We start from the raw sequence: 71,703 nt of genomic DNA, 5'->3' as shown, positions 1-71,703 counted from the left end.
GCACCGTCTGTTCTTTTTTCGTGAGACACCACTAGAAGTGTTTGCATACCAGATCGTGCAAAGCCTGGGTGGCACCAATTATCTTGTGCAGTCTGTCGATCTCCTTCGTTGGTCCAGTTAACGCACTGGTTCCTGTGTCCGCGATAGCCTGGCAACCACCTCTGCAGAAGCTTCTGTCATCCCCTACTTGCACACTGGAAACAAAACGAATATGCAGGTTAGTGAGCAGAAAATGCAAGATGAAGTTTTTTATTGGTAAGCGGCACCTCGCCTAAGTTGCGATCTTGCTGCCTCCACCTGCTAAATGGCACCAAGTGTTGGGCGCGGACATTTTTTTTTTTTTTGCCAACCGCTCCTGCAGCAGCGAACCTAATGCGATTTTAACTCCGGTGAACGTAAAGGAATTGGCAAGCTATAATGCTGTGCGCAAAGAATAGTCATGTGTCAGCTTTCTAAAAGAAGCCTTTTTTAATCTTCCTCAGTGTTTGCACTTCAGAACGGCTCGAAAAGCTATCTTTAGTGGTACAGCGTCATCGGCACAGCTGGCGGAACTTGACTCTAAACCATCCGCGGTCACATCCGCGGACTCGCATTGAAGGGCTATACACTAGCTATCGATCTCAAAGTTGCCAATTCATGAGAGTAGCACGGGGGCAGTGATCAAAGTTACCTCAGCCAGTTTCTAATGAATGTGTGAAGTTTATATTGCACGCAATTTAAAACGCCACTCCACGCCCCTATTTCATTCAAAATCAAGTGAAATCCGCAAGGGCGTAGCCAGGAGGGGGGGTTCAATGTCAAAACACCCCCCGAAATTTTCCAAGCGCTGCATTCTTCCTTTCCCCCCTTCCTTTTGGGCGTTTTTTTCGCCCGTGCTATTCACACCACATCGATATATAAAAATGTAAAATGAAACTAAGAAGAGCGTCAGTTTGTTGACAAAATTAGTTACTGGTCTAATAGGAAACGCAAGTTATTGCAGAAAATAGTCACTCCTCTTCCCATTCGCACAATGCATGGCACTCCTTTTAATTGTAGACACACTTTACCCAATTAAACTTATATTTTAACTTCAGCCTACTTTTTTATCCTTTGCATTGTCCTCAAATGATCCTAAATTATCGGGATAATAAAAAAGTTCATTTTGCCTCTGCGTCCGGGCGCATGTTCAAATACATGAGTTAGAAGTTTTCAAAAATGACATGCGTTCGCAGTTGCTGACTTTGTTTAGAGCAGAAGCTTTTGTGTTGTTGTATATTACGTGAAAATATTGAAAATATCCGCGACTTTTCGTACGAGTGTTTTTTTGTGAGAAAATAAATGTTCTTTACGAATCAAGTCCTCGGAGTCCGTGTGCACTCGTATTATGCAGATATTGCAGTGAACGAAAGAGCTAACCCTTCGGCTTTGTTACAGCAGAAAAATAGCTAAGGTATTTTTGGGCACAGGCTCTTTTTATTTTTATTTTTTTACTGGTGGCGTATAACACCCCTCCCCCCGAAAAATATTTCTGGCTACGCCACTGGATATCCATACTCAAAAACAACCAGCTGCCGGCTGCGCTGACTCTTGAACACCGACCACTTCTGCCCGTGTTGGCATCCCTGCGGCTCCAAACATGCACAACCAGATACTACTGGGGACCAATCATATATCGGCCTATCGCCGTTGAGGAAACAAAGGCACTTCTCACGGCATCCGTTGACAGAATTGAGGTACTGAGTAACGACCAACCCTTGCATGTCAAACTGCCAGTATCCCTTCTTGCTGACGGGTACGTAGCTGAGGTTCCCCGTGTAGTGGTCGTCGTCGATAGCACCGAAGAGGATCTCGCCACCGTCGTTGCTGGTGTTGTTCCTTTCGAGGTAGACGGAGAAAATGGGCCGAGCCAGGTGGCCCTGTGCGATCATGTTGTCGAAGAGGGGAAGCCCGGGCAGCACAGAGATCTGCGGGTACCCCAGGCCGAGCACGCCGTCGAACTTGGACGAAAGGAACACGGAGCCCGCCATGACCCAAGCCTCCCCGAAGAACTGGCCGAGCACGCGGTGCTCGCCAACGGACACCACGTCGCTGCTCACTCTGCCCATGATGTTGCCGCTGCCGTAGCTGATCATAAATGCCTGGTCGTGGTCCGTGTACGTCGCCGAGCCGAAGCAGTTGTAGCGGTCGTGAGCCCCTGCGCCACGCGTCATAGCTAACACTAACTCTCGTCGCTCGTACCGCAACTGCCCGACATAACAACTCGGGGAACAAACTGGCGCAAGTTTTATACCCCTGTCATGTGGGCAAGTTCAAGACCTTTAAGATAATTTTTCTTTATATAAAGGGAGTTGCGCGAGGTGTCACACGGGAAAGTTTAATGACATTTCGCTGAAGGGAGTTCTTTCACTAAGGGAGCGATCTCCTTCAGCGAGCTAAAGGAACACTGCTGTTCCCAGTGAGCACCAATAAACGTCCGGTATATTTAAAGATATGATCAGTTACAATAAATAGTAATTTAAAGGCGGTTTCGAGTCCTCTTGCTTATGACGGTCATATGCTCTCGTACAGCGCTACCTCGGGCGCCTCCGTGAGGCGCCATTTCCGCACACGCGCAACAGGTGAAACATTCTGCGAACTAGGAACGAGCACAGACTAGCTGACTACGCGTGCGGACAGTCAGAAAGGATGAAATTTGACACGATGTCACCGCAGACGCTAAGGAATGCTGCGGATTAATGAAAAAACAAGCGAAGCGATCCATGGTGGCTGGAACAGATGCGAATACGGTTACACTTGGTGAAAGAACGTAGTTTTACAGATTGTGCTACCGAGCTGCCGCCTAAGTTTACGAAAAATATATTGTGCATCCAAAAATAATTAGCACGAAAATAAAAACGCTAACATGCACTTGAAAATTTGGTCGCAAACCTAATCCGCGCAAAAGACTCTGTTTTGAGGTCACTGCACTTTGAAAGAGAAAATAGTCGGTAGTTGTGATATATTATCATTTTTTTTAAGTTTTCCTAGCTTATAACCACTCCGTTGTCATTGAATGTAGTCTAATTATCATTAAACTGCGGTAATCTACCGACACAGGCGAAATTCGGCCAACAGACTACTGAAACCGGAACTCAGTACGTGGCCAGAGATGGTGCTTCACGTAACGCAGCGACGACAACGCAAATATTACCAGAAAAACACTCGTACGTGCGTTGAATGGCTCAAGAAGCGACTGAAAACAACGAGTCTTTTCATAAAATGCCTGAGACGACCTAATATAAACCTCAAAATTTTGTTAGTGAAGCGTGGATTGGGTATTAACGTGGAGGGATTGTTTGGAACGTCGAAAATGTAGTGTTGCCCGTAGAATTAATCTGAACGGAGGCCACGGACACAGCAGATTTTAATGCCTATTTACGCCGGGAAGAAATGCGGCATGGCTGCCAAACTTGGTGAAGTAGTCAGGTATAACAGAAAAGCCTACACTGTAAGTTTAAATACGTAAAATGTGATAAACACGAAAAACGTACGGGGCTGCCTTTAAAGGTAGCTATCGAAAGAAGAAGTTATCGCAGAAGAGGACGCGATGGCTTTCGCACTTTATCGAGGTGAGGATCTCTGACACCCTTCTGTCAGCGGCAGACTTGTTGCGAAAGATGTGCCCTGCTTTTCACAGCAATCTCGCGTCTTCACAGGTAATGATATTCTGACTTCCTTTGCTTCTGGAATCAGGACCATTACATGCGTCTATGTCTTTAGAGGAGTCCTGCAGAATAAAGTCAGCCTTTAATAATTACAGGGAGCACAGTTTCATGCTCCCACCATTTCTATATGATATCCTCCGTAATATGAAAGATGAGTTTACAAAAAAAAAAAAACTGGCGCATGCTGCGCGAAAAATTTGAAGCAGTATTGCTGACCGTTCGCTCATTAGATGGGCATTCTTTACTTAATGAGTTATTCAAATTAAGCTAAAATGCGTTAACCAGAGGAGCTTCGTCGTACGTTGCAATTGTAAAACTAGGAAATTCTAGGGCGCAAAGAAATAAACTCCCATTGACGGAGCTGCTAATAATGAAAGCATTGTTGCGTGTTACCAACAAAGCTCGTGAAACTAAAAATGCTCATTGCAGGAGGGCTTGAACAACCTACCTCTTTGGCAGCGCTCCCGTACCCCGGCAACTTAAATGGAGTACCCAAGCTGGCGTAGAGCTAATCACTCTCAGCGCGCAAATGTGTGCGTGATGTTATGCTGCGTGAATTCGGGCGACACCTTATGAGCGGGCCAAAAGACGATCGGAGCAAAACAAAGGTAGCACTTTTAGCGCCATTCAGAGGTTTCTTTCAATGTTTTTCAATCTTCTGTTTGAAACCTTTCTCGTATTCGTTTAGTTTAAAAGGCGATCAGGCTGAAAATCAACACACTCTCGCAAAATATGAAAAAAAAAAGTTTGTCGCTCGTCAGTAATGGCACGACTTCTTAGAGCAGGAGCATTTTCTGCAGCGTTGCACGCGCTCTTCTCGTCGCGCAGAAGTGATTCTGTAGCGACTGCAGTAATTTTGACGGTGCGTCAGAGAGAGCTCTGCCTTAATGACAGGAGGCCGTGCCGTAATAGAGAAAACCCTGTCGTTACGAGTTAATTATGAGCCTCAATACTGCAAGAACTTCAGCGGCAGGGGAGGAAATAAAGTATTTTCTACAAGAGATTAATTCGTTTTAAGTAAATAATTCAGCTTGTATGACACAGAAAAGACTTGAGCTTAAGTGACGCAACTCCCGTAATTACTACATCAATCAGTTTCCCGCAAAGTGCAGTATTTGCCATGATACCCTTGGCTTTCGCTGCGCGGGACATGCTATGCAAGCAATACATCCAGTTACAGTCATCTGCATGGTAACTGTGATTATTATCTTGATAGTCACATGGGCTCCAGCACAGCTGCTGTCTATGCTTAGATGCTTCGTAGACGTTTGCATATGTTTTCTGTCTCTTTCGCGCATGACTCCAGCTCTGGAACTGCACTCGCTGAGTTCAGTGCTGTGTTTTAAAATGTCGTGCACATTTTGACGTGACAGCGTCAAGGGTACCGTTCAGCGGAAACCCGTCGTCGGCGGCATGTCGAGAACCTGCTTCCTAGGTAACGTGACCTTGAAAACTTGTCCACTCACCACCATGCCTGCCTAAATGATGGTGAGGAAACTGTCCGCAGTGGCAGGTGGCAGCTAACGACCGGTCGTGAGGGGTTGCTCGGGAAGAGCAACCTGGGTCTCACAAGACTCAACGAAGGCTGTGCTTCAAACAGTCCCCTGCTGAAACAGTGGCATGACGACGTCCCGCGCTTTATGAATGTAAAGTAGAGAATGACCAATTCCGCATATATGGGCACGTAAGCACAAACCTAGGCGACAGAGAAGAGAGTACTTGCGCGGGAGGGATCTGTAATACTATCGCTTTGTACTCTCGAAGGATAAGCGCTGTGTGATGGCGAAAGAAAGCGCAACATCCGTGTCTGCGAAGTGGGACGCAAAGAGGCCGCTGAATGGATTCAATAACACTGTTGCGCTATACCCTTATGGAGGAGCTTAAGTGCCCGCTCAAGTTTTTCCTTATTCTGTTTGCAAAAGCACTGCCATCTCATTTTTCTCTGCATTAATGATAGTTGTTTTTTTCTTTAGATCCTGAGAGTAGGTACATGCGATAAGAAGGCACGTAGGGTCTTTTATCTCGTGCCGAAGTTACATGCACCATATAGAAACCTCTACTTCATTCGCGTTCTCTTTTCAGGAACGGCAACACAGTACCGACCACGGGTTTTTCTCACGGGTCATATTAGTGCACAAAGCACTTGCAAAAGAGGTAATTATTAAAACATGAAAGCTCACAGCAAGCTTCACTTTCTGGCGGGCATCTGGAAGATGGAACCCAGAGATCCGAAGAGCCAGTGTCGAATACCACTCGGAATGTCTGAGGAGGCGTTCCTATGCTGATGTTTCCATAATATTGAGCCTAAAGAGGGGGAGAGAGAAACATATGTTAGAAATCATGTTTTCAATTCAAGACAAATTTTGTTCTGAGCATGCACTAGTCCATGAACGCAAACTTACATATCCGACGTTTCACACACAAAAAAATTAAAACCCGCCGCGGTGGCTCAGTGGCTACGGCGCTCGGCTGCTGGCCCGAAAGACGCGGGTTGGATCCCGGCCGCGGCGGCTGAATTTCTTGAAGGCGAAATTCTAGAGGCCCGTGTGCTGTGCGATGTCAGTGCACGTTAAAGAACCCCAGGTGGTCGAAATTTCCGGAGCCCTTCACTACGGCGTCTCTCATAGCCTCAGTCGCTTTGGGACGTTAAACCCCAATAAACCAAACCAAACCAAAAAAAATTAAAAAAATAAAGTGAAAGAAATGGGTTATTGTTTTTACTGCAGGAAAGCGTATTTCTATTTTTGTTTTACAATCAACATTGCCCTGCGAAACTCTTACAAATGTTACGAAAACTTCAGTTTGCTTCTGAGGCACCAAAAAAAATAATAAAAAGCCCATCTTTTTCCACCCGTTCCACTTGTCAGTCTTTATCTTTTAGGAACCAGACGCCTCTTGAACAAGACTTGATGAGGCCCGCATATGCGCATATCGTTGCAAGTGGTAACCTCTGCAAACGTGCAGAAAACAGCTCGCGTGCCGCACTTTTCTTATCACCGTCTTGCCCAAGAACCTAATGCATATGCCGCAGCGCTTACGCAAAAGCACTGGGGAGCATTTCAGCCGGCCATAAGGAACTTGTTTTCCTTAACTAATATATTTCTTTCGCCCTGTTATTTCACAGCCGCCTTCCTACCCTATGTCTGTCGTTTAAAATCGAAGCGCTCAAGTCTGTAAAAACCCTGCATGTTTACACTTTATGAAATCATCAGGACACAAAAACCGTCATTGTAAAAAAAAAATGTCAGACTTATTCTGTTGTGCCATGTTACGCTTCATATCAGTGTCTGTCAAACTCAATCTGGGTTGAATATTTCTTCGCAGCATCGTTATTTAATTAAAGGGGAACCTATTTTTGCAGCCTGTTGCACTTCTCCTGAAATATTGTTCTGTTTCAAATTCTCAGTGAGGGCGTTTTAAACGCGGCTCGTGGACATATTACGTTTCTTTATGTGAGTACAGCCTTCAAGATACGTATCTTTACCGAATGTTTTCGCGAGTGATGCTATATTTGGACGTCAGCGTTGTCTTAAGCATTGAGCCAGACGGTCGCTACGCTGCATTGTGCACCACATCTGAACTAATTTCTTCACAACCCCTGCCTTGTTTTTCTCGGCCATAATTGTTGCACATGATAAACAGTTTTATCTCATTCCTTGGTGCGATAACTTTATGGATGAGCTTTTCTCCCTATTGATACTGATTGGCTCTCTAGAGCGAACTTAAAACGTGAAAGTCAAGTAAAAAATTTCCTTACGTCTAGGTAGTTCCTCAAGTGTTCGGCTATGATGCCTTCCCCATGAGGCGTTCCAAGCGGTGAATGCCACACCCGCCCAAGTGGAATCTTGTTGCCAATCATATGCTCTCTAGCCGACTGTATTCGGCCCAGTCGTATCCTGAAACAATAAGCACGTGTGAAGCAAATAAGCGCGTGTGAAAAACAAAATAAGCGCGTGCTGCTAACTGCAGTAGCAATTATCATTAAATAAATGCGAGCACAAACAGCGGGATGGCACCGGCAATGAAAGCAGTTCTTCGGGTGTGCAGATGCATGCGCTTGGAACGGGAACAGTGATATGTAAAAAGGTTTCTATCATGTTTTCCTGTACCAGGCCTTCGTATTTTGTAAGGAACCTACACCCCTCGTCTATTTGATGTCGAACTGTGATCGAAATTAAACTTTTTGTAACCCTTCCACCTGCCAGAAAATTGTACTCGTGTATATTCATGAGATAAACCCTACAGCAAGGTAGTGGAATTTTTTTCACTAGCCTGATGAACAGAACTGTGCTTATTCGTTTCATTTTTTTTTATCTCTTGAGCACAATTTTCTTTCGTTATATGCTAAACGACGACATCGCATCGCGGATTATTTATCTTCATGACAAAGATTCATCCGACAGCTTGCTAAAGATGTCCTTCAGAACTGCTGCTTCCGGTGGTCCGTTTTCAGCGTTTTCCGCGATAACAAGTAGGTGTCGGTGATTACCCGGCAGAAAAGACAAACTGTCGGCAATGCTGTCGTAAAGCTGCACAGAGAAATACACAGTGTAGTATGCGCATAATCCTCACTCACTTCACTTGTCCGAACGTCGTTCCAAGGAGGAAAAGCAGCAAAACAGCAGGAAGTTCCGTGGTCCTCATGATGGCCGCACTTGGGAAACAGTTCCGGCCAGCGTGCTGTTACCGGTCCAAACGGCACAGCACTGAATAACAGCATCCTCCACGCTCCGGCGTTATCAGAGACACGAGTCAGCGATGGGGAAACACATGCGTCGTCTCCACTTGTGCCAGTCTCGGCTGATCTTGGCGCGGTTTGTTGTTCCGCCATCTCCTGCCTTAGAGAAAGAGCGATCTCATCATTTCGGCGTCAAAAAAGCTAACATTGAGGAATTCTGACACCTAGAAGCGCCTTAGCGCGAACAATTTCGGCCGCTCGGATAGAGGTTACTAAAAAATATATAGGCCCGTTGTACGGCCGGCAGAGTTGCTGATGGGCTCTTGGGAAGTGTTCTGGGTAATTCTATTAGTGAAGCTTGAAAAGATACCTTAGACACAAAAATAGCGACCTTGTCAATTATTTGTAAGGATGCTACATGGACCTCATTCATCAAATTTTAACTCTGCGCTTTTCCGCCACAGGTGGCGGGTTTCAGGCTTATTTGGTGCAAGATGTACTTTATGGTTGTTGTCGTCACTGCTATACAGCACAACGGTTCAATAAAAACGCATCATCATAGCGATCCTTTTGATGCCAGCAGAGATATCGATACCGCCAGTCACCCACGTGTCCTACGCGCATTGATATCTGTGGGACTAGCAGTTGAACACTGCGTATACCTTGGAGAACTCACGTTGTTATGGGCTGCCGCGGTGGCTCGGTGGCCATGGTGCTCAGCTGCTGACCTGAAAGACATGGGTTCGATCCCGGCCATGGCGGCCGAATTTCAATTGAGGCGAATCGCTGGAGGTCCGTGTTCTTTGCGATGTTAGTGCACGTTAAAGAACCCCAGGCGGTCAAAGTTATCCGGAGCACTTCACTACAGCGTCCCTCACAGTCCTCACAGCACTTTGGGACGTTAAACCCTTTAAACCAAAACCAAACCACGTCGTTATGACCACGCAGGATGATTTGAGCGTGCACCGCAGTGCCGGACGAGACGCATCGCAAGACATTGTTCTTAAACCCCTTCTTCTCAGTGTATCGTATTTAAACAATCCACTTGCAGCGTATATCAACCTCGTGAGAGGAACACATCTACCATTGTCCTGAACCGTATGCTAATTTGGAACGTTGTCTTTTCTCTTCCCCATTGCCAGTCAGTCCCCTGTTTTCCCTTACCCTCCTCCGTCAACGTGGCGGGCATGGCTAGCCTCGACCGGCTGACGGACCAGCTGGCCTTGGTTACCCTGGCCAAAGACATCCTTGACGCTTTATATTGCGTTAAAGCTGTTTTGCTCTGTCTCTCTCTCCCTACCTTTGGGTTTCCATCCATGAGTTCGATCTGCCAAAATCTAGGGTAAAAAGTGTAGGGCTGTCTGTTGAAAAGATTTGATTTATCGCCGACCAAATCCGTTGCACTACCGTTTGCAGATGAAAGGCTGTCAGTCTTTCAGATACTTCCCGCTCCCTGTGTAACTTGCCATAAATTTGCGTAAATCAAGACAGATGATTTGCTCACTTGGCCAGAACCTGTTGATTACCTAAAATAATATTCAGCAGCAATTTGGCTAGTAGAACCTGTGGTGGGTCAACAAGCCGCATGCTGAATTTCCACGCGCTGTTTATCCTCCGGATGGCGGCCAACCAGAAAACCGATGAAAATTCAAGAGGCAGGGCCCTACTCTTCGAAGCCAGATCAGGGTGTCTTAGAACGTTAAGCTGCAAAAAGAAATTTCACAAAGGAGGTGACACATGTGCAGAGTGTGGAAACTGTGTAGAAACAATTAAGCATGTTATACAATATTTTACTAGAAGCGGCCAGGATAGGGATGAATCCTCTCAAACATGCACGCTGCGTGACACCCCACTGTTGCCATCCTCCCCTTGGCTGCTTAGCCACTGGTCAAATGCGTGTTTGCGTCTTTAGAACGAAATATTGTATGTCCTCAGTGATTAATGTTTAATCGAGGGCTGCGGCAATAGTAAACAAAATACATGTCCAACATTCTCGAAAAAAAGAATTGGAAAATTGTAAGACACTGTTATGGAAATATTAAAGGTAATGTTTCATTCTTCTCATATGTAGCAAAACCTTTCTTTTAAAGCGTTTCCGTCGATCGCATCGGACAATTGAGACTGTCGTAGAAAACCAATGGGGAACGCTTTTGACGGTTGCAAAAACGTGAATCGGCCAAAAATACAAGGCTGCCGTCAGGGGATCTGCTGATATATTGACTGTTATAGTGAAATCTTATGCTATATAAAAAAGATGCGTTCATAAGCGGTTTCCCGCTGAAAAATTCTTTTGTACAGAATTGCTGGGATAGAAAAAAAAAAGAAAACGTCGCCAGTATGTTCGCGCACCCCCTTACGCCGAGGTCTCGGTGCGTCTGCGATATCTATTTGTTCACCACTTTTCCGCCGGCCCCGAGTTAGATCGGCAGTGGACGTCGTTCGTTGTCGAACAGAAGACTTGCGCCAACAAGCTTACGAACATGTTCAGCGCACTTTGTGAATGAAACGCAGCCAGGAAGAAACCCACTGTATATGCTTAATATCGAGTGCGGAACGAAGCACAGGTCCTGGCGCGCCAACTAGAAGAGGGGTAGCGTTTGGATGGTTCGGGAAAAGCTGTTTTAATTCAATAGTATACGATGCAGAGACTTCACAAACTTGGCCACAACTTCGTGTCGCCACTCCACATGTTCACGAACATCGGGTGCGTGTCGACATCACCACCTTAAAAAAAAAAAAAAGCCGTAAGTACGAAAATAATCGCATTTCCACTGCACGGCATGAGTAGAAATAAGGGCACGAACTTTTTGCCCAGCTGCATAGCAACCATGAATACAGCGACGGCAAAGAAAGAAGAAGAAATACAAGGCATGCACAGAACGATAATGCGCCATGTGTAGTAATAGATCGTTGGACTGAAAGCACTTCGAATGCATTTTAAATAGGTCCACTGAATTAGATTATTCATTCGATTATAACGCCGTGGCTTGGTTCAAACCCGATACCTCGGCTCAGTAAGCGTGATCCGTGCGCTGAAAAAGAATGGCAGAAGGAGCGAGAAAGACAAATGTGGAGTGAAGGACGGAGGAACAGAGTGCGTGCGGCCCCGAGGAGAACCAATGAGAGCGCGCGCGTTCTGAGAACTTGAGTAGCAGAAGAAGCTAAGAAAGAGTAGAAAAGAGAAGGAGGATGAAGAAAAAGAGAAGGTGCGCACTGGCTTAAACTGCGTGTCGGGCTTTAAAAAAGAGAGAGAAAATAAACTTTATTGAGAAGCAAAAAGGATGCCCTTTTCAGGACGCCTGTGGCTTGATCTGCCCGCTTCGCCTGGGTTACTAGGTTACGTTGGCCCTCCAGGTTCGAGCTCGACAATGCCGCCTCCGGACTGCTTCATAGAGGCGTGAGTGTTTATGTTGGATGGTTGCGATCCTTCACATCCCCATGTAACGTGGTACTGTGTCGAGGTCTGTCCTCACCAAGGGCAGACGTTTTTGGATTTTTCTGGGTACATTACGCTGCATTTGTGGAGGGTGGGGTAGAATTTTTTTTGTTGTTGTTGTTGGCACCATGCTCTAACTTCGTCTGCATTTATTTTGCCGTGGAGAGAGAGATATAGCCGGCTGTTGGCTCTAACGACCTCGACACGCTCCCCATATCTCGTGGGTAGCGGGTTGAAGTTCGGTTCGTTGTCCGCTCGGTTAGTGTACCCTCGAGCTAGATTACCCGCCACCTCTTTCCTCTCAAGCCCCTCACGGTCTGGTTTCATGTAATATTGTTTTTCCTGATGGTGTTGGGCATCCCTATCCCGCAGAGTATGGTAACTGCTGCCTTGGAAATCTTGCCGTTCAGAAAGTTTCGGCAGGCCTCTTGGTAGTCGGAGATTACGTGCATTGCGTGGCCTTCCGTTGCAACCTGCCTGATGGCCAGAGCTATTGCTGCTCTTTCTGCTGTCGCAGGTGTACAGTCCGGTATAGAGATGCTGGTAGCTCCCTCAGACTGTGCTGTTCGGATTATTTCTTGTTTCTTTACTGAGGTGAACGAGGCGAAGCTTTCTGCTCCCTGCGTGATCGCCTTTATGCATGTTCTTAGGCAAGAGTGCCACCCTTCCTGGTTTGAGCGTCGAGGTCTATCTTGGAGTTCGCTTCAGTCTTGTCCGCAAGATGGCGGTTTGAAGACGAGCCTTCTGAGTGAAAAGGGTTTCTGTCATCTCTTCGCAGGTGTTGGTTACCTCGCAGGTGTTGGTGTTGGTTACTAGTCGGTCTGTAGCGGTGTTTTGTGAAAGACCCAAGGCGATTTTTGTATGCGCCCGGGATAATTGTCTTCACTTTATTGATGCCACATTTGACGAGCTTTTGATACGGTAGGCCGTATGAGATCCTACTTAGTAGCAGCCAGTCTGAGAGCGCCCTCCTGTCTCATTCCTTTGCGGTTTCTCGTGAGTCTGCGGATCATTCCGGTGATCTGTTGAGTGGTAGTCTCGAGAGGTTTACTGGTGTGGTCTACTTTCCGATTGCTTTGTAGCCGAAGGGCGCCTCTTTTATGCGCCTTCGTGAGCGCCTCTTTTATGCATTCTCTTCCAGAAGGATGTTGATCTTCCCACCATTTTCTAGAGAGAGAGAGAGAGTGTGTGTGTGTGTGTTGGGGGGGGGGGGGGGGGTATGAGAACTCCCAGGTATTAATGAATGTTAAGTAAAGAAATACCAATGCTGCATATATAGACATCAACCCATTACGCTATCGCAGCATACCCTTAAGGCGGAGCACGGGTCACGGTAGGACGGTGTCTGCCTTCAGGAAGTTAGTGCGCAGATCAGAAGAAGTGCAACGGGGGATACGTAGATTCATGCAGACGTAGAATCGCCGGCTGCGTGGCATCGGGTTACATCACGCAGCAGCGCGCGACGACTCCGTTCACAAAATGAGCAGGCGGTCTTTTGCCTTCTCGCACGTAAGCAGTCTTAACTGTCTGCCGACTTTTTTTGTCACTCTCCGTTTATTAGGGCGTCAGTGGCGCGTTAATTTTTTTCTTTTCAGCTAACCTTCAATTTCTTCTCTTTTTATTCCGCCCCACTTTCTTCCCCACGTTCATCCTCTCTTCTTCTGTTTGTCGGAATCGCCCATTGCCAACCAGGGGATGGCAGCCTATCCATTTCGTTTCTTTTCCTTCGTGAAGCTGAATATCCCTTGCCTATCATTTTCAATGGCAGATATGGGCCCCTTAATCGTTGTTCTTAGTCAGATGCAACTTGGGACCAATGGGCTGCAGGAAATTTTCATGGCAATAAGTACAAGAGCATCTCGGGCGCATAGCGGGACCTATGATTTTCGTCTGGTTCGGCTCTTGAGCTGAACCCTCGAGGCACTGGGTTTCGTTTTCATTGAAGAATCTGTCGTCTTCTGGCCGAGCGTGGCAGATAGCGGTGGTGCAGACCGGCGTATAGTACACGATTGCTGAAAGCGTGCAAGCTAACTAGCCGATCCCATGATCAGCTATGCATCCGTCAATTGCGTCGACCCGTCATGGCCCGGTGGCGAGTGTGGTCAGGACTGCACTAACTTATCGGTATCTATACTCCGTTTCATACATAGCAGCCAACGCTGCCAAAGGTACGAAAGTAGTCCGCTGCAAAAAACAAGCGAAATGTATCCGTCCGCATCGCGTCGTGCCTGAGTGGTACGAAGCGCGTGCATGTCTGTTCGTTTTATAAGGGGTCAAAGTTCGACTCCAAGCTTGGCTGGTTATTTTATTTATTTTTTATTTTTCTTAAAAGATTCATTAGGTAGAAACTCGAAACTGTCAAACTCTAATACGTCCTTTCAAAAACACAGCGCTGTTTGCTTGTTTCGAAGGAAAAAGGCAGCGTAGTGTACGGCATACATACCATGTAACTTGAGTTGGATGGCGCTGAGTGCAAAGCTCTCATATTTAACACTGCGAGAGCTAGATATTGTCACCTTGCTAGGTCGTTTTTGCGGTGATCTTATTCCAGTAGAGAGACCTTTTTTCTTGAACCTCGCAACTGTCCGAGGGCTCACCCCGGTCATCTCGCCCACAGTTTCGAGAACTTCACGCACAGTTTTCTCCGGGAAGCGCTTCCTTACGCTAGAGTAAATGTTGACAATCACCTGCTTGCAGTCTTTAGAAATTTTCGGAGACTTCATCTTGGAGAATAGGCGAGCTGGAGATGTTTTTGAAGCCGCAGTGGGCGAAGACAACAAGCGAATAGGAGATAGCGGTGCCATTTTCACAGACTAGGGGTGCGTTCCAATACTCCCGAGTAGACGTCTATTTAGACGTCTTGTCGGACAGCCGCCATTTTGAGACGCGCTCCATTTTTCACGAAGCCGTCCAAGAAGACTGCTTCGCCGAAGTCCACATCGATGCAGGCTAACTTCCTGTCTAAAGATGGCGGAGCATTTGGTGCAGTCAGAGCTGAGTGAGCCGTGCTCTTGGCGGGCACTGGAGGCCCGGAGACGCACCATCTTTCAAGTGTCAGTCATTCCGTTAAGTTGATTTTTATAGGAACTGGCGGCAAATAAAGCCGTCTTTGTGGACCTACGATTATATTTGTGAATCGCGCGAGAGGAAATCGTGCGGGTGAGATCGTCTGCTATGCAGGTGAGATCGTCTGCTGAAGCGGTAGCGATGAACGCACCATTATTGCAGAAAAAAAATAAAATAAGAACTAGCAAACTACTAACAGAGCGTTTTTAACTTGTTTTATTAAGAATTTTAAAGAACATAGGGGTGCAACTATTCGCAAATGTCAGTTCAGTTTATATGCCGCAAGGCGGCGCGTGAAGTAGACACGTTCCAATATGTAGAGATGTAGACGGCTTCCTAGACGTCACACTAGACGTCTTGTTGGACGTCTAGAGAATTGGAACACACCCTCAGAAACCGAAAGACGAAAGCAGACGACATCACTGGCCGGCCTAGGTGCGAAAACCTGATACAGGAGGAGCCGGAAAAAAAAACCAGAAAACTAAGGCACTCTGTTTTGAAGAACATAAAAGAAAAAGTAATCTTTTTCCAAAATAAAACACTTTTATTATTATACTAGATTATCGACTAACATTTACTTTAATTTTAAGTTCATTACTCTTTTCACTTTCGACGTACTACATTACGATGCGGACGAGGAGCGCGAACAGGCGCCGCAGCCTTCGCTGCGTTGACTGCTATGTATGAAACGGAGTATACTTTCGACAAATCATATGTCTGCATCCCACAACTGGTTTTCAAGTTCAGCAATACATAACAAAGCATGCCTCCAGCATGGGCGTCCAGAAGGGGGGGCAAGGGGGGGCGGGCCCCCCCCCCCTCCTCCTGGTATTGCGGATATTATTTATGCACTAGTAGAAAACAACTACACAGCTTGATTACCACGCTTAGGTGATATTAACTTATCGTATTTTGCTTATTGAGTTCAATTCTTTGTTCATTAATAAATTCTAATGTTTGTTCTCCAAGCCTCGGCCTAATTTGCTGCTTCTAATTTTTGTTTCATGTGCGCAGTTCAGACCACAAATAGTTCCTTTTCGGTGCTAGCTACCGCCTCTCCCATACCCGGCCATCGGGTGCACCCCCCTGGAAAAAGTTCTGCGGACTCCCTTGGCCTCCAGGGCATAAAACAGTGACGTAGATACCTCTGAATTCAATGTTCACTTGGGCAAGTTGGTACAGATGCAACTGGTACGTGGTTGCGATAGGAACCAACCGCAGAGTAGTTACCCTAGAAGGAGAACGAGGGTTGCCATGGAAGCAGGGCACGGCGAGAAGAGGAAGTTATAGCAAGAGTGTGGGAAGGCGTACCACGGTGACCATCCGGAACGTGGTTACCTTGGAATGAGGAGGAATGGTATCGCGAGAGCGGAGGACTGTAGCAAGGTCCATCTGCGACAGCTGCATCAAAACGCGCCACCTGAGGAGAGGATCATCGGCGGCGCTGCGCTTCTAAAGCAGCGGACTGGAGGGCAGACGTAGACGAAAGGCGACTATGTGTGGAAAACTGAAAAGAGCGCCCCAGAACTATACCGATGTGCGGTCGCTTTCATATTTTCTACCCCAGCATATCGTAAAGTATAAACACCTTAACAGCTGTCGCTGAATCTCGCGTTAACCAGTGGTAACCGTCCTGTCAAGTTTCTCTGCTCAAGATGTAGGCGGCCGGTCAGTACGAAGGCCGTCTATTTTTATTAAGCCTTTCGATCATCCATGGCAGAGGGCTAGTGGAGCGTCACGGAATGCTGCTGTCCAAATGTAAGCGAGAGCACCACCGTGTCTTCGTCGTAGGCGCGGCTGATGACTCTCCTCCGTTCGCTTAGACGGCTGTGCGATATGCTGTTTTTGCAAAAGTGCCGGTTACGTACATAGCACGTACACCTTAAGTCATGTGATATTTATGGGGCGGACCATTCGGTTTAAACCGAAAAAAAGATAATAATTCGCCGATTTTAACTTTCGAGAACTTCGATTTTAACCGAAAAAGGTTAGTATCCTTACCATGCATGCCGCAGCTGTCTGGCTACTGAGTAGGGGTTACACTAATTCGAAGGAGACAATTAAAAAAGTGCGGAAGCCAGGAGAGTGGCGAGACTGTGCAGCTTCGGATTAAGCAGCGCAGTTGTGTGTTTATTAGAGGTATTGCTCGGCCACATTAGAGGCCTCTACAGATCTGAGAGGCTGCACCTTGTCGTCAGTCATCGTCTGCTAGGGTTACGCTGTTCAGCGTTGTCACCCGCTTAAGGCAGTTACTTGGTTAACCAGGTTTCTTTACCGCATGTAACGATACTCGAAACCATATGTAAGCACCACGAAAAAATGTCACGCTCTGGATACCGTGATGGTTAAAGAACAGTTCCGTCGCTGTCGCCAGCCTGCAAACCATGTGATGTCCCGGCCTTTCGTTCAACCTAGCGCAAACCTGCAACGATAACACGGCAACCCAAATTTTAGAAATCAGCCTCCACTTTAGTTTCTGCCTAAGAGTTCCGTCATTTAACTTCTGTTACTCTTTTACTGCCGATAGCATTTGCTCTTGCAAACAAAGCTGTAAGGGCTTTGCCCGTAACTGCCAACCATTTGTGTTAATTACTGGTAAATCAAATGTTCAGGCTAACGAAAAAAAAAAGCCAATAAACTGTAAATGACTTTTCCCCGCCTATTAATACCACATTACATCACTGAAAAAGTCCGGTAATTCATCCGTCGCAAATAATATTGGCCGAAAAGATCCGAAAGCTACGTTCCGAAATAAATACCAAAATATAAAGTCTGCCGACTTTTCAAAAACAAAACCGAACAGTCCAATCCCCAATCATATGCCACGCGCGGAGACACAGATGCGTATGAGAGCGTTTGTCAAAAGTTTATGAGCCCAGGAGGGTTTGCTTCTGAGCCGTGCAGTAGGGCTCCAGCAGCATCCGTGCGAACCCTATAGCCTTCGGAGAGGGAAGGACCATAGCTCCTCTTACCTTCAAAAGATTTGGAACGCTGTTGACGCTTAACGAGCCACACGGCATGGCCCGAAAGCAAACCTCTTGGGCTATAAACTTTTGACAAAGGCTGTGCATACGCGTACAGCCTAACAGGTATGAGCAGCTGAGGTTGCCCTGTATCATTGTCCGTCGCCTTTGGTTTCAGTAACACTTGTTCTCTCTGGTTTTTACGCCCTGTCAAGATAAATCATTACGTTAGCTGAGACGTTATCGTAACTGCAGTTGTGTGCGAGGCGCGGGTGAAAGCTACTTAAGGTGAAAACACTGACTAGAGCTTAGCGAATCCTCGGCTTGATCGTATTGACTTATTTACCGATGTCGGCTACGAGCTGAGCGACCACGTGCTTAACGTGCCAGCTGCGTTGCACTGGCGGCCAACTTAACTTTCATGCTAGCCGAGTAAAAGAAGGTGAGCAGTTTTTCAATAAAATATAATGAACAAATGGCGTGGAATCCGCATTTCCGAACAACTGAATCATTTGCTTGTTTTCCGTATTAGCCTCAGGGGTCTTTTGTCAGTTTACGGCTGACGATTCTTTTATCACAAGCTCAGTAAGCCAGGTACCCTGTTTTGATGATAGTGCCCCAAAAACGATAATTCATGACAGAGAACAAAAAGAAAGCGGAAAGTGTGGACGCTTGAGGGTGTCTCAGAGGCATTTATCTATGCTTGGAACAAAGGTATATAGCCTTCGTATAGAAGCAGTGCTTGCGTCGTCTAACTGCTGTATCTTATCAAAAGCTCGAGCACATTGGCCGCTGAGCAATTGGTTGAACGGTGATCTCTATCATCTTATTTTCTTCCAGTCTCGCTCTAGTGACTGTAACTGTTCATTAGAAAGTGTCTGTTTATGCTTATTTTTCATCAGTATTCTCTCCGTCACGGTCAGGCTCACTGACATCGGCTCCGCTTAGTCTGGACTCTCTGCAAACATGCAAACTGCCAGTAAAGCAACCCCGGCCGAAGTGTACACGGGTACCGATGTGCGCTGTCTGCGGCAAAAGCGTGCTGGCCTTCTGACCACGTCCTGGAGCCCGCTCATATGGAGTTTCTTGCAGTTTAAACGCCATCTGGGCCAATACACAAGTAATTTCGCCTGATTTGCGTGAGGCCTGACGATACCAGGATGAGTAGAGAATCCACTCAGCGGCTTTCGCTCTGAACGATTAAAGACCCCGCAGCGTGGTGTTGCGGGCGCGGCTGCTCACAACGCCTGAAGACGCCGCTGCGAGGTGGACTAGTGTCGGGTGCGAACCTAGGTGGCCCTGCCTCAGCGCCGGCGATCAAAATTTGCACATGCAGTGCCCTTTTCCGCCTGCGTCCACAGTGCCTGCGCGTCACGGGTCACTCACCTGTGCGACAGCAGTGACGCTTGCTCAAAAACTGAACGCGCGCTATGCGTGCGGCCAAAGTGAGTCAGAGTGTCGCGTGCAAGCTGATCAAATGCTAGATTCAGTGCGATATTCAGGACACGAATCTTGGTCGGGTGGGTGGAGAGAAGACTGCCTTCTGACTCATGCATGCGAAGTATGGATAGAAAGAGGTGCGAATCGTGTCAAGAGTGAACGCAAGATGGTTTCGTGCTCTAATTTCGCTAACGTAAGAAAGTTGGAAATAGCGAAGTGCAGCATGTTTACGCTCAAATATGGTAATGAAAGACTCGCACATAGGCGCAGGATGTCGTGCGCGCATCACTGCAGTTTTAACTCGGTACCGCGTTCTAATTACTTTTCATTGCAAGAGGTAACTACAGATTGAGCATCCTCACTCCTTGCTGTCTGGGCAAAGCAATAAAACAAGACTCTCGACAGCAACTGCCGGTGACCTTCAGCGGTTAGCGTCAAGGCTAAGCTAATTTAAATCTCTCACTGAGACAATATCTGGTTTAGTATGAGCGAATTGACTACATGCCTCTGCCATGTGTCCCAACGTAGGAAATGTACTACATTATTACTTATTCTACTATTATTCCAGGCCACAGCCAGGCCTATCATGGGCACTTCAAATATAAAATAGTACCAAAGAAGAATAGGACACAACAAACAAGAGAAAAAATGTGTAGGATAAAATTAAAATGCGCGGGCGATCAATGCGATTGATGCAAAGGGGAATGCTTTAGCAAGGCGGCTCCGATTTCGTGAGCGCGTTGACCGGTGGCGCCCTCTTCGCGCAGTAACGCAAACGAGCGTGTGCGCCAGGGATTTGTGACACCCTCTGTGCCCACAGTCCAGAACGCGAGAGGCTGACAGTTTAACACGCGGGGAGGAAGACTGCTTGTCGTGCTTTCTAATTTTTTTTTTAATCATTTGGGATATTCTATGTGTTGAACATCCCAATATCTCCAATTTGTTGCAAAGTCAAGGTAACCATTTCTTCATTATTAGCAAAATGGATAAACTGACCATTTTAAGAGATAACAGTAAATGAACTTCACTGTCTTTCTCTGAATTAATTCAAGTTCGCCATGATAAAATAACATTCGAGTGTGGGTCTTGTAAATGCGAAAAAGCTATGCAGTGTTACATTCAGCGGGAAATTTTTGTCCTATATGTATCAATAAAAGTGGCTGGCCAGAAACAGTGAAAAATAAGTTATCCGTAGGTGAACGTTTCATGAACGGCCCCTAGGAATTATACTCTAGTACTCGTAACTGGTAACCTGGTTTATTCACATACTCCTACAAATTCTTTATGCGTTCTTTTCAAATCCGTTCCGCGCGGGCCAGCTCCCAAAGGGGACAGCGAATAACCTCCTGTGAGGAGAGTGAGTTCCACGTGGCTCAGCAGTTCTTCGAGGCTGCACTTTCCACTGCTCCCCACTTGGAACGGTACCTTGTCTGCTTTCAGTGCACGAACACGTCTCGCGCAGGCATAGATTTCCCCAAATATACTTGGAGAGAAAAGTGGCGCCACCGTCTATGCGAGTTCCTTAAATAGATATCCATCCACCAAGGGCATACCGGGAAGATGAGGTTTCGTATTTGGCTTGGCGGTTCGGTAGAAAACGCGGATTCTGCCATGGAATCGTGGCTGCGCCACGATACAGTGGCTAGATCTAGTCATCGCAGTCGCGATGCTCTTCGCCCTGTGCGGAATAAATTCTTTTATTGGAGCATTTTTTCACTTATTCAACAAACTGAGCATGAGTGAATATTTGGTGTTAGGCTCGTATGGAAATTAGCAAAGCATTCCTTACAGGTTCGCCTCAAAAAGCTTGTACTGTTACGACTGAGTACAGGTTTTCGGCCCAGCACTAGCGAGGCCATATACAAAACCTAATCTTTCCGGCATGCCCTACGTGGATGCAGTGAAGCGCCGCCAGTTATCCCTCTAGGCATTTATGAAAAACTCCATGGGTGCCAGTATCAGAGGGTTCAAGTCACCTTCGCTCAGTCACAATTCACTTTTCCCTGCAACGATTCCTTTGAGCACATTGTCTTCGCAGACCGACAGGCGACCCCCGAATGCTGTTGACGCATTAGTCATCTTCTTTCGATGTCTTTACAACGTTGGAGGAAGTCACGGCCCTAAAGCCAAATGAGAACTGAGCTGACGTAGTGTGCTGTCTAAGAGGAAGGTGCTTCAACAGAAATTATAGCATTTCGTAACAACGGCAGGAATAAACATTACGTCTGCACAAGCAAAAAAAAATGTCAGATTTGACTACCCACACAACTGGCTAACCGCGTTACTATGAGATCCAGGTTTTTGCATACGCATCTCATATAAATTTACAAAAAGTGTAGTACCAATAAATATATTGCAAGATAGCAAAGGGTTCATTTAGATAGCTTGAAGGCGCCATTCGTACATTTTCATCTATACGCAGAGTTTTGTCAAGCTCACAAAAAAATATAAAGCCTTAGTTAAGTATCTTAATACGCCAGTAAATTACCGCTGAGAGGAAAATTTTCAAGTAGAAGCATCTGATATCTATAATCGGTGCACTAACGCTATATACACCAAAATTTGCATAAAGATACAAGAGAAGGCATGTTCTGGAGGTTTGGCAAGGTAAGGTAATAAAAAAAAAGTGTTAATGTGCTTACACTTAGCTTCATACAGACATTTGAGCATCGTGCTATAAAGACCGGCGGTTGGTTCTGTTCTTAACAGAGTAAAAAGTGGCAACGCGCCGCTGCGAAGACAAGCATTATAAATTATGAGCATAGCTTTTTTCCCCCCTGGATTAGTTCAGACTAGTAGTTGCAGATCCCATATCCAGGTGGTATGCGTAAGTTGAACAACGACGAAAAACTACTCCAAACATATGGAAATATTTTTTTCTTCTATAAGTTGGAAAGGGAAGCAGCGTTAGCATTCGTAAGTTACACGACCACGTGCAGTACATACGTCCATTCATTAGCTAAAAGAAAGTGTCACTTTTTCTATTTATATCTACATTAGCGTCCCAGCTAAAAAAATTGCTGTTATTGCTCGCGGTCTAATTTCGGATGTGACTTACACCACGAGCAACAAAATGATATCAACCCCGTTATATCAGCCTAAGCACAGATGCGCTTCAAAATGGAATGAGCAGAACGGCAGGAGGCGTTCTCACGTTTTGTTGATAAAGCCTGTACTGCCAGTACTGCCAGCAGATCCTCTTCGGTGCCGAAACTTGGGCATGCATTCGTTCCGAGTACAGACTCCTAAAGAATAAAACTGTCATGCAGTTGAAAATTCCTACCTTTGGAGCAAGACTGTAACGTTGCCTCGTTTACTTCTCTTTTACTCATGGTTAACGATAACATGGCATTGGTGGTCACATGTAATAAGGATTCTGATACAAGTAAAGTATGATGCACTTAACTACGCGCTGCCGACAGAGCTGCGTTTGTTACTACATGGGATGCCCAAAAAGTAATGCCCCTTAATTATTTTTCGCGTTCTGAGAAAAATATGTCGCAATAAAACCTGCCGGATTGACAAGGTCGCGCCTTCCGAGTATCTGTATGCATTTTCGGTGCTGTCGCGCAGGTGATGTCCCATACCAGTACACTATAATGATGTAGGTGTCTGCCGCTCGTTACAAAAATCACCTCCCATTTATTTCCTCTTAGGGGCGGAAAAGGAAATTGCGTCTCATTCACGAACATTTGCATGATGTGTATAAAAGTTCCGCACTCGACAGCAGCACTATTATATGCTGGGTTAAGCGATTCAAAGGCTCAGAAAGCGGATAATTAGATCAGCGGTAGATTCTTCTCCGTCACAACAACGCCCACCGCCATGCTGGCATGAAAACCGAAGAGGTGTTTGCCATATTCTGCGGGACTGTACTTCCCTGTGCATTCCTGACTGGGCACCGTCAGATTAATGCGAAAGCATTATATGCCCCATCAGCACAAAAGCCACCGTCCGCCGTCCGTCGACGTCCATGGCACGAAATTCCCCAGTGACGTCGCCATGCCCTCGCATGGCGTCAGCAGTACACCATAAGGTAGCAAGGTAGCGTACAGCAAAGAAAAAAAATAGAGATCACTGCTGCGACCCGCATTAGGAGAATGCTAAAGCATTTACGCCTCCTAGGCACTCGCCGCCTCTCTTCATCATTTTATTTTGTTTGTTAATTTAACTATTGAATTGTTGTAATTATCTGATGCTTTAAATAAACATCGATTTATTTACTCTGATTATGCCTTCTTTTATCTCAATCAACCATTTTCGTTTTTGAAATCTGGCGCCGTGGTTGCTTTCCCGTCTATTACTATATCCCCGTCCAGGCTATTCAACCGTCCAATGGTTTTTGCTGATAATTAATTAACTAATTAATCTATGCCAATGAAACTTTGTTGTTCGATTAATTATTGTTCATCAAATACATTTAAAATCATTTCAAACTTTATTTTGACTCATTTGCCTATTTTTGCACTCTTTTGCGCCCACGACTGTTTTGCCGTCCACTCACTTTATCGACGTCCGCGCTATTTCGACGTCGTTTTTTTTCGACATTTTTGGCTCTAATTAATTCACTAATCATCCTATCGACTTCGTTTTTTTTTTTGTGCAACACCCTGACATCACCCTCTTTCGATTACAACCACTCGTTTGATGCTATCTCTTCTGAGAACGTCACAACTGCTGCGGACACATTTTGTGGACGCGTATTGCGGACACGTTTCGCAGACTCGTTTTGGCGACACGACCCCACCAACATAGCCTGGAAATGCTTTCGCATTAATAAATCTCCTTCCGACGGTGCGGGGAATTGAACGAAGACCCTCCAGATCTCAAGGCGAGCACGCAACCCATAGGCCACAAAACCGCGGCACTCAATGGCGAAAGGTGAACCTAGTGCATGCGCTTCCTTATACGACTGTATGCTAATGAGCAGGTGTGCCATTAGAAAGGAAGGAATCTTTAATGAACCTCGCAACACGCTCGCTATGAGCCAATGCTTTCACATTCAGAGCACGCAATCGGTGTTAAATACCCTCCGTAATTTTTCTCATCCTTCCTGCTATTGAAGGATGCGCTGCGTGGATCCGGATTTGCGGGCGAGAGCGTGCTTTGTTCGACGAAAGCATGGTTCCGCCAGAAGAAGACAACCTGGGACAAAATAGGCATACATTCCTCTCTTTCACGCTGGCGTAAAAACAGAGCATTTGGCGAAGACAATATAGAAAAAATTATCACATATTCGGAAAATATGTGCTCCATACTCCATACAGATTTTATTAGTTTTTAATAAACGGTGCTCGAGAAAAAAATTACAGGGCATTATTTTAAGGGTACCTTCAATCCATTGTAAAATGTAGTAAAATGTAATGTAAAATGTAATAAATAATCGGTGGTCACTACGGCGTCCCTCATATCTTGAGTCGATTTGGGCTGTTAGACCCCCATAAACCTAAACCAAACCAGAATATATACTTTTTATTTCGTAAATATGGGCAGTGAAGCTTTTATGTGTGAGTATATTGAGGCATAATTCTCAAAAAACAAGGCGGATATGAGGGTACATATCTTCGTCTGTTCGAGTTCGTTGGTTGGTTTATGGGGTTTAACGTCCCAAAGTGACTGAGGCTATGAGAGACGCCGTAGTGGAGGGCTCCGGAAATTTCGACCACCTGGGGTTCTTTAACGTGCAATGACATCGCACAGTACACGGGCCTCGAATTTCGATTCCAAAGAAATTCAACCGCCGCGGCCGGGATCGAACCCGCGTCTTTCGGGCCAGCAGCCGAGCACCATAGCCACTGAGCCACCGCGGCGGCCTCGTCTGTTCGAGTAAACCTTCGATTGAAAATTGACGCTTGTACTGTCTGTTTCGTGCGTATCGTGCAAGCCCTTTTCCTTCTGTGATAATATAATTCAGCACGACAGCATTTAATTGTAAAATTTATAGTATCTGGTAGTAAAAAAAAAATAGGCTTCTACTCAAAAATAAGCTCTGAAAATACCGAACGACGCCCACATTTGCTTGAAAAGCACCCATTCAGTTGAGGAAAGTTAGGTACCGTTATAATGCGGAGGGGCAAGGGGACCTGGCCCCGTTGTGATAATAGCTGCGCGTCTTTTTGTTAACGAAAAAATACTAAGAAGCGTCTTCTGATCAAGCAAAGCATACGTTGGGACCGCAGTATAGACATTCCCCTTTCTCTTGAAGCTTATGATCGTTGCTGCGCACCTTCAGAGCTAACTGTCAGATAAGCCCTCATATCATGGCAGACGCTTAGCGATGCAAATTAATGCAATCACATTGATAACGACTGGGCGAAGGGTGGAAGCAACAAGCGGCAAAATATTGTGACCGTGAAACTTAGGAGTCTGCACAAATAACCGCCTCGGTAACGCCCCGCGTCGTTGCTGTCGGTGATACCCCGATAGGGAGTGCATTCAGGCGGGTATTAAAGCCGCGGTCACCCGGCAGTCCGAGTATCCAAAACAACAGCCGTCATCATGGCGATCCAGGCTACGGTTCTTCTAGTGCTAGCTCTGATTGGCAGTTCTATTGGGCAGTTCAGGTTTGTCGGCTTTACTCATTAATACCCATGACAGAGCTGTAAGTTGAATTTGATTCAGTGTTTTTATCAGTGACTGAACTATTCGCTATTTTCACTAAATCGACGTCACGCTACAGCGGCGTGGGGAATGCACAGATATCTGCGCCCCGCTCGCGCCTCGCATGCGCAGACAGGATCCAGCGTACGCCCATAGGCGCTCCGCCCGTACGCCTAGGATGTGTCCATCGAGTTAGCGCTTGAGGATAGATGCGCGCGAAACCACGTCGTTTGCTCCGTTGCGTAAGCGGTTCGCCGGCACATTCAGACATTGTTGTCAGGCCTTTGCTCTAAAATATATCTTATGAGGTCTGTTACATATACTCTTACACTATAACGGGATAGAAGAGCCGCTAAATTCACTTGAGTTGGGGCCAGCAGTACATAGTGAAAATGGGAGGAGCAACTTTTCACGCTGTTGCGGAACGCTGGTAAGACCATGACAGTGCAGTTGACATCAAGCACCGGGCCTGTAAAAGATAATGCACTAGTGTTTTTATGTAGATATTGCAGTGAACGAAGCAACTAACCCTTCGACTTTATTAAAGCAGAAAAATGACTAACACATCGTTTGGGCGCAGGCTCTCTTTTTATTTTTTTTTACCAGTGGCGTATAAGAACCTGTGAAAAGTATTTCTGGCTACGCCACTGCTTCCAAGTAATACAACAAAATAACCCGATGCTTAAAGGCTACAGCATTATTCATTCTTTCTTAGGAAAGGCGCGTTAGCAAGGTTAGCGTTCTGTTCCATACAAAATAAACATTGCTCTTTCTATTGCACATTTTTTTCAGTATCCAGCTTGGATGGACCGTTCCCAACGAAACAGTGACTTTCGCACCAGCCAATAATGGTCATCCCATCCCCGTAGATCTCGCCAACTTCGAGAATGTAAGGCAAATGCGGCACCACCTTTATTTTATTTCTTACTAATCACTCCCTAGTTAATCGACATCCGACTCTCATCAACCAGGGCACAATGAGTATTAAAGGTGTCTTGAAACACCTTTTTTTTATCGATCTGGAGAAACGCCTTGGTGATTGTAGGGCTATTACCAGTGACGCAGTACCGACATGCTTTTTCCAAATTGCGGCACAGAACGTGAGAAAAGTGAAGAAGTCTAGAATGACTAGTTTCACCCTTTAGCAAGCAGTCGCCATGGCTTCTCCGTCGACCTGCACATCCAGGAGCATCGCCACACCTGCCAAAGCCGTCTCCTGTACCGTTTCCCATGACGACCTGGCAGCCCTAAAGCATGAGCGGCGGTGTTTGCGGCAGCGCTGGGGGAGGGCGGTTAAAATGCGGTAAAGAGGTGGTCATAACTGTATGCGGTGCCATCATTGTACTGCCGAGAGTACTTGCGGCAAGAGGCACGAGAGTAACAGCTGACTGATTCAACAAACGTTGGATTCAGTTTAGAGGAGTCCGGCTAAAGGGAGTCCGTAGTGCCCGTCCAGTCCGGCTCCTCTATGACTTTGTGAGCAGCCGAAAGAAAGGAAGGGGATCTTTGTGCGAGCTTTGTACGCATCCACACCTTGCCTAAGAGCTGTGCAGCCTGACAGAGATTAGCACGGTGGAACACCCGACTCCTGAGACGTGTCATCTCTCCATGTCTAAGAGGTGGTACAGAGTACAAGGTTAGGGCTTCTTTAATGCTCGGAGCAGCACTTTATGGCATCGCTGGAAGTCATCGTACGCACGCAACTTGTCCTACTGGCACTAAAAAAAATTCACGGGGACACAATGCGATAGCTTAGAGCCTCACTGTGCGCCCTTATGCACTATACAACATAGCAGACATTACACTGAGACTTAGCATACATTTTATTTCATTTTGTAGACGCCCATGCATGGACCGGTTGACGGTTCAACTCCCGATTCATGGCTGGCTCAAGCTGCAACTAGCAATTGACCCCTCCCTAGTATAAACAACGTAATGTCAAAAGGACGGTGTCCGCTAGGCAAAATCGGTTTCTCTTCTGTGCCGATTCTGCACGTGCCGGACGTTCCTCAACCAGCTTTCTTCCCCTGATTGGAGACTGCTAGGTGTGCCTCGCAACCTTCCTTCTCAAGATAAGAGCCGCCTCGGTATACGTCCCCCCTGCTTGACCATGCTGCCACAAGTCGCATGTTTTGCACACCAGACTAGGAACATAGGAACATGTGCGTTGATAACGTAGGCCGGGAGAGGTCTTTTCAGTGCTAGAAACCACGCAGATTCGAATACTACCAGTCTCGGACTTGCGCAAAAATTTGGCGGCCCACAATCTACGCCAGCAACGCCTCATCAGGAAAAATATGGGGTGTCCTTTCTCTGGGTGTGCCTTTATATATATATATATATATATATATATATATATATATATATATATATATATATATATATATATATATATATATATATATATATATATACATTATGAAAGAAGCCAACAGCCACAGAAACCAAGGGGCAAAGGGGATTTTTAATTTATTTACTTTGTGGTGTTGATCAATTTGAGAATATTACTGAATATGTTATCCCTTAAAGCTAATTGATTAGAAAAGCAGAAGAATATATACATATATATATATATATATATATATATATATATATATATATATATATCCTTTTTCACTCTAAAAACGCTGGTCCTCCAGCCGAAACGTCGTGAATTAAATCCTGTTAAGTTTTTCAATTTCTGGTGACTATCTTATATTGATCAATCAGCTGCCAAGAAATCATTTTTGATATATATATATATATATATATATATATATATATATATATATATATATATATATATATATAGTTATCTTTAAGCGATAAAATATTCACTAATAATACCCACTGATCAGCAACACACCCGAGGCCCTCATTAAGCTTAAAGACCGCCTCATTTCACTTCCCTTGTCTGCTTAACTGCTTAGCGAGGGCATCGGTTCTGGGAGGCATGATGCCATAGGAAGCGTAAGAGGGTTCTCGCATTGCTTCCGCCCTCGCCTTTCGATGACGTTCCACGTCACACCAGCGGTAATACAGGACGTACTACATCCGCCGCTTATGGACGAAGGTAGCGCTGGTGAACACTCTCAAGGTTAAATCAGAAGTAAACTTAAATACCCCCGAAAGCAAAAGATCCGACAGCCGTCGCCGTAGCTCAGTTGATAGAGCACCGGACGCGTAATTCGGAGGTCGTTGGTTCGGCTGCCACCGGCGGCATGTGGTTGTTTTTCCTTCTGCTTTTCTAATCAGTTACCTTTAAGCGATAAAATATTCACCAATAATCTCTATTGATCAAAACCACAAATTAAAAAAAAATCTCCTATGCTCCTTGGTTTCTGTGGCTGTTCGCTTCTGTCTTATGTATAACTAGCCCCTCATTTCCCTTCCCTTGTCATGTAATATATATATATATATATATATATATATATATATATATATATATATATATATATATGATGAATTTGATTGTACGATTTGGAAAACCCAGCTTGAAACAAAATTCCAATTCTATTCGTTCAATTTGTACTACCACATGTGAATCCAGCCAGGAAAGTCCCCTAATGTGTGACGATGGCAGAGCTTGGTTTTTTTCTCTAACGGAGCTTCTATGTCATCACATAACAGAATAATCTGCTCCACGTGGAGCGCCCCAAGGGGTATTAAAACAACTGTGTCGCCCATTGAGCTGTCGTTGAGGTGTACAATCGAAGCTCGTTACAACAGATTCGCATTATCCATAAAAACGAGTCTGTTGTACCCGGAGTGCGCTTTATGCGAAAGAAGAGGAAAGGCACAATTTTATAGAGTCCTTTTGGGACGCAATTTCTCAAAACTTTTTTGTTGTTATAAAACGACTGCCTGATTCTTTTAATGATCCGGGAGAAACTTTGCATTGCATTTCTAGTGCGTATTTGCAGACAATCAGCAGAATTGATTTCTTGCTGCTCTAGAATCCCTTGATTGTCTAGATGTGCCAAATGGGTGCGTGCAAAATCTCTAACAAAAACGATTTTTTTGCAACAAAGCTTTATCACTTATAAAAAAGCTCACAAATGATGGACATGACACGCAACCGGCAGATGGCATTGCAATGCAGTCTTCTCGTCTTCTCTTTAGTTTTCTCTTTTCACTCTAAGTGCCAGCGCTAGCATCGGAACGGCCTTATTTTCGTCATTTGTCTTGGAAGTCGGTGGTGCGGCCATAATTGCTCCTGACAGCCGCGTACAAATGAGAATTGGAAATCCGCGTATATTGTTACGTCGTGGGAGATGGCAGGTGTTCACTTCGACTGATCTCCATCCGCCAGCCCCACTCACCTAATCCGCACTTGCCGAGTGGGGTAAGGATAGGAAACGCTCCGTCTCTCGGCTATAGAAGGTGGCATCCTCACGCGCTTTGACGGCACAGTTCACAACACTGGTGGTGTTGACAATTGGGGCTCCATGCCCAACCGGGGAAGGGGCATGACTGTGAAGTATTGTTTTTGACAAGTGGGAACCCACACCAATGTCCGTTGTAAAGGATGTTCTGGACAAAATTTTACCAAAAATTTAGTCCACTGTATGCGATAATCTATTGTAACCGGTCCGTTAAAACCAAAACATGTTGGATTTAAAATGTATGGTGACCAAACAAAAATTCGTCACAAGTCCGTAATATCCGGCTGTCCGCTTTAACCGGGTTCGTTGTAACGAGCGCCGGCTGTACCACCACTCCGCACTCTTATCAAAACTTTGCATTTCTGACTCTCGCCTTCGCTTGGGTGATCGGTATATATGGACAAGCTGTGGCAATATGACCGCTCTTGCCAGCAATTCTGGACGCTTTTCAATCTTACGCATCAACATTCGCATTTCCCGTACATTAATTTTTCGCTCACTTTCCCGCACAGACGCAGTTCTTCGGAGTCGTGACTATTGGCACCCCACCCCAGTCTTTCAAGCTACTCATGGACACTGGCTCCAGTAACTTCTGGGTGCCGTCTGTAAAATGCGGTTCTAGCATGCAATGTGGTGAGTATTTCTTTACTTCTTTACTTATTTATTTGTTCACAATGTCATCTGTTCGATCGAGACCCCCCGTGAGATTTCGCAGCCGTCGTCCCTACGATGTCATCACAGAGCACGGTCACACGATCCACTGCGACATTTTTTTCGTCTACATCACCCTCATTTATACAGATGATGCTGAAAGTCGTGTGACATTACGTGAACGCCTTTTCAACTTTTATTTCCTTATTTGTTTATTTTTTGCTTCAAAAATTCGTTTTAGCCTATACCTCGCAATTTTCAATCCCACTCCGCCCCCCCCCCCCCCCCCCCCCCCCACACACACAAAAAAAAGTAGGCGCCCGGGTTTCAGTTAAAGTTTTCGCTCTGGCTGGTAGCACAGGCTCTAGTCGGTGACAGAGAGGGAATCATCAATCAAGCGACATGACAAGGGCCCAAAAAGATCGAAAGACGAAAGTCATGTCAATCTCATTCTGAGAAGTGTTCATTCACTTTTATCAGTATTACGGGACAAATAGCGAGCGGCACCGAATTTGTCACGCATTTTGTTGAGTCGGAAGAACAGTGCTGCCTTCCATTGAGCGTGTGGCTACTGCTGAACCGATAAAATTCGGCGTTGCCAGACAGATGACGTAGATTCTCTACGGCGACGTGTGCGTCATTTCTAGCCACTCTTTCACCCACTTTCGCATTCGTACTTCGCGGCAGCACTTTTAAGTCCGCCCTGCAGAGTCCTCCTGGGTAATAAGCTACGCTCACCTTGATAGCAGTTAAGAACAGCTACACCACATACCAGGCCACATAGGTAAAACGATAGGTTATCATGTCAGCTAGGTGAGCCTTGAAGAATTGGGAACTGCAGAAGAAGGAAAAGTAGAAGACGAAAGCATCAAGGAAGGTAGCTTTATGAAGCACTGGGTCATTTAAGGACAGTCAGTGAAAATGGATTTCTTCAGGAGTTGCAAATGCATCTTCGTAACTGGGTCGCATAACGCCTGTGACTAAAGCATCCATTTAGCCCGGTCGCCAACACCTTTTTTGGTCGCAGATCACCACGCAAAATACGACATCAGCAAATCCAGCACTTACGTCGCGAACGGGCGCACCATCAGGATCCGCTACAGCGGCGGTGTGGTACGCGGCATCACGAGCATCGACAACTTGGGTGTCGGGTCGGGTGTCGTGAAGCAGTACAAGTTCGCCGAGATGACGCACGCTGACGGCAAGCTGTTCAGGACCGCCAAGTACGACTAAATCTTTGGCATGGCCTACCCGAGCATTTCGCAGAACGCCCAGCTGCCGCTCTTCGACGCCATGGTGAAGCAGGGCGTCGTGCGCCTGCCCGTATTCTCGCTCCACCTGTCCAAGCAACCCAGCGAGCACAACGGCGGGGAAATCTACTTCGGCGGAGTCAATCCGCATCGCCACACGGGCGACGTCAGTTACGTCCCTGTCACCAAGACCGGTCACTGGCAGATCATGATGCACAAGTATGGTTTGACTCGTGTTTTCTCTTGGCAAACTTCTGACTCTTCCTTAGTGCTGCTGTAGCGCAATGAGACAGGCGAGTAGCTGGCGCCCTTCAGCAATGCGCACATTCATTTTGACATGCACTTAATAACAACAATAACACGGAAAGCAAAGGCTTCTCGTCAGCAGTGTCTAAACCGTCATTGTAAAGAGGTCCTGAGGGAAAGAATCCAACTCCCATGTCAAGGTCGGGAGCTGGCCTGAAAGCAGTGAAGGGATTCTGTCTGCATTTGTAATAATATTTATTGGACATGGTGAGAAGAAAGGCGTAGCAGCTGCCTCACTCGAGATGGATACCCGAACAGTGCCGTGAGGGACGGGAAGAAGGAAGAGGTGAAGGGAGCGAGAAAGGGCCACCTTAGTTAAGCAAGGCTGGTTTACAATCCTGCCTTGCTTTCAAATGTATCTGCTGAAAACGGAATGCCAAAAGAGCTTTGCTATTTAATGATTTTCTGGTACAATGGTTACCAGCAACAGAAAAACACTGTTCCTAAGGCAACAAAACGATGTCATTGGCGCCGCTGCCTGTCGATCCCCCAACGTGTGATCCCCCCCACACACAGAAAAAAAAAAAATTAAACCAGCACTGCTTCTCTGCGGCATATGCTGTTCAATGCTGTTATGTGACGCAATTGTCTGGATGACATCTAGTTTCGAGGCATTGGTTTAACCCCTCATGCTGGCTTAGCCACAGCGAAAGAACTGTTCAGTGCTGCCTTTATTGCCCTCTGTAACAAGAGAGCAGGAAACACCTGTTAAAGAGATGATATATAAAAAAAGACTCAGCAATTGGTTTTAATCAAAAAAGTCAAAACTTTAACGGAATCCAGCCAAAAGCGCCCCGCGTCCGAGCACCTCACATTGTGGATGCGTGGGAGAAATGCAATCTTTCGCAGCAAGCTTCATTAACGGATTCCGTTCATCTCTCCCATTTATTTTTATTTTCTTCTTTGCGCTAATTTACGTGCTTCGTTCTCTTTTTTGCAGCATAGACGTGAAAGGCACAAAACTGTGCTTTCGTGGCTGCGACGCCGTGGTTGATTCAGGAACATCTTTTCTCACGGGCCCGAAACAAGAAGTGGAAAGCCTGCACAGAGCTATTGGTGCTAAGCGGACGGGTGCCGGATACGTACGTGCACTACAAAGTCTATCCAAATCCGTCGGCACTTCTCTCATGTGCCCTATCCAAATCTAGCGTGGGTTATCATTTGCGAGATGGAATGTAGCAGTTCACAGCTTCCCAAAAAACTTTGAAGCTTGTACATCCACTCATAAATTTCATGCTTGAAATTTAAGCTTCTCGCTTTCGCATTGCCTGCTCCGCTTTCAGTATTAGGTCGACTGCAACGGAATTCCTAGGCTGCCGGCGGTCACCTTCAACCTCAACGAGAAATCCTATCCTCTGCAAGGAGATGACTAAACCATTATGGTAAGCTTCTCACTAGAAAGCAATTCGAAGGAAAAGAAAATTTTATTTACAGGCTTGTAAGCTATAGATGTGAAGTTGTAACGTTCCCATCCCGATACCACGCTGATTTTGCCTCGCCTCCACCCAGATTCCGCTCCAGTCCGGTGGCGTCAAGTGCTTCACGCGTATCTCCGAGGCAGACAGCTCGAGCTCGCGACTATGGGTCCTCGGAGCGGTGTTCACGCCGAAGTACTACACCGTGTTCGACAGGAGCCAGAACCGGGTTGGATTCGCCCCTGCCGTGTAGTTGCACGTCTTCGCGGTTTGCGTGGAACGACACGCAACCCCCATTGCGCACTTCAATGTAAAGAGGGCGACCAAATAAAAGCGTCCGTACTGGATGCTCCGCTCTCTTTTCTCTTCGCATAATTCACATGCGCAGACGTTAACTGCATTGCGCATGCGCGGATGCAAGTGGAAGCGAAAGCTGCAATGGTTCTGCGCTTTGTTCGGGATCACTCAGCTTGCAGCTTGAATGCGGCATTTGCCTCTGCTCCGGCTGCGATTGTTCAGCGAAAGGCGAAGACGCGTACAATCAGACACAGTGCAGGGAAGCAGAGTCGTGCATTGTGCGGGGACGCTCAAGAGACACAAACATCTCTGATACAGGGGCCATCATCTCCCTCTCATTACAATCGAGCGACGCTACGCCCTCCGTGGTCTTGCATTCAAGTGCCCATGAAGGTAGAAAGGTAAAAAACTTGTATGGAAGACCGCCGAGATGATAGGGTCGGCGATATGAGCAATTTGTCCATAGTCCTCTCTTTGGAAGTTCCCACAGCAGAGCACGGCCTGTGCAGACGAGGCCGATGCGGCAGAGATAACAGAGGCGAAATAAAGTGTCCCACTTACTAGAGCACGTCCCCTATACGCTCTGAACACCGCGTGCAGTTGTTATTAGGACTTGGGCACGAGTACCGCAAGGATGGTGTTTGCAGGGCCCACCGTCATTCCGAGCTGGAAAGCTATAGTTAGTCGAGCAATATCGCGGCATCCACTAATGTAATGATTCGATGAGTAGGGGACGCCTGCCGCTTCCGCAGTTCTGCGAAGGAAGGCAGAATACTCGGTGCGTAGCGCACCTGGTCTTGAAGATGAAAGCGGAGCGTCGAGGCGCCATACAAGCCCCGCAGCCCAGCGACTGTTTCTGCCATGCACGCGATGTCTATTGACAAAAACAGCACGTGTTTGCAGGTCGACTACCAGCAAAGTTAGTGCTAAGCACATGAAAAAAAAAGTTAAGAAATACTGACACCAAGCAATAATTTATTTTCAACCCAACGTTGAAACCCAACGGGAACGTTCCCCTCCGCGTACGTTAATGGACTTCCCCACGTGTTAGCAAAGGGAAAGCGAATGCCGCTCTCTGCTGCTGCTGGCTCGCATTCCAGCCACCCCTGAAGAAGGGACCGAGTTGTTCTCGAAACGTTGGGTTGAAAATAAATTATTGGTTGGTGACAGTGTTTCTTAACTTTTGTTTCAAAACCCAACCAGGCGGATTTCTGTCAAAGATATTTTCATGCTAACGACATACTTTAAAAAACACGACCACCTGGGGCATGCTATTTGACAGTTTTGCTTCTTTCCGCAGGCAGGCACTATCAATCTAATTATACGATGATTCTTACTGCTTTTTTTTTTCAGTTCAGATTGTTCGCTCCAACAATTCTTTTTGATTGAGTCGATCCTAAGTAAGGTAAAAACTATTCAGTTCTAGCTCACCCGTCCTGAACAAGTAGTTGGGCCTTATCCAGGGTGTCATAACAACGGTCGAAGCCCAAAAATCTCTGGATGCAGCTTTCAATGCACGCCTTCATTCAGACCTTGTTCAGAACAGCAACATACCCTTTCGGAGGTATAAAAAACACATTATAGGTTGAAAAGAGAGAACTCGCGTCAGCCCGTTTCGTGTGAAGCAGCCGGATGAGTGGCCGCACCACTCATTCCTGCATTTGTGTTTGATACGAATGGTAGAAAAAGCATTAGGGCTTGTATGAGTCTCATCAGGTAACATATCCAGGACATGTACTCCTTGTTTACGTCACGCTCATCGAACGAATGCCCAAAGACTTCACCTATCCTGTTTGTACACAACATATTTTTTCATGTTTTTTACGGAAGAAGGCCCGGGAAAATTCCACATGCCGACATTCAGCCGACGGCTTCTTGCACGTGGGAGCCCTTTTATTGCCACGAGACCCTCAGCGCGCATCTGCGAATCCTACGCGGTCTTTTTCGCGGTCGAACACGGTGAAGTAGCGGCCGAGGAACGGGTCGCCCAGGTTCCAGAGTGGCCCGCGGCTGCCAGGGAAGTCGTAGCTCTTTATGTAGACAACACACGAGAGCTTGTCGCCGCGCTTGACCTGAAAGGTGGCGAGAAAAAGGAATACGTTTCATCGACTCGCACTACTGTGTGTTGTCCATCGAAAATGCATAGCTCTCTCGCCCGGGCATCCATCTATCACCTACTAAACTACGTACTGGAGAAGAATTAGTTTTCGAGTCAGTTGATGCACGATCCAAGAGAAATGCACCGTCTGTTATACGGCTGCAGTTCTATTGGACCACGTACTGCACCACTGTCTAGTAAAATGCGGACACAAATTCATTTTTTTTTATTTAGCATCGTTTCTCTTGACCAACAATTTTGTACAGATTTTCCCGTTTGTTTTGTCTTTCTACGCAGTATTTTTCCCGTGGTGAAACGCTGTGCTGATTCCTTCCTTATATTTCTTTATTTCCTCTGGGGTGCATTGGTTTGGTTTGGTTTGGTTTGGTTTATTGGGGTTTAACGTCCCAAATCGACTGAGGCTATGAGAGACGCCGTAGTGAAGGGCTCCGGAAATTTCGACCACCTGGGGTTCTTTAACGTGCACTGACATCGCACAGCACACGGGCCTCTAGAATTTCGCCTTCAAGAAATTCAGCCGCCGCGGCCGGGATCGAACCCGCGTCTTTCGGGTCAGCAGCCGAGCGCCGTAACTACTGAGCCACCGCGGCGGGGGCTGGGGTGCATTCGTACAGGAATATAAGAGCAGCAGTAAAGTAATGTGACCGAACCCGCCTTGCAGTATATGGCTACAAGCAATTGAAGAAGCAGCACGAGGCATTCGTGCATTCTCAGCACTAAATTACACAACAAAAACTTCACATCTGACTTTCCACCACCGCTGTTAACGAAGGTGGGCGAAAGAAGAAAACAATAGGTTTACCTTCACTATGTAGTCCTTTGGCTCCAACACCAGAGACTTGCCTCCAATTGTGATTACTAGCTCAGGCAGGCTGCTCGCATTTCTGCAGTCAACTTGACTCTGTACAAAAGATAATTGCTGCTTTTGTGCGAAGAATTAATTGGTGAAAAATATGGCCTGGATACATTAGCACTACGTACCAGATCCGTTGAGTAGCGCGTAGCACCCAATAGCTCCAGTAGCCTCTTGACGTCTCCCGAAGGCCCAGTGATGGTCGAGCAGCCAGTGTCCACCATGACTTCACAGCCCCCGCTGCAGAACTCGTGGCCACTGAGTGCGAGGCTGTCCGACGACGCAGAAATCAGACGCGCTTTTTCAAGCTGGCATTCGTACGCGCTCGGGTAAACAGCTACTTTAAATTCATTCTTGTTACGCGGAAAGAACAAAGTAAACTGACTTTACTACGATGGTGAGCGAAGTTGCTGCTTCAGTGTTTGGTTTCTTTATATTGTCAAGCATTTTGCACACCGTACAACGTGCTCCAAAAGTTTACGGACAGCAAGAGACGCGGAAAACCATCAGTTTTAGCGCAGAGCAGGTTCGCAATAATGAAGTGAGGGACGTACTGCATTTTTCTCTCGTGAAGATAACAACTAGAAGATAGCAACTACATTTCAATTCAAGGATCACAGCAGCTGAGCTTTATCTTGGCTCCCCTGTCTCGCAAGCTTTCGGTGCCGATGGTAAATGATTTCATTCGAGCCATAAGCCAGCAGTATATGATACACACGCATCTTGCGCGTATTGCTGCTCAAGTAAACAGCACAAGCATGACACTCCTGCATGTTACGAAGTTCACCGGGGCGCTAACTACCTTTCGGTAAAAGTGAGGTGACATTTAATATTTGAACGCAATATTTTTGTTAGAGAACTTCTTTAATTTACTATTTTTGTTTCCAGCGGGAAATCAGGACGGATAGCCTCCAGTAAATCTCAGCAAATCTGTGTCGGGTTCTCCCTCTCGGAAGAACATGATCACCGCGTGTCGGTATCTCGGGCACTCTCGTTCTTCGGAATGGATACGCAAGTACTTTGCGAGATCTATAGACGCGACTGTCGGTGTGAAACAGCATCGTGCAAACGGCCCAGCAATGCAAAGGCGCGAGCCGGTCTTTTCTTTCACATTCGTACGCTTGGCAAACGTGTCATTGTGGAGGTTGTGTTTCTGGATCGGAAGATGCGTTGAAGGCAATGAACGCCTGTGACGCGGAGCAGGCGCGAAATGAACGACGCGCGGAGGTTGAAGCGCCAGCTGTGATCACGTTTGAGATCCCGTGCGTTCTTTTAACGCCCAGAGCGATCTCGTGGACTAGGTCCCAAGACCTGTCTTTGTAGAAAGTGCGTCTACGCAAGCGCCTAGCTTACGGCAACGGTGCCACCCACCGGCAACGTAGGCAACGGTGGACTACCGCATCAATGCTCTATGTGCATCGCTAGGCCTAGCTGACTTCGCTTCAAAGCGGCAGCGAATGTCTCTTTGGAACCGACCGGAGTTATAATAAAGGTCTATTCTTGTGACAACTTCACCAGCAACGCAATTATATCATATTCAAATCAGATAGTTCCCGCGAAGCTTTCAAGAGCGAAGCGAGAGGACAAGCAGACTGAGCGAATCGCACTGCACCGACGGCCGTTGCTAAACGTCTGCAGGTAGTAGTGTTCTTGCATCGCAGTTCTCAATAGTCCTTCCAACTCGTAATTTGTCGGCGCTCATAACATCTTCCTTTTCAGCCGTCATTATTGAACGTAATAAGCAGCGGTAAGCTTTTGTTTTTCTGTAACTCCTACGGCTAATATATCCGGGGGAGCAGGCCGGCGTGACGATAAGCCGGGAGTTCCTCTTGCGTTACCATGGCGTTGTTACCAGATGCGCGGTTACTGGGCGGGTGCGTTAGCCGGAGGGGTAAGTCACCTTCGCCCGTAAGACAATATTCGACCCGTTGGGCACAGACGTAGAGCGTCGTTCCGTCGTTAAAAAATCGGTCAAATCACCGTCGTTGGAACCAGTCGTGTGTTGAATTCGCATCGTTTTCCGCGCCTCTTCTTCCGTCTTAAGACTCGCTTGTGCGCGGTAAGTTTCCACTTTGACGGCAAATTGCCGACGCTATACCTGTCGGCCGAAAGCTGCCAGTAGCCCTTTTTGGACACGGGCGCGTAGAACAGCTCTCCGGAGTAGTGGTCGTCGTCAATGCCGCCGAAGTAGACCTCGCCTCCGTCGCTAGAGGAGCCGCCGCGTGCCAAGAATACCGAGAACACGGGCCGGCTCACAACGCCCTGGGCGACCATGTTGTCGAAGACGGGCGTAGAGCCCGCCACTGAGTAGGCCGGGTAGGCGAGCCCCAGGATGCCGTCGAACTGGGCGGCGGCGAAGGCCCGGTCCCGGTTGTTATCCACCTGCACGAAGGTCTGGGCGCGCACTTGGTGCTGCCCAATGGACACCACGTCGACGCTCGTCTCTCCCTGCACGGGCCCGCTGCCGTAGCCGAGCCGCACTCGCGTCCCGCTGCGGGAGTAGGTGCTCGACTGGGACGCGTCGTACCGCTGGTGCAACGCTGTGAGGTGAAAGCACAACGTCCATGGACAAGTTTACACTCTACTCAGGCTTCACGGTGGAGCTGCAGAGAAATTTGGCCAAAAATTAGGGGGAAGCTTAATCTTTTCCTAAAGGGTACGATGCGATAGCGTTAATGGGTCCCTTCAGCGGTCTGAGGCCCTCTGTATATCACTTCGCAGACACGGATATTGTTCTTTGTTTTATTCAATTGTATTATTATTACTATTATATTGGTTTGGTTTGGTTTATTGGGGATTATTTTGTCTGCAGCGCGATCACTAATTATATTTCTTTATTGTGTTTGTATTTCTAATTTGTATTTTAGAAATTTCATATTCGTTCATATTTGGATGGGTTCATTAATTGTATCTTGCTGTATAGTGAAAGGTCGTTATTTGTTTTCATTCCGTTTGTTTGTTTGTTTGTTTGTTTGTTTGTTTGTTTGTTTGTTTGTTTGTTTGTTTGTTTGTTTGTTTGTTTGTTAACTGTTCTAGCTGTTTTCATTTCTCGCTTCTCGCTGTTCTCATGTTTGCTCTTTTTGTTATGCTTTCTGTTCGCTCTCCCGCCTTTCTCTAAAGCAGAGACGTAGTTGACACGTCTTTTTTTTCCAACTCCTTGACTGCTGCCATACGTCACTTGACTGTTGGCCTTTGTGGGGAATGAATGTACATTTTTTGTGTGTCTCTGTGTGTGCGTGTGCGTGTGTGCGTGTGCGTGCGTGCCTGGTGTACCAGCACCAAGACCTCAGGGTTGTTGCTGGGCACCGAAAAGATTGATTGATTGATTGATTGATTGATTGATTGATTGATTGATTGATTGATTGATTGATTGATTGATTGATTGATTGATTGATTGATTGATTGATTGATTGATTGATTGATTGATTGATTGATTGATTGATTGTACTAATTTTTGTTATTCTCCACAAGACACACAGGTACCGCTTTAACCAAGTCCATCGAACCCGCCTGATGATCTTCAGGTAGTGTGCCTGACTCGCGACCCTAGGGTCCCGGGCTTGATTCTCATCGCACCCCAGTTTTCTTTTCAGCTTTCAGCGCAGCCCGCCGCGGTGGCTCAGTGGTTAAGGCGCTCGTCTACCGAGCCGGAGTACCCAGGTTCGAAACAGATCGCCGCGGCCGCGTTTCGATGGAGGCGGAACGCAAAAGGCGCCCGTGTGCTGTGCGATGTCAGTGCATGTTAAAGATCCCCAGGTGGTCGGAATTATTCCGGAGGCCACCACTACGGCACCTCTTTCTCTCTTCTTTCACTCCCACCTTCATCCCTTCCCTTAGGGCGCGGTTCAGGTGTCCACCGATATATGTGAGACAGATACTGCGCCATTTCCTTTCCTCAAAAAGCAATTCACTAATTCTTCAGCGCAGTTGATTTACTTTACATTCTTACAAGTCATGTCTTACAACCCTGTAGCTCATCGACCAATGAGAATTTCGTTCTCTCACCCCCGGAGTTGACGCACAACGTGCTTTCTAACGCTATTGCGCCAATACCGCATGCCACAACTGTTGCGCCATGGGAGGAGCCCACCTCTTCGAAATACGCTTTCTCGCCCAACAAGAAAAGGAAAAGACCAATAGCAGCCTAACTAAGGGATTCCGCCTCCGGCAAGGCAGTCGCCTCGCTCGTCTGTGCCAGCCTGTGCAGATGCATCCATCAGAACAGCGAAAAATTAGGCTGAAATCGCGACTGTGGCCGTCGTGTGCGTGGGAACTAGAGCTGCAGCAGCTGTGCAGTCGCGTCCGTATGCCCTACTTCCCGATTACTTTTGTCCATATCTTTACTACTTTAGTTTCTATCGAACCTGTAGCTCGCTGTCTTCTTTCACGCTCGCCATCAGCCATTCGATCACCAAGGTCACGTTTACTTTTACTCTCTTGTATTTTGAGGGTGAACCCCGGCCATTTGGAATGACAGCGAGCGTCGGCAGATGCCTCCTTCAAAGTCGGTCGACAGTTTGCATACAACGCTTTACGCATTACTATAGCCGGTCCTCAACCACACCAAAATACGATCACTGCGGCAAATGCCCTGCAAACAAAACAAACTCTAAACAAACTCTGGGCTCCACATGTTCCTCGTAGCTACGCGCACTGACCTACTGCAGGGCGGATCCACGACTCCTTCCAGAGCACGGCCCCGCCGCGGTGGCTCAGTGGTTATGGCGCTCGGCTGCTGTCCCGAAAAGGGTTCCATACTGGCTGCGGCGACCGGATTTCGATAGAGGCGAAACTCTAGAGGCCCGTGTACTGTGCGATGTCAGTGCACGTCAAACAACCCCAGGTGGTCGAAATTTCCGGAGCCCTTCACTACGGCTTCCCTCACAGCCTGAGTCACTTTGGGACGCTAAACCCCCATAAACCTTCCCCAGCACCAATCAAATATACCAGTGAAGGCAGCAGTGTCGGTCGCGGGAACGCTGGACAAAATCTTTTCGCTGGAAAATGAGCCACAAAGAATGCTGATATGTCTTACTACAGAAGTGGTCCCCCTCTGTGCAGCTGTCGGTTGGAACCCAAAGATCCGACGAGCCGGTATCAAAAAGCACACGGAAGCGTTGTGGTGGTGTGCCGATGGTGATGTCGCCATAGTACTGCGCCTGCATCCCAGTTAGTGGGCAATCAGGGAAATTCATAAGGAAATCTGGCTAAAAATATTTTATTCGTTCAGTTGCCGATGACTTTCTGAAGCGTACTAAGGTCTGGTGGCTTAGTGTCTTTAGTGTTGTTGTTTTTTCCTGGATTTCTTATTCTTTTTTGGGGAATGAGCTGCGCACAAAGCGCCGTTCTCGGCCCATAATGCATGGGTTCCATTTTTAAGTGCCATCAAGGACCTTTGTAAGCAGCACAGCGCGAGCAGGTGCAGATGTAAGAAAGGCTAAAACGAGTGCTGGCTCGCAACCACAGTTCCGTGCAAAAAAATAAACACGAAAAGATCTCGGTACTATGCAAGAGCTGTGAGGCACACTGCATAAAAAGGTGGATAACTTATCACCCAGAAAACTTGTCACGAATCGCTTCGCGTATGTTATACCTGCAGCACTTTTAGCCCAGATTTTTTCGTGTTAATCGGCTCGAAATAAGCCTAAATTAATACTTTAGAAATGCACATATCGGGATCGAAATGTACGCGGTAACCATGCAGGCACACTTAATTGGCGGGTGTAATAGTTTCACATGCCCCAGACGGGGTATACACAAGATAAACCTATATAGTATAGGTGCGGCGCTGTAAAAGTGCTGGCTACAACTGTGTATCGACTTGTCAACAAGAAATAGAGAACAATACAAATTTCTAATATGACAAGCTGTGGGGCTAGTTGGTGCTGCGTCACTTTTTTTTTCTTTTTCACCAGTTCCTAGCACACGAGGACGGAGCACGGAAAAATAGCGCTTGTGTGTCGTCGCGTTTCTCCGCGCCTTGCCCCATTGCGCTACGCGCTGCTGAAAAAAAATTACTAATCGTTCCTTATACCCGACAAAAAAAAAAAAAGAAAACGGTAGCATCAGTTTTAAAGGAAGCGTGATCCTCCTTAGTATGGTTCGCGAAAGAAAAGAAAGCTGAAGCATATAACGCTGCCAAAAATTAAACGCAGTACTTTTGAACGTGTGCTTATCATGCTCCTAATAGTAGGAACAGTATTAAACCTCCTTTTCTTCATTTACTTGAGTCTCACGAAAACGATCTCCCCCTGAATTAATGAGATATCAGAATAGAGAGAAAGCAATAGAAAAAAAAAGTCAGATGTGCTGAATCCACCTCAACTGAAAGCCTGAAGTTAGTAGCGCAAGGATAAACTGTTGGAACAAGGTTAGGGCGCCATTTTGGTACAGTTTATAAACGGATAAAAAGACCTCACGGACAAATGCGACCAACCGCTCAAATTAATAAAGCATTTGAGACAGACAACTGAAAAGCCTAATATAGAGAGAAAGAATAAGAAACAATTTCCAGCCATTCGCTATTCTTTATGGCTTTTTTTTTACGTCAAACTTGCACGTGTTACGCGCAATTACGAATAAAAGGTCACCAGTGGCCAATCTATTAGCGAAAGAAGAGCGCATTCACGACCACATGATCAAAAAGAAAACAGAATTACACGGCACGACAATATACGGCTGACCCAGCATTCGAAACGCTGCGCTCACTGCACTGAGCCTTTCTCAGTGCCTTCCACATCTCTATAAGCGCTAGGAGCCAAAGCTGAGTGGTCTAAAGCCCCTCGATCAAAGGGTGTGAAGATAAGAATCGTCGTAATCGCAAGGACTGCACTGACGGCACTTACGTCCACGTAGTTTATCAAAGGCTCTATGATGACTTCGCCTTCTTGCGACCTTCCAAGGTTTTCATGGCTCTCCAGAAAGGTAATGAGAGCACCAACCTCATCATACGTTTCTCGAATAGACCTCATTCGCCGCAGGGGCACCCTGCAGGGGAGAAACAAAAATATGCCCATAAATGTAAAGCAACTGCCCTAAACCGCGAAGAAAATTTCACGCATGACATTCGGTAATCTGGAGCCTTGCTTTCTGCGACTCACCGTAACGGCAGCAATCGTCAGCCCCAAAGAATTTATCGTGGGAATGCCAGCACAATTAAGCCTTCGCACACTCGAAAGCACTACCATGACATGCAGTAGCAGCCGCAATGCAGCTAATATTTGTGCCTGGAACGGTACCGAGCCTTCGCTCCGTTACCGACTACAATTCTGTTTTACCTTAGACTTGCTGGGGAGCTTCAATGTGCGAAGTAAGTGCACGTTAAAGAACCACAATTGGTTGAAGTTATTACGGAACCCTCCATTACGGGGCCTGTTTCTTCTTTCACTTCTTGCTTCATCCCTTCCCTCCCGGCGCAGTTGATGTGGCCACCGAGGAGTGAGGCAGTTAGTGCGTCCCTTCATTTCCTGTAAACCAATTTTCAATTTTTATCAGCAGTCGCGTAGCTGGGGCCTTATTTTCCTACGTTTCATCTTGTCCTGCTCCATTGGTGGCTGCTCCCAGTGACGTAGCCGTGAGAGATGACGTCACGATGGCCTTGGCATAAACACGTCGTGGATGCCACTTGCATAAGCGCACCGCACGCCCATGTCGCACCGGTGGACCAGCGCCGACGAATGAGGCCGCACGACAACTCGTGACATGCCTGACGCCGGCGCCACATCCGTCTCGGGAAAGGAACTGTGCGGTGGCTGTGCCGGTTGTGCGTAGTCCTTGAGGAGCATGGTCCCTGTGACACAGCGGCAGTATAAACTGGATAGCGGCGGTGCCGCGTCCAGACCATGCCGTGCCTGCGATTCGTCGTTTGCTTCCGAAGCGTGCGTTGCTTTGCGTCACGATTGACGTCACGACCAGATGAAACGAATGCGGAATGAATAGTCACAAAACACGGCCGTGGAAAACGGTGGCTACTGGGAAATTAAAGTCGAGAAAAACAGCTCAATTGCGTTTTTAACGTACTTGATTTCTGCATCGCCTACTGCCAAACAGGGAGTCACTTCCGCTTAATTCTAAGGATTCAACAGCCTTCTACGAACCCTGAAAATGGTGAAACAACGATGACTCGGCAAAAGATGGGCCCAATAAGGAAGACGACAGACGTTACCATGCATGGAGTGACGGCAAGGATAATGTTCAAGCTATTTTCTGGGACCGTATTGCTTTCCATGTGAATACTTCTGACTGGCTTGCAGAATCAAGCATCAAGAGCGAACGTTTTCTGCGGGCTTCTTGAGCTACTTTGTACCCACTGTTTACCAGGACACCTTTAAAAAGAAATTTGTTAATGAAGGTTTTGCTCATAGCATAGTCTGCTTGTTTGTGAATAGTTGCAACTCGTTTCATGTGCCCTAAACCGTGAACTAAGCACTTTGGAGTCACTGTTGTAGAATTTTTGGGCATATATATATATATATATATATATATATATATATATATATATATATATATATATATGATTTATTGATTGATTTATTCGGGTTTAACGTCCCAAAGCATACTCAGGCTGTGAGGGATGTCGTATTGAAGGGCGCCTGAAATTTCGACCACCTGAGGTTTTTTAACGTGCACTGCTATCGCACAGTACACGGGCCTCTAGAATTTCGCCTCTATCGAAATTCAGCCGTCGTGGCCGGGATCGAAGCCGCGTCTTTCGGGCCAGCAGCCGAGCGCCGTAACCACTGAGCCACGGCGTCGGGTGTGTGTGTATATATATATATATGTATATATATATATATATATATATATATATATATATATATATATATATATATATATATGCGTTGTACACCGGCTACTCAGCTCCACAAGAAACAAGGTTTAAAACGGTCGGGATACTTTATTTGCCGGAAATAGGTTTAAATTATAGGATCCCAATTTATACGAAGATCCTGTTTCCTTCATATGTCTCACCAGCTTTGCTGACATTAGAGAAGCGAGCAACCGGCACTGTTCATTAAGTCATCAACCAGAAATTATTGACTAATGCTTTAATTACGTGCTCCGACGTCCGTGTTACAATAGCAGCTCTGACGAAGGTCACGTATAAGGATGGCGCAATTTGCTTAATTCATACTTTTTATATACATCGGGACCGTTCTTGAGTTTTCCGTCAGCAATTTATTGCCCTTCTCTAAAATTAGACGCACAGAACGCCCGCGAAGTGCTTCTAACGTGACCCTTGAAAATATCATACTTTCAGTGTAGCGATTGTCCCTACCTCGCCGCAGCCCTTAAGTAACTCACGGCGCCGCCGTGCATTGCCGACGCATTCATTTCGCTGTAGAGACATGCAAGCGATTGTCTGTCGTAGGATCGAAATTGGGATAGCTGGTAAAGGTTCATTTTGGGTGGAACAGCGCGAACGGATGAAAGACAGAAAAGTAACATGGAACACACAATCCAGCGTTGTCGCTAACAGATGCGCTTCGCGAAATAAAGCGTCGGGGCCGAGTGCAATGGGTCAGATGCGCTGGCACTCCGACAACGGGACCTCCTCCTGAATACATAATTTGTGTAACCCGTTCACGTCTAGAAATTACTCTGATTCTGATATACGGCCTAGTGGCCATGACGACCTTGTGACGCACCTCTTGTCGAGCGCTTCTGGTGCTGTTTACGCGCTTGGTTTTGGCATAGAATCGGAGAAACCGTCGACGAAAACCTCAAGAATGAGTCTTTTTTTCCCCACTGATTACGTGTCAAAGCACCTCTCTTACCTCATCAAAGCACAACTATAGTACAGAAAAGAGCAAATCGAACGATGATTTATATTTTTATGTTCAGATGAGTCTTTGTTCTAACGAGAGTTTCTCTTGCATGAGTGCATTTCGCCTAGTTGCTCTCCCGGACAGGAATTCAAATCGTTAATTAGTGCGCGTAAATCGTCAGGGAAATGGCCTGACCTAACCGCATGGTATTTTATTCAACGAGCGAGGCCGAAATGCACGCCTCCGGCAAAGCTGCGCCTGACACCGAATGCACCGCCGACGCCCGTCGTCGGTGTGGAGTGTTTACGGTCGCGACGCTGCGTGAAGCGAAAGGCCCTCACCTGACTTGCGCCAGCGCTGACGCTGACAGCGCGAGCAGCAAAACAGCTCCGTATCTTCGCCCCCTCATTGCGAATCGGAAGAGAGCCACCCGCGGAGCGCTCCTTAGGCCGACTGCCCAAGCGACCTGACGGCGCTGTTGCGGGATGGACCCAGCAGGCGCGGATGGGAGCTGACGGACAAGTGGATTGCCACAACGGTCGTCCCTGACTCACAGGCTGGGACCAAACGGCGCACTCAGCGCCCCTCTCCAGACGGACCCTTGGTCCCCTGGAGATACTCAGGTGTTCGCGGACGATAACATAGAGTTTCATACAATAATACACGAGGGAGTCGTTCAAGCACCAGAGGAATGCTGACAAATGAATTTAGCGACAACCCCCGGGTTCTTCAAACCTCCGTGTTCTGTAGCTTCTGAGAAAGAAAATGAGACTTGTTGCTGGCCGAGTTGATTGTTCATAGCTGCTAAACAGCGCGAAACCAAGACGGGGCAAGAGAGAGCACGCAGCAGCGCTCGTGTTCCTGCGTGCTCTTTTGTACCATCTTGGTTTCGCGCTGTTAAGCAGTTCTTAGAAAGCTGTATAGTCATCCTGTTGCCAACTGGCTGAGCTATTAGCTGAAGCCCCTCCCCCCACCCAATAGCGTCAACCGATGCTCGTGGTTAATCACCTTTGACCTCTCAGCATGAAATCGCTGGGGGTGCAGATGGAAGGGGAATAACCACGGCTTAATGTAATTAACCGTGGCTTCACAAAAATCGGTCGACACAATTGGCTGAAGGGTCTCCTTTGAAGGATATCTGCCGCTTCGTTCTTGAGTTTAATCGGACAATAGTTGATTTCAGTGTCTCATACAAAAAAAAGTTCAAAAAAGTCAGCTGCTCGTTATATTTTATTTTAACGGACGCTACGAACGGGTATGCAAATACAGGTAAGCTGACAGAGACTGTAGTCGGATGCAAGTCAAGAAAAAAGCGGCTTTCCCCCGTCAAAGGACCCCCTTCCAGCCAATGGCATCGGCCGATTCTCATGAATCTGCTAACGTGGCAATGCGGTGAGTGGCTGATGACAGGGGATAGTCCCCTCTCTGCATTGTCACGAAAGCAGGTTCACGAGAATCGGCCGATGCCATTGGCTGGAAGGGGGGTCCTTTGACGGGGGAAAGCCGCTTTTTCTTTACTTGCATCGGACTATATGGTTTCTCCTGCTGCGAGCAGGATGATACACGATCACGCGATGGCAAGCTTCCCGCCTTTCTATCTTCAACTGATAAAGCAAGCTGTAAAGAACTCGAGGCATATTGCAACAGCGCTACGCTTTCTGAGTATGCAGCACAGGAAACATCAGAGAAACTGGCACTAAAGTTCACAGCCCGGCTCTAAGTCCAAACAAAATAGCTAACGGAGTTCAATTATGTGGATCATTAAGGATTTCTAATCGGTACTCAGGCGGCGTCCAAGTCCTACGTAACATAACTAATGATTACAACTTGCACGCAATGATAAGCGTGTAAACTGCACTGATGATTTTGGGCTATGTGGCGTGACAAGCAAGTACTGTAGTTGCAGGGGAGGCTTGGCTCATAAAAAATGGTGTTTTATTTTTTCGCCTCAGTAAATTATCTTTCATCAGGTGGGAGAGGGGGTCTTCTTTGTTTAGTTGCTGATGGCCTCGTCTCGTATTTCCACTTCGGCGAATAAAACTTTCCATGAGACCAGATCCATGTTCAGTAAACAGAACCTAACTTAATTCAGACACTCATTGAAACTAACACGTTCGCTACACTCGCGAGCAATTGCAGCGGAAAATAAAAGCATAAGGCGAACGTCGGTCTTCGGACGATCCGTTATCCCAGTCGGGTGCCTTGGAGAGTGTCTCCTACCTCAGCTTCGGGCCTAACTGCTCACTCTGCCGTGGTTTGCGGATGTAGCGCTTTGGACATTCTGCGCCAAATTTCTAAAACAGCATTTCAGCGCCCACAGAGACCCCAAGAGGCAGCAATAGCTCGCAACGTTGCTTAACAACATCATAACAGTATAGTATTATCATTGCTGTAAAACCCAACGTGCCAGGACTACTTTTATAGAAAACTGGTCAGTGAAGCTGCTTTGCCAGTAAAGTTCGTCTCTTCCTTCTCCTCGCATGTTGTATACTGTAAACGACTTAATTTTAGTGCACATCCAATTTTCGCGTTTTTCGCGAATCACACAGACCCCGCGAAAAATTTGCCCCGCGAAAAAATTGCCCCGCAAATAATTGAGCAGAGGGAGTGTTTAGGGGCCTTATCACATCCGCTTCGCAAAATTTAGCAGTCGAGAAATATTCCGAAATGTTTACTTTACCCGAAACCGCGAAATATTGAACTCGCGAAAAATAAGTTTTTTACAGTATTCTAATTTCCACTTCTCTGTCAAAATTTCAAACTCTTCAGCGGCCACAACCAAGGCACCTCTGATGCCACAACGTTACCTTTTCTCGGTCTTAGTTTCATTCCACGCATATGGAGGTATATGTGATGTCATGTACTGGAGCAATGAAAAAATTTAAATTTCATCCCATGGCCTATAGGCCGGCGGCCTATAGACAAGCGTCATGTTTGTAAACAAAGGTGGCGCTGCGGTCGGCAGCGACGCGGGGTGTAGGCAAAAACGTAGCATGCCTACACCGCGCCAAGCGATGCTGCCTTCGAAACCAACTCGCGTGCGCGCATATTTCAAAGCGTGCGCGTCGCTTGTGGTTAGAAACATTTCTGTTGGTGACCGGAGAGCAGTTCAGCACGTTTTCAACCTGTTCGCCAGACGGAATTATCTGGCGAAGCGCTGCATAGGCTTCCTTCTGCGCTCCTATGTTTGGCAGCAACGGCGCGGCTACGGCGGTCGACTAGGTTGACTTATTAAATGAAACCGAGAAAGCACGAGGTATACAGGTTTGCAGTCTCAACATCTGGGGCGATACAGCATACCCGATCCTTAAGTGCAAGAAGGACGACGGGATGCACGACGCGAGGCAAGTTTTTTTATGACGAACCTTGTGATGTGCCTGCTTTCGTACAGCCACTTCAGTGCGGAGAACGCCGAAAACTACTGGACACTGAAGCCATGCAGTTACTTTAAATGAGTCATGCAAATGCGATCTTCACTGGTAATGTCTGAAAAAATGCTTTTTTATTCGCTTGGCTTTAAGAGAGGTGCACAGGCGAATGGATAGAAGTTTACCTCGAGCCGCAACGAAGTTACGTTTGCTCTGCAGTGCTAAATATTTTAAGTTATTCGGATTGCAGGCCTTATTCTGCTTGATAACTGGTTTTTGGTCTGGTATTTGCTGTTTTCGCCGGGTTCTGATTGACCAGTAATTGTAAAATTCAGGTAAAATGGGAGATAACACTGCATGATTTTGCCGATACCTTAGCCGCGTTTAATTGTTTTCTAGGATAGGTGGTGAAAAAACGTACAAGTTGAAGCTCGTGGAAACGAAAATAAAGAAAAAACTACGCGTCGTATATTCCTACTACCCGACTACAGTGCTGCTTCAAACGTCGCGCTTAGTGGCCCGATGAATATGCTGAAGGCGACTGTGGCAGCTGTTTTTTTTTTCTTTTTTTTTAGTGCGAAGAGATGCCCGGGACGCAGTGCGGGTGATTGTCGCCTGAAAACGGTCCCAGCTGCGTACAATTTACGGTCACACCCACATGGAATGTCGAGTCCAGACTTCTCATAATGAGAGCCCGACAGAACGCGAACAAGCTGCAGACGTTGATTCTTTCACTGTTCAGCGCGCGACTGAAGAGCAAACATGCTGATTAAGAGACGCAAACTATTATATTTCGATGCAGAAATGCAATACTAGCCGCGCAGCCGATGCATCGCCGAACATTTCCCGCTCTACGGCCGCTGCGCATCGCTTTGGCCCATATCTAAATGCGATAAACTTGTGTAAACTTGTGCCGCTGCATTTCTTCAGCATTGCGGTTCAACCACCCGCACCACAGCTCGGCGGAATATTGCAAAATACGTTCAAAAACGCTCAAGCATGGTATACCCAAGGCGCACGGTACCGGCTTTTGCCTACACAACGAAAGTCACTGCTGACTCCAGCGCCGCCGCATCTCCGTGACGTCACGGCCTGACGCTTGTCTATATCAGAAAAGTGCAGTCTGTGAATGCTATCAACGGATTCACGGGTGCCAGGCTGCACGCCCAAGAAACGAGAAGGTATATTCCTCACGGCTCAGTGCCTGAGTATACCTCAGTGTCTCAAACTACTCAGCCGCAAGTTTCGATTCCAAATGACGGCAGTGTTAGCGACTTCGTGCGTACGATCGAACGCTTCGGACCAGGACGTTGTCGCTAGGCTGGGGAAGAAATTACCGCGAGTGGACGGGCAAGGTGGCTCCTTGGAACAATACTCGGCATCTGGTCAAACTGATGGGTAGGAAGCCGGCAAAACATACAGGGTCTGTTCTGAAAGTAGTAGGACTGGTTTTTCCCTGGGCGAACGGGCGGACGAGAGGCGGTCTGCGCGTGCAGGATCGTTGAAAGGGGGTAATGGGAATGCTGGGGAAAATCGGCATTCGGCTCTCGACCGTTGAAGAGAGCAGGTCGCTTGTATTGTGAACCCCTGTCGCAACGTCTCGTCACGCAGAATCATAGAGCGTTTACTGGATCAGCGCTACGCGATCAAATTTTGTGTAAATCTGGGTAGAACGGGCAGAGAGACTCACGACATGATTAAGGAGGCTTACGGTGACGCTGCCATGGGTAGATCAGGTGTTTTTTGAGTGGAACAAGTGGTTCCGAGAAAGTCAGGAAAGAGTGGAAGACGTCGACCGCTCCGGACGCCCTTCGACCAGCAAGACCAACGAAAATGTGCAGCGAGTGCAACATTTACTGAACAGTGATCGTAGGATGAGTATTAGAATGATAGCTGATGACATGAGCATTCCTCAAACCCAAGTTTTTGAGACCGTGACAGAAAACTTAGCCATGAGGAAAGTGTTCGCGAAGTTGGTGCCGGGAGTGTTGTCAGAGGAGCAAAAGGCCAACCGGAAAGCGACCTGCCAGGATCTTCTTCATCATGTGACTGAGGGCCCCCATTTTTTGCCCAGCACAAGACGGCAACGCTGCCTCAGGCCCCCTACAGCCCTGACTTCGCCACACCAGACTTTTTTCTATTCCCGAGAATAAAATCGACGCTCAAGGGGAACATCACGTATCGGTAGAGGTGGTTCAACAGGCCGTGACGAGGGAGCTAAACTGCATTCCGATCCAGGCGTTCCTGGAGGCATACGAAAACTGGAAAACTCATTGGCAGCAGCGTGTAGGTGCGGAAGGGTGCTACTTTGAAAAATTTAAATAGTTTGTACTATTCTCTTGAATAAATTTTTTATTAAAAAAAATGAGTCCTACTACTTTCAGAAAAGACCCTGTATATGCTAGAATTGTTTCGAGTGCCCATGAGCTCTACGCCAGCGTTTGCAATGCAGTGCGCTGCCCCACAATATGCCACGGGTTGTGCGCTTTCGAATAAAACCTCATGCTCCAGGACTTTGGCACCGCGAGCCACTTTTATAAAACTGTGAAATTCAGGTTAAACCCAGGTTCCATCCGAAGAACAGGCCTTGTCGATGTTGTCAATTGGATGTGCTCGGCAGAGCAAACCACTGAACGAATTTAGCATGGAAAGTTGGACGTATCTTTAACCCATTCCAAAAACGTCTCCTCAGTTAATAATGGCTGACATTTTTTTTCAACCCCCTGCCGCCGAAACATGGCATTTCTCCGGGAAGGGAAAATACAGTACAAGTTAAAAGCAAGCACCGAAAAGAGATATTGTGCCCTTTCCTTATTGGCATCGCCTTGTCGGTATAACGGAGTGGTACTGACAATAACCGACTATAACCGACTATAACCTACGCTTCTGCAAAGTTGCTGTGAATTTAAAATAGCTACTGCGACCTTGAAAGAATAGTTCCACAGTTAGGGTACGTTCAAGGACTCATAGGTTCGGAACAGACCCGGAAGGGTGGAGAATTCAGGGGCCGCATTACGCAAAAATTATTTGCGGATTCATTCATTTGCCTCTGTTCCACTGGTCAGCCCCCACTCTTATATCAGAAACGGCGAATGACACTGCTTAAAACATCTTTCCGTGACGTCACAGGGGCTAACTGCGATTAGTAGAAGAGAGACAGAATGGGTCTGGAAGAGAATCGATAAATAATGCGGCCACAAATGTTAACTCACGTGAATAGGTATCGCAGGGAAGTTTTCCCGAAAGTAAGCACATAGAAGGATGCGAACAGTCGGACATTTTTCGGATGCTTCCTATCACTTCTAGCTTTCTTTGGAAAATAGTCTCCTTTGTCGCAGAAAAAATAGTTATCGGGCTTAGGTCGTTTTATTAAGGCGGAAGCCTTTAATGTCTCATCGTTGTAAGCAGCAGTTGTCGACAGAAAATGTCACGCTTTTCAATTGGTGGAAACGGTCGTGACGTCACAGTGCGCGAATTTCAAACGGGGCCAATTGTACTTTGGCTAGTAAGCATGCAACCAATTGAAGGGATCGTATAGTGATGCTCCAATTAAGTGGGACTGAGCTTAGTTAATTGCTTAATAACCCAATTAGCCTAATTAGCTTTACTAGTCAGGCCATATAAATAAATAAAACCGATTAGGAAATTGGTCGAGCTCAGGAATCGAACCCCTGTCTTCGGCGTGAAAGACGAGCATGCTATCCACTACGCCATGCCAGCTCGATGGTTTGGAATGAACAAAGGCGCGTCTAGTGAATACGGTGTCTTCACTCACTCTCATCCTCCTCCATTCCCTTCCCGCGAGGTTAAGGTGTCCACCGACAAATGAGAGACAGATACATTTCCTTTCCTCAAAAACCAATTTACTGACGAGCGAGGCGTAGAACCGAATGGGCGATGGCGTTCTATGGACTCCTTGGCAGCGTTGCAAGACGCTGTCGCGTTCCACTCTTAGGGGCATCAGTGACCACACTTTAGGTCAAAAAAGTGCCCCCCTGAATTTTGTGAGACAGTTACTGCGTAATTTCCGTTCCTCAAATACAATTTTCATTTTCTTCATTACGGCTCCTCTTTATCTATCTTCTTTCACTCCCACTTCCTCCCTTCCTCTACGGTGCGGTTCAGGTGTCCACCGAGATGACAGAGAATTACTGCGCCATTTCCTTTCCTCAAAAAGCGTTGCGTTCAAAGGGCAAGGCATCGCGCTGAGCGGGTGGTGTTCCGTGGACTCCCTGGCAGCGCTACAACGCGCTGTCGCGTTCCACTCCTAAAGGCGAAGCTTAAGCGTCATTAATTAGCAATTAAATAATATTCAGGCATTAATCAGTAATTAACCATTAATTAGTGATTTGTCATCACTTAGTAATTAGTACTCAATTATATGTGACGCCACCGGTGCCATAGCAAAATCGAAGGTGGTGCGGAAAACGCTTCCGCCTCTACCCACTTTAGACAGTCAAAGTGCCCCCTGAATTTTTTAGCAAAAATAAGTTAAACAAGCAAAATGGCCAACATTTCCCCCAGGAACCTCCATTTGGAACCACGTTCCCGCTAAAAAAAATCGCGTCAGCTTTTTTAGGAATATGAAACCCGTAAAATATGTGTCTTACATGTATTGAGTTGTGACCAGTCGGCTTCCGGTAGCCCTCTTCAGGTAATGACTGGACCGCGTCTCACGGCTCCGCAGCCTTCCAGGTGCACACAGACCACAAAACCAAAGCCAGCGTAAGCCCAGGATTTGAGTGGGACAGAACCCGTCAGTAGGTTGCAAAAAGTTTCAACCTAAGCTCCTACTTTTAAGCGTTGACGGAGAGACTTTTGACTGCTCTGAGCTTGTATTGTGTATATACCGTGTAAAGGTGTGGACTGTGAGCTAAACCGTTGTTTGTGCATGCAAAAAACTAATTCACTCTTGTCCAGTTTTCTACTCCTGCATTGCCTTGTGGCGAACAGGAGCTCAAGCCTCACGCATGGCCTTTCCTATTCTTGCACGCTGTATTATGCGTTGCTCCCGGAAGTTAAGGTGGCCGAGGGATTTTCCTTTCCGTCATTAACTGTACGTATACGTACGCTTCTCAATCGACACCGTACAGTCGCCAGCAAGACCTTGTACAAGGGTTCATATGGGCATAATAACGTCGACCGAGACAAACCTCGAGCATGGTGCGATGGTGGTCAAATGTAGCTCGCTCCTATCGATGACGTATCGAAACAAGCTTAAGGCGACTAAGATTAAAAACTGCGGCACTTTATACTTGAAACAGCTACAAAAACTGTATCTGAAATTTGCACTGCGCCGGTATCCTTTCCTGCCTCTATTCATTGCTGCAAGCTTCGCTTATAAATATATATCCATACCCGCATCTTCCGTGCTTGAATTCTTACGCACAAAATGAATAAAAAATGAAAATGATGGAAATTTTAGTGAGACTTAAATTCGGGTGATGTTTTGCCGGCTATCTGCCCTTTCTTGGCTAATATTTAGGTACAGATTTTATCAGATCCCCAGCTGAATCGAAGAGCCCTGTCAATGAAGAACTGCAGCGTGAAGTTGTGGCTTACCTTCTTATATAGAGACCACGTTGTACGGCATGACGGCAGACTACGCGAAAGAATATTTCTTCTCTGCGTGCGAGTCAGCACGTCCAATATGAACAACGCGACAGGATCGACGACAAAAGTCAAGCTAACACCGGCACCTATTCACCGTTATCACCTTTGAGCAGCCGTTTAACTTTACTTTCGTACTGTGTCGTTCAACGTTACGACTAATCGTAGCGTAACTTAAACAGTGAACTTACTCTTCGCAGAAGGCACAGTCAGAAGAAACACAGCCAGTGTACTAGTGAGTGAACTGCCTCATCAACCACCGCAGCGCTCACTTTTAGTGTGAATTTTCGCAACTCACGGTCAGACCGAAGGCACATTAAATGATGTGTGCTTTCAGGCGGAATCGCTGGGCTACCTCTCAGTTCTGTGAATGAAAAAGTACCTCGAGCGACGCACTACCTCAGGAATGTCCAAGTACTAAACGCACCGAATTCATCAGTTTTCTCCCTGCTGGTCAGCTCTAAACATGGCACTGAAGACAAATTGTAGTTGGCCTGTATTGATAGATGACCACCTTCTTATTTCAAAGATTGCAATATTGCAAGGTATTTACTAAGATAATCGCTAATAGAGTCAGGACAACCTTAGACTTCAATCAACCAAATGATCAGGCAGGCTTTCATAAAGGATACTCGACAATAGACCACATTCACACTATCAATCAGGTGATAGAGGAATGCGCAGACTATAACGAACCCCTATATATAGACTTCATTGATTACAAGAAAGCATTTGACTCAGTGGAAACCTCAGCTGTCATGCAGGCATTGCGGAATCCGGGTGTGGAAGAGTATTATGTGAAAATATTGGAAGATATTTATAACGATTGCACAGCTACTATTGTCCTCCATAAAGTCAGCAATAAAATTCCAATAAGGAAAGGTGTCAGGCAAGGAGACACGATCTCGCCCATGCTATTCAACGCTTGCTTACAGGAGGTATTCCGGGGCCTGAAATGGGAAGAGTTGGGGATAAGAGTTAATGGCGCATACTTGAGTACTTTGCGATTCGCAGATGACATTGCCTTGCTAAGTCACTCAGGACATGAACTGCAAAGCATGATCAATGAGTTAGACAAGCAGAGCAGAACGATGGGGCTAAAAATTAACAGGCGGAAAACCAAAGTAATGTTCAAAAGCCTAGACAGCAGTTCGCAATTGGTAGCCAGGTGCTGGAAATAGTAATAGAATACGTCTACTTAGGGCAGGTAGTGACCGCTGATCCGGATCATGAGTGGGAAATAACTAGAAGAATAAGAATGCGGTGGAGCACATATGGCAGGTTTCTCAGATCGTGAATGGCAGTTTAACAATATCCCTCAAGAGAAAGTATACAACAGCTGTATCTTACCGGTACTCACCTATGGGGCAGAAACTTGGGGGCTAACAAAGAGGGTTCAGCTTAAGTTAAGGACAACGCATCGAGCTATAGAAAGAAAAATTATAGGTGTAACGTTAAGAGATCGGAAGCGGGCGGAGTGTGTGAGGGAACAAACGTGGGTTAATGACATTCTAGTTGAAATCAAGAGGAAGAAATGGGCTTGGGCAGGGCATGTAATGCGAAGGCAAGATAACTGCTGGTCCTTAAGGGTAACGGAGTGGATTCCAAGAGAAGGCAAACGTAGCAGGGGGCGGCAGAAAGTTAGGTGGACGGACGAGATTAAGAAGCTTGCGGGGATACGGTGGCCGCAACTTGCAAAGGACAGGGTTAATTGGAGAGACATGGGAGAGGCCTTCGCCCTGCAGTGGGCGTAGTCAGGCTGATGATGATGGTGATGACTGTAAAGAGACACTTGTCACCAAAAACTGAGCTTTTATACGCTAGAAAACGCCGAGAAAACTAAACACCCGTGTCGCCATCACGGCCGACTCTGCATGTTCACTGCGGTGCACCGAAAGAGTTTTTACCCGATCCCGGAGGCTAGCCTACACCGCCAGTCACTTCAAAACTCCGATCGGAACTCATTAACGACTGTTTCAACATAAGGTTAATGACCCTTAATGTATCAAAGTACAAAGTGATCTCACTCAGCCGCAAAAGTAATAATTCTAACCACACCTACCGTATTCATTCAAGATGACTTACTGCGTCACGGATCCCGTTACAAATACCTCGGGGTTACTTCAGACGCTTCGTGGTCCTTCCAGATTACATCCATATCCGCCATCACCTCAGTTTTTAGGTTACCTACGCCGTAATCTCAGAACATCTCCTGCTAACATTCGTAATTTCTGTAACTTTACTTTTGTTCGTCCACAACTCCAGTTCACTTCCCCCATTTGGTGTCCTTATCATAACAACACGGTCACCATGTTAGAGTCTGTCCAGAACAGGGCTGCACAATTCATTTCTAGAAACTATAACTACCACTCCAGCATCAGTCAGATCAAAACCGATGTTTTCACAGTCTTCAGCCACACGCCGTGACATTGTTCTCTTAGTACTATTTGACAAGTAAGCTCACCTCAATAGATTCTGTCTACTTCACCGCGATGCTCCATCTTGCACGTCTAAAAGATTGCACAGACACGTCAGCTTCACTCGGATGTACAGCCTTTGTCAAAAGCAACCAGGCTCCATGGTTTGCTTCTCATTCGTATAACAGAGCCCTCACGGCTTCCCTAAAGATCAAAAAGTTCTTAAACAATTCCTTACGGGTCTATCAGATATTTCGAATAAATAAATAAACAGCGATCACGGAGTCCTTTAGACCTCGCGAATTTGAATCGAGTTAGAGGAAAATTTTTAGTGCAATTTTTTCAGCAACAAGCGTGTCTTTTGCTGCCGCACAAGCTTCAACATACCCAGAATAACCCACAGAAACGATTTTTGCGCATAAAAATTCGATGGAGTTGTCCTCGGGTTTCTTTTCAGCGTGTACTGGTTTCATTTACTTTTTTATTGCTTTCTTTTTATTTTATAAATACGAAGAAACATTTCGTCTCACCTCAGCTTTGCCGCCACTGTCTGGTGCCGCTGATAGCAAGTGAAGTTGCTTCATGCTTTCGTTCGTTCCCTTAAACCACTGTTTTTCTTTTCACACAAGACATTATGTATTGATTCTGCTTACCAGCGCAGAAAGTGAAACAGCAAGTATGAACAGTTGAGTTTCGCTGAACGTGTGCACGCTTCTGTCGCACCGCAATGAGCACGTTCGGTCAGTGCTTGCATGGAAACTGCGGTAGAAAAAATGCAGTAACGCTCCGCAGTTTCAGTACACCTTCTGAGTTGAATTTGCTTCCACTCACAACTCGACGTAGATGCGTAGCTCGCAGGTTGTTATCTTATCCGCAACACAAATAACCGAGAACCACTGGCCTCAATAAAATTTATGCACATCTCTGAGAGCGCAGTCTTAGTTTTTCACGGAGACCTGCACGCAATTTGAACGCCTAAGTTCAACGCGCACATGACCATGGCACCTGCAGTTACCTGCCAAGTGCGTCCTGCCGATTGCTTTTTCTTGCCGAAGGAAGATGACATATAAGAAAAGGAGCTTTATTTAACACCGAGTCCGACGGTCAGCTCCGCCTCGCTCGGCAAAGGCCCTGCCCCGCGGAAGGAGCCTTTCACTGCGCGGAGGATGATTATTGATATGGGCGATAGGGGGCGTACCGGCATTGCTTCTGTGTGCGTGGAGTCGATTAGGCAGCGGTGTTGAGGTATAGCAGTGGCTGAGGGCCCACTGATCACACGAAAATTGCCATCAGGTGTGTCCCTGGTCGGCATAGCCCTTCCGAGCGTATGCATGCGGTTTGTCCCGGACGGACGGAGTATTTGTGGTCGAATGGTCGCTTTGTCTGTGCCCAACGCTAGAGTGTATCTCGTTGACGAGTGCATGTGGGTTGTCGGTGCGTTCGAAGTATCGCAGGTTGATGTCTTGTTATTCCAGGTCCTTCCTATCGGAGGTTCTCTGCTCTCTAAGTCTACGGGCGATGAATGACAGGACTGTGCGTATCAAATCTGTCAGGAGGGATGGGTATACATGTCACGCCATGCTGCATGAGCCTTCTTAACCTTCTCTTCGCTCGTGCTCCTTCGGATCCACCGGACGGAGATAAGGGTGAGAGTTTGTGCATTTGTTCGAGTGTCTGGTGAATGCCCCATAATAAGCAGGCGCATTGAAAAGTTGTGCGTTAAACACGCCTGTCCGGAAGATAATAGGTGGTGTTAGATGGGAGCGCAATAGCTTCCGTTATGGCAAGTTTTCGTTCCACCTCTGTAGCCTAACGGGTATATGAGCTCAGACTGTACGTTAACGTGTATGCGGACATCAAAAGCTGCTGACATTTACCCTTACAGATCTGGTAGCGTTACAATCAGCGTTTGCGTATCCCAAGCACAGTGCGGTAAAAGGCTGGTTTGTCTTTTGCTGCAGTCTGACCGTATGTCCCAATCTCTTCTATGAGCTGCTTGTTCAAACGAATTCCGAGCTCTTTAGGTCAGTACATTTAGATATCTTATGGCGGTACACGCGGCGACGCAGTTATCGTGGGAAGCAAGCAATGGTTAGTGAATGAAAGTTTTTTTGGCATTGGTCTGGCCTTACTAGAAGGTAGTCGTTAGATTTGGGCCGCACGATGTATGAATTTCATTGCCGATATGTGTATTCCGTCCACGAAGTAAAGTACTCACCGAATAACGCATTCACTGATTCTGATCAGTGTTTCGAACCTGTCTGCCTGAAATTTGAAGGGCTGGATGCAAGTTATCCGGTACAGTCTTGTGAGGGCTTCTGTACGACGTGGTTGTTCTGTAAGTAGTGCCCTGGTTTTGCTATTACGCGAAACAGCAAATGTCTGGTTTGCCTGTTTGTGCACAAAGAGCGTACACGCCAATTTTTTTGGATTGAAGGGCTTCAATGACAATAGGACTACCACGGGATAGTAAAACTGTATGCATGTTTGTGGACAGACTGCGGCAATCTCTCCATCACTCAAGTTTTCATCAGTCAGCGAAAACTTTACACCGCTGAGTGCGTAAGCATATTTCTAGACAGACTGATCGCGCGTAAGTGGCAACGTCGAACTTCATAAATATTTCTTGGTCATCACAGTGACAGAAGACATTGACATCGACGCGAAAAGAATCGAGAAAGCAACGAAAAAGTTTTCGTAAATCTAGGCAGCGAACTTCTTTGCCCTGTCAGCATCCATAAAACAGATTCTTGCAAGGAATGGTTTAATTGCACTACAGCAAAGCACTGAGCGCTGGATTAGCATTCAGTAACGTTTGGTAGTTCCCGAATTATGGAGGTAGAAAAAAAAAGCCGGAAGTGGGGTGCATAAGTAGGAGACACAGCGCAATTTGCGCCACCATGGCGTAAGTTATTTAACGCATTGATCCAAAACAAAGTGATTCTGATCCCATGCGCTGTATCTTTCGGAAGGGTGTTTCCACGGCACTATTCTAGCATACAAACTTGAAGCGCTGCTGACACTGTCTTGCAGCGGGAGGAAAAAGTTTCTGGGTCAAGGTTCTCGCAAAAACACTGAACGTCTTTGAGCCCTTGGCGTGAAGCCCGGCATCTATACTCACAGCCTAAATTTTGCTGGGCAGAGCAGCGTGTCAGTGACCTTCATGCGGCGCAGCAATTCTACTGTTTCCATGTACCGCGAAGCCCGAGGAACGCAAGCTCTTCTCTCCCCCGGGTGTGCATAAGAAATAAATAAAAACTGACAAGTATCGCCTGCTGATGCAACAGCTGATCGCGCATTCCGACGTAAATGTACGAATTCCCTTTTTCATGCTGGCCATGCACGTCTCCCCGTGAATATAAAGCAAGCATTCAAATACGTCCCTGTACGACAACACACTTGTTTTCTTCCTTGGAGGTAAAGTGCAAACAACCCTGTTGGGAGCAACAGCCAACAAGGACGAAAACAACGAGCAGCACAATATTCCGTTGGTTAAGGTTACAAGTCTGCAAGAAAGTAGGTGCCGCTGCTCTTCGTGATGCTGCCGCGGTAGACTCCGATAAGCGGCATTCTTAAGAGGGCGTAGCCGCCGCCTCGGTGCAAGCAGTAGAAGAGACTCTGGCAGGCAGGTCGGAGCTGAGCAGGCTACCATCATGGCGCTCCAGGCTTCGCTCTTTCTAGCTCTCACCCTGGTTAGTGGTTCCCTAGGACAGAGATCAGGTAGGCCGAGTTCTGCGTACATCCGGTTCTTACCTGTCTCCAAAACAACCCTCCGGATTCGATCGTTCGCTTACCTACAACAAACCAGTGAGTACCGAGAAGCCTCTTACTCTTGAAATGGCTGAGATGGCGAGATCATGTAGGCTTTATTACATACAGGAAGCTGGATTTTCCTGCGAGAGGCGACTGAATTCAACGGTGACCGGATGAGACAAATGGGGCCAGCTGTCGAGAAGTGCCCCTGCATGATTGTACCATGTGAAGAATGCCAAAGGGGCTCAGCGTTCGTAGTGCACTGCCGGCCTTCACCACGGACCACATGCTTCCCATTTTGGCTGGCTGGTGCTCCAAAGTAGGCGTCTTGTCCTTGGGGCAGCAGCCGTCCCGCATACCGAGAAACCACCATGCTCGTCAAAAATTCTACTACCACCTCTTTGGAAATCAGACGACATTCTTTATGCATGGACCCGTCAGTGGGCTAGACCGCATGTTGTGAGCACTATGCCTATGCGAGTCTTGTGCACAAAGAACAGGCTCGAACGTGAAATACCGTGGGGTAATGTATCGGCACCGAGCGTGTGGCCGCGAAAGAACTCTTTAAATGCACATACCTTCATTACACTTCCACTGAAGCATGCGTGCCTTCGTTTTGCGATTAATGCGCATGGCAACTTTTGCGCGTATTGATTAAACAGGATGTAAATAATGAACGCGCCCCTTTTAGCAGCCCAAGCTAAAAGCGAAGCAAGTATGCACGCGCTCTCAGAACGTAGTCTCCGTCAAAATTGCTCGCGTCACTGAAGCTGGCGTCGAAACACAGAGTCAACGAAGCTCCCGACAATAGTTTTTCTACAGTTCACTCATGCTTATTCAGGTGGATATTCTGAAATGTTGATGACACTTCTCTTAAATGTTGATGACAGCCATTTGTTAGCGGGAAGAAGCGCAAGGTGTTCAACATGACAAGAAAAACGAGTGGAACGAAGTGCGCAGCAATCTCCAAAGGCAGAGAACACTCCAAGCAGTTTTCGAATGTTTAGTTGGGAAACATGCGGAACGTAGAGATGGTGACCGTGACTGTATGCAACAGGAAGAGGAGGTGCTTGTGTCCAGAAAAAGAATTCAGAAGCCTCAACTCGCGGTTTTTATAGATTTAGGATGGGAATGCTGCTGAACCAAACAGATTTTATTTTCGTGCGCTTGGTGCACGAAAAGACAGCTTTTTTTTTTTTCGCCAGTTCTACTCAGAAAATTGTATTTTGGTCGGGAAGAGACCGCGTACCGGTTCCTGTGCGCCTACGACTGTCTTCTTTCTTTCTTTCTTCTTTCTTTATTGAATACTGCAAACCTTATACAGGTCCAAGCAGGGTGGGTCATACGGGGAAAATTTCGAGTAAATAAACCTTACAACTTTTCTCTGTACCTTTTCTAGGCGGGTGATATTGTGTTTAGTAAACGGGTCCCAGACAACACATGCATATTCGAGTTTCGGTCTAATCAGTGAATTGTAAGCAAGTAATTTTACGCTAGGGGGAGAAGTTTTAAGCTTATGTCTTATATAGTTTGCGGAGTGCGGAAGAGCAGATGTTATCTATATGTAAATTCCATGATAAAGTGTTAGTAAGTGTGACACCCAAATACTTATATTTAGTCTCTTCCAGCGAAGGCGACGAACCTAGCCTGTATTTAAAAGAAAGAGGAGCGTTTTTGCGAGAGAAGCGAAGAAAGACGGTCTTATCAGTGTTAAGTTGCATGTCCCACGTTTCACACCATTCAAAAATCTTAGCAAGAGAGGAGTTAAGATGGATTTGGTCGTCAATTGAAGTTATTTCATGAAAGAGCACACAGTCATCCGCAAACAACCTGATTTGCACATTCGGATCAAGTTCAGTGGTAATGTCATTAATATACAATAAAAATAATAATGGCCCCAGCACACTTCCTTGAGGCACGCCAGATCCGACTGGAAGGCAACCTGATTGTTGCTCATTAACTGCGACAAATTGGTAGCGATTGGTTAAATAATTTGATATCCATATGATCAAAATTTCCAGGAGGCCAAGGCGTCTGAGTTTTAATATCAGTTTGTCATGGGGAACTCTATCGAAAGCTTTGCTGAAGTCAAGAAATATTGCATCAATCTGGCCGTTCTTATCAAGACATGAAGCGAGTGAATGTATAACTGTTACTAGTTGTGTAATTGTTGAGTATCCTTTTCTAAACCCGTGCTGGAAATTAGAGAGGACTGCGTGCGCATCTAAAAATTCATTAATCTGGTTGGCAATAATATGTTCGATTAGTTTACAACATGATGATGTAAGCGATATTGGACGGTAATTTTGTAATAATGCACGGTCACCTTTCTTGTGTATTGGCACAACCCTGGCTATCTTCCAGTCGCTCGGTAGGCGTCCATGAAGTAATGAAATACGAAATATAATAACTATAAAATTTGCAACAGATTCAGCATATCGCTTCAGCAACACGTTAGGAAGGTTGTCGGGACTACATGATGATTTAGTTTTTAAATTCAGTAGCATTGAAACTACGCCAGGGTATGAAACAAAATTTACATCACAGAGGTCAAACACTGCGTCACTGGATGTACAAGCACCAGAATTTGAAAACACACTGTGAAAGTAGTCATTGAAGGGGTGCGCAATATCCCCGTGGTCGGTAACTACAGAACCATCAACCAAAATTTGCGACACTGGTTTCTTTTTTTCGCTTATATAATTCCAAAACTTTGTTGGTTCCTCTACAATGAAATTTGGAAGCACTGTATTAAAATAGTGTTCTTTCGAAGAGTGTACTGCGCGTGCAAGCCCTTCCTTTAAATCCTTTAAATGATTTAAATGCAAGCGCCGTTTCTTTAATCTTTTTATCTTTCGCTTTAAGTGGATTATTTCACGCGTCATCCACGGCGTTTTTCTATGAACAAGTTTACGTTTACTCGGCACAAACTTATCTATACAGTAGTGGCACATATCTTTAAAGAGGCGTCAAAGTGCGTTCAAATCAGTATCATTAAAATTGATCAGGCATGTTTCCAAATGTTCTATAATGGATGCACGTGAGTAGTCTTTGAAAGAACGTTTCACAGGGTTATTAGATTGAGTACAAGCGACAATGAGCAAGCGAACACTGACAAGCAGGTGGTCAGAGATGCCTTCCACAACTTCAACAGTGTATTCAGGTAATCCTCTAGGCAAAAATACCAAATCCAATATATATTTGCTAGTTCCTTGAACACGTGTCGGTTCCTGGACTATTTGAATTAGGTCATGCGTTAACATCATGTTAAGTACATTGTTTAAATTATTGCTGTTTTGAGGAAGGGATTCAAAAGGCTCCCAATTAACGCCTGCTAGGTTTAGGTCACCAATAAGTAGCAATTTGTTTCTTTGGAACCGAGACATGTGCTCTTCCAGTTTGAACAGATAATCAGCTGAGGCATCAGGAGGTCTATAAATGGCAATCAGAATGAAGTTATGGCCCCAGCATGAGATATTTAAGCACAAACATTCAAGGCCGGGAATTTCCTCCAAGAGAACAGCCTGTATGTGGCCTTTAATTAGGACTGCAACGCCACCTCCCCTGAAAGGCCGATCCCTACGAAAAACTTGGTAACAATTAGGGAAGACATCCTCGTCGGCTATTTCAGTCCGCAGCCACATCTCGGTTATGACGGCAATGTGTGGGTCATGTTCTAGTAAAGAAACCTCGAGAGGTTCTGTTTTGTTTACTACGCTACGAGCATTTAAGTTGATTATACGCAAGTGCTTCTCATATTCTTTAAAAAGGCGTCAAGGCTCGGGCTGCTCAGAGCGTTGATTGTTAATCTTGACGCGCATGTTTATTGTCTCATCCCAAAAGAACAAATCTTTATCGACCTTAAGTTTGTCATGAAGTAGGTGTACTTTTTTACCCTGCAGTTTCTCATCTTTCGCACTTTCCCACAGGAGCTTCCGTTTCTTTAGCGTTGCTTGCGAGTGATCGTTTTGTACAGACATGCCTGAATCTTTAAGCTTGCTGCAGTTTTGAAATATAAGTTTCTTTTCGTTAAAATCTTGCAGATAGATGATTACCGGTCGTTTGCTTCCTTGTCGGCCGAGCCTATGAATGCGGCCGATTGATTCGCACTGTACCTGCAGCTTATCCCTCATTACCTGGTGAGAACTTTTTCCTTGAGGGCCGCTTCCATTTCATCGTCGCATTCAGAAATGCCATGAATAATTACGTTTGACCGCCTATTTCTGTCTTCGAGATCAGTTAGTTTCTTTGACTGGAAGCCAATAACGTTTTCTATAGACTTTAGAGTAGTTTGATTCTGATCCCCTTCCGTCGCAGCAGATTCAGATAACCTTTTGTCAAGTTGAGTGTACGTCTGTTGAAGGCTGTTTATCAATGTTTCGATGTTAGATATTTGGACTTTCATGTCTGAAATATCGTTACGGATAACAGCTTGACCCTCAAGCAACTCTTCAAAGATTTCCTTCTGCGTGGGACCTGGGTTCGTTTCAATGTCCCCGCTGAGAAGCAACTTGCACACAAGAAGACATTCATAGGCAAGGTAAAGACACTTCCGTGGGCACGGCAGGACAATAATGCCACGACAATCAGTCTGTAAAGAACTACTGTGGGGACTAACCTGCAGAACGCAGAACAGGGTCCTGGTTAGCGCCATTGTCAATCCGCATCCGCCGTGCCCACAGAAGACGAAATGGTGAGGTGCTGCTTTTATAGTGGTGTTCCAAGGTGACGTCACACTGCGACTACCAGGTGGTGTCGCTAGCAGAGCCAGGTCGCCAGGAAATAAATATGCTGTCATCTGTCCAACATTGCAATCCGGATGAAGTTGATCGACGCCGACGATATCGCTTCTGTACCCGCACGTGTAGCCGCTCTTTGCCGTAGGTGCACCGATCTGGAAAATGCCCTGCAGAACGCAGAACAGGGTCCTGGTTAGCGTCATTGCCAATCCGCATCCGCCGTGCCTGCTTTGTAATCAATTATATTTAAGCAATATAATGATTACACAATTAATCTCCCATCGCTCAACACCACAAATAAAAAAATAGAAACATTCTCCTATGCTCCTTGTTTTTGGTAGCTGTTAGCTTCCTTCTTATGTACGACCGTTAATAATGACCTAAGTATAGATATACGAACGCGCACTAACTGTATACGTGACGAGAACGCTGGATAGCGGGTTTGTGTTTTTGGAGGTGCGAACAAGGGGAGCTTGGAGTGAGCAACCCTGCAGCATGGCTGAACGCGACAGGGACTCAACTACAGTCCGTCGACATTCGTCATTTCACAACTAATCATTTCTTCTATCAGAACAAGGTGAACGCGAAATTAGGCGTTGAAGGGGGGTGTTCAGTAAGCGTTGCCTCCTGGGCTGTACCCTTTTTCTCGAGCGGTGGAATTGAAATATTTTTCATTCAAATAGACGTTTTGAGGATCCACATTTCCAGGAGTACGCCTCCGTTTGATGTAGGCCACAGCCGCGGACGTAGTCCTCTTTCTGTCACCGTTACCATGGTCTATGTATACCGCGGTAGAATGAGTGCTGCAGTTGGCGACACCGAAAATAGCAAGAAATCCGACAGCATGAGGTCTGGGTTGTGAGGTGCGCGAGATCAAAGTGGTACCCTCATTCTGCTACGGTGGCATGCACAAAGACCATCCAGGGAGTTTCAAGGGACTTGAGATACGGCTTAAAAATAAAAAGTGGTGCCATCATGTGGAGGCAGTCAAGGTGTTTGTTTTAATTCCGCCTGCTTAGTTATTTAGTCAAAAAGAATATTTATTTCAAATTTGTAATATTCATTTTATAAACCCAAGCTCGTTTAGTTAAGTTAGAGGAGGTTCAGAAACAGCCTACTCAGACAAAGGACCACGCTGGGGGAACGTTGCTGCAAGAAACTTAATCGGCTGTTTCTGACTACCCTCTACAACACAACGAAACTCGCTTGAGCCTAAAATATCGCAAAATTTTATTATAATTAGTAATTAGTCTTAGCTAATTAACTAATCAAAGGGTATATAAAATATTCTCTAAGTTGCGCCCCACGACGGCAAACAACTTGTCGTTAGTTCCGACCTTCTCTAATGCACCATCTCTTTTTAAGCATTCGTTCAAGTTCCGTGAGCACCGTGCACAATACTGCATATTGGATAGCACGAAAGACGAGGACAGCGCATGCACTGTGCTTACAGCTGAACAATGTCTCCTCTTCTACCCTGTGTAATCTAGAGTGCACCTGTGGGGGAAATGCATCGCAGCTGCTGGGGACCATTTCAAGAAGGGATATGTTCTCCTGGAAAAGAGGGCAATGCAAGCTTTAATCTGAAAGTACCAAATTTTAACACCGCCTCTTAAACAAAAAGTTAAAGTCCATATGAGTCAAAATATTTTGAAAGCCACTGGTATTATTGTAATTTTTTTGCGCCGAAGCTCTACCTGAATGATATAAAACTCACCGCAGCGGTGGTCTTTTTATTAATTTTTGCCACAAAAGGGCCTTCATGAAATTGCACCAAAATTTCAGCACACCGGTGCTCTATACTATTTTATTCTATTCACACTCCTTTTTACGGCATCTTCAAGAATAGATGAGGTCATATTTATTTAGGGGCGCAGCCGTAATTAAATTCGCAATTACGGCCGAGAATCGAACCCTCGACCTCGTGCTCAGCAGCCGAACGCCGTACCCACTGGGCCACCGCGGCGGACACATAGGGCATAGTGCTGTGGACCTTCTATCCATCTTCCAGTGTTCAATGCAGTTCATGTGCAACATAAAAGCGCAAGTAAAATATGGGCTCAAGAAGAGGGCTTAGCCGGGCTGGTTGGTACATGTTAATGGAAACGACTGCACAGCGCTAACAGACGGGAAGGAAGAGGAGGACAGGACGCGCATGTGTTCTTCTCTTCGGTCCCGTCTCTTAGCGTTGTTCAGTCGTTTCCATCAAAATATGTGCGCCGCCAATAGCTCAAGAATGCTTTTGTCCAGAATTGTTGGGTACGCTCGAAAACGTGAGTTTGCACTGAACACTCTCCACGAAGTCGCCGTGGGTCTACCCATAAACACCTCTAACCAGCGACTCCAACACACAGGCCTCTTCCACATTCTCGCCGGACTAACACAACAGCACAGAGATAGACAAATAGCGTGCTTGTCTCAGACGGAGCAGGGATACGGCATCCTCATACGAGCAGGGATCGCCCCAATTCAGCGGACACCAAGCAGTAACTGCCTTCAGCTTCCACGTGACATTATATTCCCAAGCATACCAAAGGATATGACGCGACACCTCCGTGAAGGACGACGTGAAGCACAAGCCAACGCAACACCGCAGAGACAGAACATGCATAACGACATGCTCTAACCTGGTGTAATATACGTGCGCAATATATGCACCAGGACAGACAATACCGATCACCCTCACGGCTGGGCCATTCTCCAACCTTACCAACATAACCAAGCTGGAAACCCACGCAATAATATACGCCATACTGGAATCCTCTTCACTCACTGAAAACACACACACCGACATCGGCCGATTCCGACTCCAGCAAAGCCAGACGCAGTATGCAACGCAAATTACTGGAACCCCACCGACATGACATTCTAATTAAATTCAATAACCCCAGTCACAACGTTACAATCAATCAGCGCTGGGTGCTTGGTCACGAGGGAATCGAGGGAAATGAGTTGGTTTATCAAACAGCCAGCGAAACTGACACCCAGGCGTCCTCGATGCCCTGGCCAAATCCAACGTCGGTGGAAGACGCCTTAACAATAACGAGCAAGCAGCTGAATACTAAAACATCAGTGAAAACCGAGAAATCTACGCACTGTAAAAAATGTTATACTAACTAGCCCCAGTCGTCGGTTTACAATCTTCCCTTAACTGCACCTGTAACTCAACACGGAAAAGCACACATCCTTCGCAAAGTTCAGACTACCGGTCTCCTTACTCCTCTAATGTTCTGCAACTTTGGATGGCGTAATAAAGCTAACTATCCCAGCCCAGAGATCACAGCAGAACACATCCTATAGACCTTTTCAAAAAGGGCTCCTTGGGCCTCGTCGCATTGCTCGCTGGGCTGTTGTGTGCCCCCCTGCGCTAGCGCGTTGGAAGCGGCAGCGGAACCAGTTTGCAACATTCCGGAGATGGTGCGTTTCGACATCCTCCTTGCCTGATCGACAGGTCTATACCAGAGTTAGCCAAACCGCAGATCAAGTGCGGCTCGCGACCCAGGCACCTGTAACCCCCCCTCCCAAATCTGCCTCTAACGACAGCTTCCCTTATGTTCTAGAGGAGGTGCTGGCATCACGAACGGGCATGGGAACGCAAAGGCACCATGAGCAATCGCTGCATGAGTGGGATTCACTGTTACCACAAGTGTTGCAAAAAAATACAAAATTCCAACGCACCACCTCCCCCCCCCCCCTCCGCTCTTTATAGTGCGGCTCTTCCCTAAAAAAAACATTTTTTTTATGGTTCTTTGCATATGCCTGTCTAGATACGCCTGGTCTGTACTCATGTAATGCGGCCATTACCTTCCCTTATCCTCCTCCTTCCTCCGGGAGTAATTGGCTTCACTGGCAGATGAACAACGGGATTTAGCGGAGTCAGCGCTCCTTTTCAGTGGTCCAGAATAAAGTTTCTTTTTTCTTCCTCCTCATCCTTTCTACGTGTTAGTTTCATCTTCGTGATATGAAGGTGCACGCGCCTTTGCGATCAATGCGTTGGATGTCACTTGAACCATGCAAAAACTTGATTCCCTCTTAGTCCTAGCCGGCAGCTTGTTTTACCTCCTGTCATCCAAGACGTGACATCACCATGGGGGTATACTCGGTGCAGTACTTGCCAGGAGTGAGCCCTAAGAAGAGGGATATGGGAATGACGCCTTATTGGCACCATTGTATGAGCCTTATACCCAGAAACCAATGCTAGCGCACAACGTGCATTAAAGAACAAATGAAGGTGAATGATGTAGGTGACGATGTGGTCAGGGAAATGTTTCCAATATGCTGAAAATCTTCCTTTAATCTTGCCCGCAAAGTTCGGTAGCCTGGGCCACGCTCTAATCAGCTCTGAAGACCATTTACGGTATGTCTCATTATTGTTGCTCTCATTATTGTTGCGAAAGCAACACTACGCTAGTCGCCGAGCCATTTCGCGGAGCCGAGGAAAGGCCATACTGCGCATGCGCGAGGAGCAGTGTGTCGCACGGCGCACAGCTGGCGCGCCGTCGCTGCGCGGGTGACTCAGAGGTGCCGCCGCCGCGCTCGCCAGTTGCGCATGCGCAGTAGCGGCGCACAGCTAGCGTGCCGGGGCCGCCGACACGCCAGCTGTGCGTAGTGACGTCACTTGCTCCTCGCGCATGCGCGGTATGGCCGTGCAAGAGCACGCGAAACGGCGAGACTGTGGGCAATGTAGCTCATGCCACAATATATGGCTACGCGCAGATGCTTTCGCAATCCTCCAGGTTTAACCAGAGCTAAACCACAGCCAATTTTTATTTAGACGTTTGGGTGCAAGTAAAATGGTGGATGACCGTGTAGATGAGAACCTGTCTGCTGCGACGTTGTCGTTCTTCAGATACTCGAGTACTTCTGTCATTACGCGGTGGTAGTGGAAAACATTTATTTACAGATAAACTTCGGGAGGTGAGGTA

The 71,703-nt window shown here is 46.5% G+C and overlaps 2 protein-coding genes and 1 pseudogene across 4 annotated transcripts in view; 1 reads left to right on the top strand and 2 right to left on the bottom strand.

Moving 5' to 3' along the window:
* The window catches only part of LOC149351534 (cathepsin D-like), an 18,136-nt gene extending 9,740 nt beyond the window's left edge, over nt 1-8,396 (bottom strand). Inside the window, exons 1-5 of one of the 2 annotated variants that reach the window (XM_089577044.1) lie at nt 8,263-8,396; nt 7,444-7,582; nt 5,867-5,990; nt 1,735-2,200; nt 50-194 (exon numbers count right to left, since the gene is read on the bottom strand). In XM_089577044.1, the coding sequence (XP_089433170.1) occupies nt 50-194; nt 1,735-2,200; nt 5,867-5,990; nt 7,444-7,582; nt 8,263-8,330 (942 nt within the window). In that variant the 5' untranslated portion in view covers nt 8,331-8,396. The remainder of the gene's footprint in view (nt 1-49; nt 195-1,734; nt 2,201-5,866; nt 5,991-7,443; nt 7,583-8,262) is intronic. The other variant, XM_089577045.1, reaches the window with a different exon arrangement.
* A 17,371-nt stretch (nt 8,397-25,767) lies between these two features.
* On the top strand, nt 25,768-34,108 carry LOC149351533 (lysosomal aspartic protease-like; annotated as a pseudogene).
* A 1,954-nt stretch (nt 34,109-36,062) lies between these two features.
* LOC149351532 (lysosomal aspartic protease-like) lies at nt 36,063-66,913 on the bottom strand. 2 transcript variants are annotated; one of them, XM_089577043.1, is made up of 7 exons: nt 66,658-66,913; nt 43,970-44,111; nt 42,160-42,283; nt 39,223-39,664; nt 37,253-37,394; nt 37,074-37,172; nt 36,063-36,224 (listed from the first exon to the last, which is right to left on the bottom strand). In XM_089577043.1, exons 2-7 carry the CDS (start codon nt 44,093-44,095, stop codon nt 36,063-36,065), a joined length of 1,095 nt encoding a protein of 364 aa, XP_089433169.1. In that variant the 5' UTR covers nt 44,096-44,111; nt 66,658-66,913. The 2 variants fall into 2 exon arrangements, with proteins under 2 accessions (XP_089433169.1, XP_089433168.1); XM_089577042.1 differs by lacking the exon at nt 66,658-66,913 and adding an exon at nt 47,233-47,377.
* Between the last annotated feature and the right edge of the window lie 4,790 nt (nt 66,914-71,703).

Source organism: Amblyomma mixtum, chromosome 3, assembly GCF_055824585.1.
Source record: "Amblyomma mixtum isolate Tamu chromosome 3, ASM5582458v1, whole genome shotgun sequence".
In the NCBI taxonomy this organism is placed as follows: Eukaryota; Metazoa; Arthropoda; class Arachnida; order Ixodida; family Ixodidae; genus Amblyomma; species Amblyomma mixtum.
This window is presented reverse-complemented; position numbering and strand designations above follow the sequence as displayed.

What these genes read in the sequence shown, in the direction of transcription:
- LOC149351532 (XM_089577042.1), bottom strand. Translation starts at nt 47,300, where the DNA reads ATGAGGGGGCGAAGATACGGAGCTGTTTTGCTGCTCGCGCTGTCAGCG. An exon ending in AGAGGGGGACCACTTCTGTA is followed by an intron (nt 39,665 to 42,159) that starts GTAAGACATATC and finishes TTCACCTCACAG; the next exon opens with CGTTGCACCAGCGGTACGAC. An exon ending in CGCGCTACTCAACGGATCTG is followed by an intron (nt 37,173 to 37,252) that starts GTACGTAGTGCT and finishes TCTTTTGTACAG; the next exon opens with AGTCAAGTTGACTGCAGAAA.